Raw genomic sequence first — 72,089 nt, forward strand, 5'->3', positions numbered from 1 at the left:
CCTTTTCAGAGTTGATCTTTGATCTGAATCTTGTGGATCTTCCGCTGATTGGGGGGGCCTACACTTGGTCTAATAGCCGAGGGGGGTCCCGGCTGGACAGATTTCTAGTCTCCTCTTCTTGGGAGACGCATTTTCCGGACCTATGTCAGAAAAGGCTACCACGTGTTTGTTCCGATCATTTCCCAATTTTGCTTGATTGTGGTGGTATTCGTGGGGGTAGACGCTCCTTCAAATTTGAGAATATGTGGTTGGAAGTTGAAGGATTTGCGGATAAGGTAAAGGTTTGGTGGGACAGTTATTCTTTTGAGGGCACCCCTAGTTTCATAGTGGCGGGTAAACTTAAAGCTCTCAAGTTTGACTTGATGAAGTGGAATGAAGAAGAATTTAGACATACGGAAGTGCAGAAAAATATCCTTTGGGATGAGCTGCAGGCTTTGGAGGAAGGGGTAGTTAATGCGGACTCTTTATTACGGAAGAAAGTGGTGGTGACAGAAATTGAGAAAGTATTGTTGCTAGAAGAAATATCTTGGAGGCAAAAATCAAGGGCACTTTGGTTGAAGGAGGGGGATAAATGTACTAAGTTTTTCCACAAGGTGGCTAATTCACATAGGCGCAACAATGCCATTGAAGTACTCCATACCGGTCCTAGTGTGTTACATTCTTTCGAAGAAATCCAAGACCACATAGTGCAGTATTATGAGGATCTCCTTGCTGAAAAAGAAGAATGGCGCCCCAAACTAGATGGTTTACCCTTTGCTCAACTGGATTTGGATGCAGCTAGATGGTTGGAGAGGCCTTTTGATGAAGAGGAGGTTCATCTAGTGGTGAAGAGTATGTGCAGAGACAAAGCACCCGGTCCGGATGGTTTCTCTTTGGCGTTCTTTCAGGAGAGTTGGGACATTGTGAAGGAGGAAGTGATGCAGATTTTCCATACTTTTCATTCTAGTCAAAAGTTTGAGAAGTCACTAAACGCTACTTTCATTGCTCTCATTCCGAAAATAGCCGGTGCATATGAATTGAAAGATTTCCGGCCTATTAGTTTGGTAGGGGGGATTTATAAAATCATATCAAAGGTGTTAGCTAATCGAATGAGTTTGGTCATGGACAAACTCATTTCCAAACCTCAAAATGCATTTGTAAAGGGGCGGCAAATTCTGGACTCAGTGTTGATAGCAAATGAGTGCTTGGATAGTCGGTTGCGAGAGGGCACCCCGGGGGTTCTTTGCAAGCTCGATATGGAGAAAGCTTATGACCATGTATGTTGGGATTTTCTCTTTTATATGCTTAGAAGATGTGGTTTTGGGGATAGATGGTGTGTTTGGATTAAACATTGTGTCTCAACCGCTCGATTTTCGGTCCTAGTCAATGGAAGACCTTGTGGTTTTTTTCAATCTTCCAGGGGTTTGAGACAAGGGGATCCACTATCCCCTTTCCTTTTCGTCATTGTAATGGAGGCATTGAGTCGCATGGTGGAGGCCGCTGTAAGGGGGGGAATTCTTGCTGGTTTTTCAGTGGACAGCAATAGTAATACCAGCTCCATTTCGCATTTACTCTTTGCTGATGATACGCTCATTTTTTGTGATGCTGTAAGTGGCCAGATTCAAGCTTTAAGGGCAGTTTTGTTGTGTTTTGAAGCTGTTTCGGGACTCAAGGTGAACTTGGGGAAGTCGGAGCTGGTTCCGGTGGGGGAGGTGAACAATATAGCCTCTTTAGCGGAGCTACTAGGTTGCAAAATTGCCTCTCTCCCTATGACATATCTTGGACTCCCCTTAGGGGCGTCTTTCAAAGCAAAGAGCATTTGGGATGGGGTGGTAGAGAAGGTTGAGCAACGACTTTCAGGATGGAAACGGCTATATTTATCGAGAGGGGGGAGATTAACCCTTATTAGAAGCACTCTTTCCAACCTTCCCACTTACTATCTTTCTCTATTTCCCTTACCGGTGGGCGTAGCAAACCGGTTAGAAAAGTTGTTTAGAGCTTTTTTGTGGGGTGGTATGGGGGAGGAATCCAAATTTCACCTTGTGAGTTGGCAAAGGGTGTGCTGTCCATTGGCGAATGGGGGGTTAGGGGTACGAAACTTGTGTGTTTTCAATAAGGCACTCCTAGGGAAGTGGCTGTGGAGGTATCATAGGGAAGGGAATTCGCTGTGGAGAGAGGTTATTGATCATAAGTATGGTTGTGAGTGGGGGGAATGGTGCTCTAAGGAGGGTAGGGGGTCTTACGGAGTAAGCCTGTGGAAATTCATAAGGAAGGGGTGGAATACCTTTGAAAAACATCTTAAGTTTGAGGTGGGTGATGAAACATGTACCCGCTTTTGGTTCGATGTATGGAGTGGGGAGAGCCCTCTTTGCATTGCTTTCCCAGGTGCTTTTAATTTGGCTGGAAATCAGCAAGCCCCAGTTTCAGAAGTTCTATGTCGTGCCAATGGGATGGTCACTTGGAATGTCACTTTTACAAGAAATGCTCAGGACTGGGAATTAGAAGAGCTGGCAGAGTTTTACAGTCACTTATATTCAGCAAAGTTAGGGGCCAATGGGGGAGACCGTATGTTGTGGACTCACACGAGAAAAGAGAAGTTTACTGTTAAATCTTTCTATAAGGCTTTGACAGTCCTACAGCCCACTTTCTTTCCATGGAAGAGTATATGGAAGGTGTTAGTGCCTTCTAAAGTTGCTTTTTTCACTTGGACAGCTGCTCATGGGAAGATATTGACGGTTGACAATTTAAGAAAACGAGGTATGGTGATCATGGAGTGGTGCTACATGTGTAAAAAAAGTGGAGAATCGGTAGATCACTTGCTCTTACATTGTGAGGTGGCTGGGAAGCTTTGGGCTGGTATTCTTAGTAGAGCTGGGCTAAGTTGGGTTATGTCCAAGAGTGTGGTGGACCTATTAGCATGTTGGAATAGGTCTCATAGTAGTGCCCAATTAGCAGCCGTGTGGCGGATGATTCCTTTGTGCCTAATGTGGTGTCTATGGTTGGAAAGGAATGACAGATGTTTTAATAACAAGGAGCGTGCAATGGGGGAAATCTAGAACTTCTTTGTATTCTCTATTTTCCAGTGGTTTTCTACTATTGTATTGAGGGGAGGGAATGTTCATGAGTTCTTATCTTCTTTCTAGTCTATTAGAATGTAATTAGGTGCCTCTCTTAGTATATTTCTTGTGTACTTGGGCATTGCCTAATTTCATTCACATCAATAAAAATTATTACTTATCAAAAAAAAAAATATTGTTTAGAAACACTTGGTTATAATACAGTGAATAGGGGCATATATGATGTATTTATTGATTAGTGGTTAAGAACTTTTGATGCACTGTGCATGAACAGTGCATAAAAATGCACTGTCCCGTGCAAATCTTGGGCATCCGTTCCATGTGCAAAACACTTCCCTTGTAGGAAATATTGTGACCAGGATCTTTCTTTCACTTTTCTTGTGTTTTCACCTATTTATGGGGGTGCATGCGGCTGTATTTGTGTATGTTTCATGATATGTAGTGTAGGGTGCTTGATCTTATGACCATTGAGTTGTCTTTTGTAAACTTGTCATTGCAATACTCCCATTTGTGCAGACTCCATTTTCCTAATATCACTAAATTTTTTTCTTTGTAATTTATGATTATTGAGTTGAACCTGTCTTGAATGCTCAGCAATGGTTAACCTTATTTATTTGAAATCACATTCCTCATTGTAGCAAATTCACAAAGACACCACTTTTAGCTGTGTCATTGCATTTCAGACTACCACTTGTGCTAGAACTGTACTGGATAGAGCGGATTTGCTTGTAACTTTTGGTGTTGACATATGTAAAGAATGTTGTTAATGGATTATTGGACATGCGATTTATAAGGGATATTGTTGTTTTCCTTTTTTGTCTTAGATTTGATTGTCTTTGATTTTACAAATGAAGTCTAGTGAATTTGTCTATGGATTGTCGTCTGCTTATAAAAGAGGAAAAAATGGAAGAAGTTGTTCGTGAATTTGGTTCGAATACTGTAAGATTGTCCTCCAACTTGGGTGCTTCATTCCTACAAATACACATGTACATGCATATGCAATGCCTAAACATCCACATATTTACTTTTTGGGGATTTTATTGCATTTGGATTGGTGAGTATAACTTCATTTCCTGCTATATAATTCGCCTTTTAATTGGCGATTGATGTTTGTCCTCTTTGCTTGGTTTCTAGTGGATGGGTAGTTTAGGAGATTTAAAATATAAATGTGCACTTGAAATTGAGTGATCAGGATAAAATTCTTAACTTCCTGCGTTCTATGCCAAGATCTTAGATGCCCCCTAGAGTATTCTACTGAGATGCACACAAATGGTGGGGCAGCTGCCGGAGGGAAACGTCCTTGGAGACCCACGTGAAAGTTTAAACCCACAATTCTCTTGTGGCTGCTGGTTTTGATGCTGCAGGCAGCATGACAGAGGGGCATGGCACTCAGCACAGCTGTTTTCGTCAGAGATTCATGGCCATGGTATTTTGATTCAAGTTCCTTAACTAGGGTCTCTTTCAATTCTCCAACCCACTTAATAGATGAGTTTGGTTTATACTTTATACAGTCTTCCAAGAATGATGGGTACTGATCTTTCCAGGGAAGAACTTGTGGAGCATTCCAAAGAACTTAAAAGCAAATGCAGGAGCAGCTCCCAGTGCAGACTCTGGTCCAGTTATTACCAAGGAAATGCAAGCACAGCCCCCAAAAGTTTGCTATTTCAGCTGCAATAGGATAGGATTTATTATATTCCGAGTTTTGTTTTCATTGACACATAATGCACTTTCTATTGCCCTACCTGGTTGTTGGTGCATACTTTGTTGTTTTCAAATATGTAAAATACCTTTCCTTGATTTGTGTTACTTTATTATATCTTGATTGTTGAATTTACAGGCAAAAAGATCGCATATGTAGGCAGCAGATTAATACAAAATGGGTTTGAAATTGAAGCTAGAATGTTGCTTCATTTACCAAACCGTGCTTGATATTCTCTCCCCTCTTCAAATTTAGCTCTACACAGCTCGTCTTATATTTTTACTCAACCAGTACGCCGCTGAAGTGGAAGCGGAATGTTGAGTTTTTGACATTTTTAGAAACTTTAATGGTCTCACGTTGTCTTGTTTGTTTTTACAGATAAGATGAGTTAAAATTAAAATTAAAAATCGAATAAAATATTATTAAAATATATTTTTTTAATATTATTTTTATTTTGAGATTTGAAAAGGTTAAATTATTTATTTTATTTTATGTAAAAATTTAAAAAAATTATAATTATTAGATAAGATGAGTTAAGATGAATCATAAAAACAAATGAGACAATTTGTATGTAGTAAAACTCTTTTGTGCTACTGCCGTAACATTACTCGTAACAGCAATAATACCTACACAATATATTTTACAACATATTTTATAATATATATTTTAAATTGAGGTTATTTTTGTAAAATGATATTTACTTTTATAAAATATTTTATTAAACTACCCTTCATTTTAAAATATAATTGTATAATGTGCTGTCTGTGTGTTTATCATTTTTCTAAATAAAAAGCCACTGCCCCCCTTTTGTCCATTTTGGATGGTAAATACTTGAGAATTATTGTAACTGAAATAATATAAGCAGGAGCAAATATCATTTAACCGCAAAGCAATGAGAATTTCTTGCACAAATAAATAAAAATTAAAACCAAATAAATAAAGAAAAAAGTGAAATGAAATTAATTTATCGTCATTTTCATCATTATCTTCTCAATATTTTTGAACATGTGATTAAATAAATAGCCTATAATTAAAATATAATAGATAATTTTCAATCATTCAATACCATATTATGGAATAGTAAAAAATTAAGAATGATGATAAAAGAGATTGTGCCAGACATATAAATATATTTTTTTAAATTATCACATAAAATAAAATAAATAATTTAATTTTTCAAATTTAATAATAATATTAAAAATATATATTTTAATAATATTTTATTTAATTTTTAATTTTTATCTCAAATCATCGCATTTCATCTGCTAGCTAATACGTGTAAATAGCCCAATCCGGAGGATAATATTGTCTTTTTATGTTTACCTAAAAATTACTCGTATTCTGAATTCGAACATTGTAGCCTCAAGCCTGCACAGCTGAATTAGAGTTGGTGAAGATAATGCCATGCTTGTACACATCTTTGATGCCCACTTCTTGTCCTCCGAAACTCGGAGTTTCAAATTCTCAGCTAATGTTTTCTATCGCTCAAATACAAACCCATTTCAAAGAGAATGCCAGTGATTCCGTGGATGTCAAACTCCCTCTACCTTCTCATGTGGAATCCATTACCAGCGCTTCAAACCCATTTGTGAAGCACTGCATCAAGCTGCGCCACAGCACTTCTTACCGCCACTCCCATGGTTCAGTTCTCGTTGTGGGCGCTACCCCTGTAAGGTCTCATGCTAATCCCTTTCTCTTTGATCTCAATTTATCTGGGTTCTACGTTGCAATCAATTAAGTAGCCCAAAGTTCAAATGGGTATAAAGCATTTTTCTTCCTTCGCTTTTGGTTGCTGAAAATATGTGGGACTGTGAAAGGAAATTGATTCTTTTAATTTTTGGAGTCTGTTGTCTGGGCTTCCAAGAACTAGGAAAATCCAAGTGAATTATGCCAGGGACTTTTTAGTTGTCAATAACTAGCCATTTCTCAAATGAATTCCTGTTTTCCCGTTTTCTGGATGCTTAGAAGAGTAGCAAAATTGAAATAGAATTCATGATAGAGGGCCTTGGGCTTGGGGTATGCTCCTCCAGGTCTAAGATTCAAATTCCCGTGGGTGCAAACAATCTCTAGAGTCATTGAGAGATTTTCCCATTCAATTACCCGAGATGCACTTGTAGAAAACTCCTTGCCGAGGTTCTGTGGACCTCCGGGATTAGTTGAGTCCGATGTAATGAAAATTCTAATGGTAAATCGACATGTAAAAGTATTAATCTTTATGAGTGATAAGAGTCATGGCATGTTTATCCTTTTTAGGGAAATATACAAGTTTCAAGAGTCCTTGCAAGAGAAAACTGTGGAAATGGATTGTTTACTTCTACTTGATAAAGCCGAGGTTCCTGAAGGGATAGATGGTTTCCCTGGACGTATTGTGCGTGTGAGCGCTGCAGTGATGAAAAAGCTTTCCGGTGTGAAGTCAACTGAATCTATTGATGCGATTGCCCTGATGAGAATTCCTACCAGGTTCTTCAATCTAGAAAATGATCAAGACAAGGCAGATTGTCGAAGATGGTTCCCATACCCACATCGAATTCTAGTCCTCGATGGAATCCAGGTGATTTTTTACACTTTTCCAGAGTAGTTCTCATTATTTCAGACTTCTCGGTCAGCTTTTCTCCTCATGAGGTAGCCTTGCATTTTTGTGCAAAAAATAGATGATCATCCCTTGTCTGTTTGGTTTCTGAAGACTGCTAAAAAAGAGGGTGATTTTGGAGGCTTCTTTAGTCTTCTGCTCAGTGGAGATTTTCTACATATGAAAGCTGTATTATTAGAAATTATAGAATAAAAAAGACAATGAAGGGGATTTCTATCCCAATTTTTTTTTTTTTTTTTTAGGTACAGTCATATGAAGCCAAGAGTTTATAAGGCCTCAAGGCTGCAACTTGGTAACCTGATAAATAATTTGTCATTGAGTCTAAAAGAAACCTAAATATATAAGTACACGTAAGTGTTAGACTAATATCAAGCTATCAGCATATTCTTCTTACTGTACTTGCTTTCAATCAATTTTAAATAGTGCTGATATTAGTTTAACAAGTATGCAAGACAGAAACCCCAAAGCAAATAAAGCATGAAATGCGTTTGGTTGAAGAAAATTTTTGGAACAAAATGTTGGAACTAATTGGATTTGCTTTCATCTCTTCCCTTCAATTCAAATACATAAAATGCTATTTCTAAGATCCTCTTTACTCTCCAGGTTATAATTGCAGGCAATTGGGTTCAGGAAACTTTTGGGCATCTGTATCACTAACTCAATAGTTTTACTCGCTGCAGGATCCAGGAAACCTTGGTACATTACTCAGATCAGCTTTGGCCTTTAGATGGGTATGGAATAAGCTGCAATCTGAAATTATGTCTTCTTTATACCTTTCCCTCCCCCCACCTTATTTTATGTACCATGCATATGCTTCTCCAACAACCCACTGCATATTTCTGAACTCCAGTTGTACTCAAAGCTACAAAGGTAGCATAAAGTGATATTACTTCTCACGATCAAGACCAGTTTGAATCCCAACTATTTGTTGCTGTTTGTTGTTGTTACTTGAGGATCATTTATTGATTAGAAACTTGACAGTTTTTTATGCCTTCACACTGATCTGTTTAATAATTTGAGACTTCTCGATAATAGATATCACAAGCCCTAACGATTTAAGGGTTTTACTTATCGAAACCAGCAATCTTTTCATTCTTCAGTAAATTATCCCACACTTCCTTTTACTGGACAGCAGGATCAATGGTGAGCCCAAAAATCAATAAAATTCCCTGTCTATGACCCAATCATTTAATGCTGCTGTTTCTTGCCTGACATGAGCTATGTGTTTTTCATCTATATTTTTAAAGGAAGACTAATAATATGGGAGCTATTGCCCAACAGGGTGGTGTTTTTCTACTTCCTGGTTGTTGTGATCCATTTAATGGGAAAGCACTTCGAGCTAGCCGAGGAGCCTCCTTTCAGATCCCCATAGTTTGCGGCAGTTGGATCCATCTTGAAGCCCTTGTAAACGAATTTCAAATGAAGGTCCTAGCTGGCCATCCAAATAGTACTGGAGATTTAAAGCCAGTGTCTCAGCTTTCTAAAGGGCTAGCCGATTCTTTAGTAGATTTTCCTTTGTGTTTGGTATTGGGTAGTGAAGGGAGTGGCCTGTCAGAGAAATCTCGGCATGTATGTGATCTTGTAAGCATTCCAATGACTGGAGAGTTTGAGTCTCTGAATGTTTCAGTTGCAGGTGGGATATTGATGTATATGCTTTCAGCCTAAGAACCACTAACTAGAGATCTGTCATTCCAATTCTCTTTTAGAAGGAAAATTAATTGTGCACGGGCAAGGATCAATTTTTAACTGTTGATACACTGTGCCCATGCACAATCCGTGTATTTTGCCTGTAGATGTATCAGTACTCTTTTTAGAAGCTAACCATGGAGCTCAAGCATGTTGAGTAGCCACATAGGAAAGGAAAGGTACAGTCTTTTTCTTTTATTTGTTCGCGTTTGGTTTGTAATGTAGCCAAATGTTAAGGATGTTGTAAGAAAGGGGCACCCATAGTGGGCACCCCTTCACCTCCTCTTGGGGGTTATAAAGTGGCTCTTAAGCCACTTCATGAGGCTTGATGGCTGGTCCTTAATGGCCAGCCAGGGGGTTACACTAGAGAGGCTATTTAAGTAGTCTCTCCCCTTCTTTAGAGTATACACTTGGACAAAACAACTCTCTCTCAAATGGTTCTCTCTAGTCACGGCATCTAGGCTGTGGAATGTGTGAGTGTTGTTTTGATATTACCACGTAGCACACTCCACCATCGATGTGAAGATCGTGGATGAACAACGATACTGGAGAATCCGTGGAACAATCGCATTAGATCCGAGATATTTCCTGTGAGGTAATATCGCTTCCGCTGTATACTTTGATCTAGTATTTTTAACATTGGTATCAGAGCCTAATCGGTTGTTCCCGATTTGTGTTTTTTACGTGTGCATTATAATTTCATTTACTGAAATATTTATGCACGATGAGTTTTTTTTTTTTACCAATGAGTTGGCTGCCGTTACAGTGGTAGCGCCGTTGTGGAATGGCTGCAACCACCCTCTTCAATCAACAAGAACTCGTGCACGTAGAGTTCAGATGATCAAGACGTTGCGCCGTGTAATCCAGGTGCTACTAGCACTGAAGGAGGTAGCGACGCTCATTGAATGGGTGTTGCGTCGTGTTCACTGCTTGGGTGGGCACGCTTCGACGGAGGCGCTGTCCTCTGTTGCGCACAGAGCAACGAGCACCATGGTGGTGCTGCAATAGCTCGCGCACAGAGCACAGAACCTCCATTGTTTTTTGGTGCTGCATGACTAGCACCGGTTGGGTGCTGTGTTTTCCATAATGCTGCAAGGACAGGTAGCGCAGGTGCAACGGTGCACCCTGTACTGAGCTAAGCAGCAGCGCTCCGGGCCCTGCAGCAAGTAACACTGCTGCAGGCTGCAGTGCCTTGGCACTAAAGGGCGGTGGCGGCGAGCACCAGGTGCTGTGCGCACCAGGAGCCTCTCGCACAAGGTGCAGCGAGCACCAGGTGCTGCGCACACCAGTCAGCAGCGGAGGAAGTCAAGAACCCCCATGGAGGGCAGAGCCCCGTGCGCTGGCTCATAGGGTGGCGACGAGCACTGCAGCTTCGGGACATCGCCCATGGCGCTGCCTGCACAGTGCATCGCACGCAGTTGTGTGACGCTGCCATGGTGCAGTGCTGTACACAGTGCAACCCACTGAATGGGGGCGGCGCTGCCATGGCTTGGAGGACCTTCGGTGTCTCGGTTAGATGCCAGCCACACAGCAACTAGTGGCGGTTACAAGTGCAATTTTTTTTTTTCATTAGTTACAAGCATTGTAACCGTCGACTGAAGGAGGAAGATGAACAGTGATGTTCATGAGTTTGTGATGAAGTTTGGGCTGGTTTTAAAAGGAGTTGGGCCTTTTTTTTTTTAAATCAAGTTCTGGGTCCGGCCCATGTTTTTTGTTTTAGCAAAACTCATCTGTTTTAATTAAAGGAAAACAGTTTTGATTTAAATTATTTTCGGTTGAAAATTTCGGTTGAAAAAGAAAAGCCCAATCATTTTTTTTAAATGCAGTCTAGCTCATTTTTTTCAATGAAAAAAAGAGGCCACTGGGAGATTTGGGCCATGAGCCCAACAAGTTCAAGCCAGCTCTACAACTGGGCGCCCAAGGGGGTGCGGCCCATTAGCTGTCTAAAAATAGTGATTTTTTTTACAAAATACTTTGGTGGTATTTTAAACCCAAGACCTCACACACAAGGGCTATAAGCTCAACCATTGGGTTAGAGCTTATTGTTAGTGTGTATGTTGTTTTTATTTAGTAATTCAGCATGTATTCGTGGCATAAAATATTTATTTTTCTGAAATATATTTTTGCATGTGCTTATTAAATACATGCTTGCCATGATATTATTTTTGTCACATTTGTTTGGTATTTTATTTTATGTTATAAATTGCCTAGATTATTATTTTTTGTGAAAAATAATTATTTGGATCAAATGTGATGTGATCATTTTTGTACATGTATTGTGATTACATGTAAATGTATGAGCTTATTTTATCACTTGAATTGTTAGACTATTTTTTAAGAATTAGTCTTTAATTTTTTAAAAATGTGATAAACTAAAGGATTAAGTAGCCCGAGTTTAATTAGTCCATACTTATGATTGGTTTAAATTGATTTCTTCGATCTAAGAAGAAATTACTTTTACATGAGACTAACTCGGTAGATTACTTATCCTAGTGGGAGTATGGTTGAGATTGATTTGGAATTAATCTCCTAAACAATATAAATTTGCGCAAAAATTAAGTTAGAAATTAATAATTAGACGTTGAGGTGCAAGAGATGATTAGGAAGCTTAGCGAATTTTCGATCTTGCGACGTGTATTAATTATTTTTGTTCTAACTTAGATTAACGCGGCAAATTTCTTAAATGTGTGTGCAATTAGATGCGCATAGTTTAGTAACTTTGAGATAACCATGAAGAAAGCCTAGAGATTATTTATACGACTTAATCGTCGCATTAATCTCCTCCATGAGCAGTAGTTGGAAACAAATAAATATTATTTTGAGAGTCAGATAGTCTTAGACCATCATTATTGTAAAACCTCTAAAATGTCTAGAATAAAATTGGAAGTGCGCGTGGGACGCATGCACTATAATTTTTATAGAAGTTGATGGGATCAACTATCGTATAGAGCTAAATCACTATTTTGCCTTTAAGAATCTTGTGGGTAATAGAAGAAATTGCGCGTTATTTTTGTAACGCAAAGATTAATTGCTCCTATTTTTTGAGATTGAGCATTATAATCTTAAAGCAATTTAGATTACTCACAGATAAGAACATACTCTCTAAAACTTGTTAGTACGTCTGGCGAGTAAGGATATTAAAATCTGAGTGTGCAAGCATGTTGAGGACATTCTTGATTGGCACATTCATATTTTTTTAAAAATTTTATCAGTGCACCTTTATGTGGTATTAGTACTGATAATCTTGCTCAAGTTTTATTTCTCTCTAGCGAGAATAGATAGGTTCTTGCAGATATATAAACTTTGGAGCACTCCTTGAGAGTAATACCAAGCACCTTAGAGGTTTGCATGGCAACTGTGGCAAAAGTCTAAATAATTAGGTATGACTTATCTAAACCTAAACTAACAAATTTTGCTTGTGGTTGCACTGATGCAAAATAGGTTTTAGGTTAAGATAATTTCTTGCAAAGTTTTTTCTTTTTCTCTCCTATAGTGGATTGAAGAATATGAAAAATATTGAGTATGCAAGAAATAAAGATATATCGCTAGTTAGCAGCTAAAACATCACATACTGCATTTGTTGCACAAAACGATGTTGTTATTAGCGCTTTTAAATGCGATATTTGTGAAGTCTATACCTAATTTGATTCAAGACTTATTGAAAGTAGTGGTGTTAGTGAGAATTCCTAGAGGTTTGGAAGTTGGATGGTCACTCATTGACTCAGTGGTATTATTTCTCGGGTGGGGAAATAATATACTAAAATATGCCAAAGAGGCATAGGTTGATGGGTTTGAAGCTTGAGAAATTGAAAATTTTCTGGCTAATGAGATCCCTCTCCTTGGTTTAGTAGAGTCAAAGAGAAAAGGTAATATGAGCATTTTCTATGTGAAAGTTCCTATAAATGCACACTAAGGACTTTGATAATAAATATGTTTCATCATATAAATGCGATCCAAAAATTTTTTTTTTACGAAAATATATTTTTCAGTTAAAATTTTTTTTGAAATCGCAATCGTATGAGTTATATGATGAAAATAATTATCTCGCAGTTTATTGACTTGCTGAGAATGGTGTTATAAATGAATTATGGTGCAAAACAGTTGTTACATCACACTTGGGTTGATGTAATATGGGTTGCAGCCTTAATTTTGATTTGTCATCTTTAGATCGAGTTCATTTGCTTTTGAGAAAGGCTGAGTGACTATTTTGTGCAAACATGAATTCTATTAAAAGTCGAGAGGATCTAAACTTGATCATTTTTTTTTTTTGTTGAGTCAAGAAAATTACTCGTATTTTCGGCGAGGGTGTGGAATTGTGGATTTTTGTAACACTTATTTTTTAAAAGAACGTTTTCATCACATTTCATTCCACATTACCTTAATCTTATTTTTTCAAAATTTTTTTTATATAAGATCGCCAAAAATAGTGGGAGTAATTCAACAACTAGTGGAAGTATACATTTGAGTTTGAGTTAAGGTGTACCATTAGTGATAGTGACTCCCAAAAGTTATAGACTATAAGGATCCTCATAAATAGCGTGGTAGTTTTATATCAATATTCTTTCGTCGTTTAGAGACTAGAAGAGAATATTTATAATATGGCTCCGCTAAAGGTATTGAATTCACATAGTAGGAATCCCAACATAGAATCTTAGATTCGCTTCATTTATATGATCCAACCTGGTTAAGTATGGCTTACTTGGTTAAGTGAGTTTGTGATGCGATTGTCGTTAATAGTAACGACTAGACTATTACGATTGTCTTTGGGAGCAAAGGCCCTAATCGCTTTACCCTTAATGAAAAATAAATAATGGTTATCTCACATGATTTTGTTGAGTGCAAGAGATTTAAATGAAACATTGAAGTCGCAAATTAAGTTTGCTGAATAACATTTGTGGTCACTTTGTAGATTCTTAAAAATCGCAGTTAGACTTGCTGACTAGAATCTACGGCTTATATTGTGAGTTTGACCTAAATGAGATTCGCGATGAGTCATCGCTGACTTTATGATTGTGCAAATGACTTTTAAATGTAAAAGTTGAGTCTCTTGGTACGAGCATGTTTTGGAAAGTTACTATACATTAGAATGCGCATGGAGAGAAATGGTCATTAAACACCACTTGAGAGTTTTGGTTTAATAATTTGTTGTTGACCATGTGATTTCTCTGTACCTCACGGTATTGCTCGTCATGCACATGATACTGATGTGTTCTATGATCATGTGGCGTAATTGGAAGCATTCTTTGGTATGCACACACATTCACCATAAATTTAGGAGTTATGGTGAAAAAGGTATATTGACAGGCTTAGATCGGCTCACTCACACGAGCGATCGCCTTTGGCGCTACAAAGAGTTAGCGAGCAAAGATGAGATAATGTGTTACTCAGTACTTGTCCGGAGAGGGATAAGTTGGAAGACACAAAAGATATGTCGCCTTAGTGAGAGCTAAGATGAGGTCTAAGGACTGTGCTTGGTTACCCACATACCATGTAGCCTGTGGTTTAGCCAGATGCGAGATTCTCTTTGGCTCTTTGGATAGTGAGCAAATGGAGGGACTCGGGTTAGGCGCTGAGATAGCGACTAGACTAAAATCTGTACGGTGAATTGAGAATAGATATACGCTCTTTCTTTGGAAAGAGAACTCCATTGTAGCATGTATTTCATACTATATGTGCTTTTGCGACCAACAGTAGAGGTGAGTGAATGGTTCCCTGCTTCCTCACCGTGTGAGTCCTGTAGGTTATAATTGATGACCATAATTTATTTATGCCCTTAGGAGACCTTTGACTATGTCACAAGGTTGATGTTTTAGTGTCTGCTACTTTGGCATGTTATCTATGGCCATGAATGATGCGGTCTAAAGAGGCATTGCTGGGAAAGTGACTGGATTGAAACTAAATGACATGAGCGCGAAGGGAAGACTATTTGGTAACACATCGATAATGGTGTATACTCATTGCCGCAAGTTATGTTACTTCTTGGGAGTTGCAATATAGCTGTGAGTACATCATGTTTTATGGAGATTGAGCATTACTCTGAGTCATTTGGACTCGAGAGGGATTAGGGATGCTTAGTCTGATGTGACCAAATGAGTCGGGGCATAACGAGACACTTTTAGGGATGTTGCTATGATGGTCTTTTCTACGAGAGATTTGGTATAGTGCTCCCATTTTTCTTTTACAGCTGTGCTCGATGGTCGCACGGCCTATTTGTCAGTATGAACAAGATTGGGAACATATTGAGAGATGTAGACATGGGGTCTTGCCCACTATGTGTGAGTGGGAGATGTAAGAAAGGGGCACCCATAGTGGGCACCCCTTCACCTCCTCTTGAGGGTTATGAAATGGCTCTTAAGCCACTTCATGAGGCTTGATGGCTGGTCCTTAATGGCCAGCCAGGGGGTTACACTAGAGAGGCTATTTAAGTAGTCTCTCCCCCTCTTTAGAGTATACACTTGGCAAAACAACTCTCTCTCAAATGGTTCTCTCTAGTCACGGCATCTAGGCTGTGGAATGTGTGAGTGTTGCTCTGGTATTACCACGTAGCACACTCCACCATCGATGTGAAGATCGTGGATGAACAACGACACTGGAGAATCCGTGGAACAATCGTATTAGATCCGAGATATTTCCTGTGAGGTAATATCGCTTCCGCTGTATATTTTGATCTAGTATTTCTAACAGATGTAATTGCAAATACTTTGCAGAAGCATCAAATGGTATTATATCCCTATAGGTTTCAAGATGTTTGTGAATTAATTACTGTGACAATGGAGAGGAATAGGATCCTCTCTATTTCACTTGAAATGAATAGTATCTATTTAATGTAAATTAAGAGATATTTGAATCATTTCTAGTAACGTTGACAAGTGAAATGATGAAAAGGATCCTTTTCCAAAGATTGAAGGGGTGTGAAACGAGAAACTGACCCGGACCAACGGTCCAGGTTTTAGAAGATTAAAAAGTTTCAGTTCAGTCCCGATCCAGGGTTTTTTCACCCTGGATCAGACTGAATGAAAAATAAAAATAAAAAATATATTTTATATATATTATTTATATAATAATTGTATAATTTATTATGTAATTTTCATCTAACCTATCATTTTTAACAATATAAATTTTAAATATGTTATTAACACTTGTTAATATTCTATCAATTAACTAATATATAATATCAATTAGCTAATTATTTAGTAATTATATAAATTAATAATATAATTTTCATCTAATTTATTATCATTAACCATATAAAATGTTTTTTTATTGAGTTAGTTACATTATTTACATTAATAAGTCACTTAATTTTAATTTAATATTTTAAATAATTTTTTTATTAATTGATTTAAAAAATAATTAGGCCGGATTGGACCATACCGATGGTTCAGTCCTTATGGGTGTTCGGTCTAGGAAAATGATGAACCGGTCCATCACTAAACCGAATTGGATCGAACGATTTGCACCCTTAGATGGAGGGTTCTTAGTATTTTTTTACCATGGATCCAAACTTTCAATATGTATATTTACCACCAAGTTTTTTTTTTTTGGGTATGCATTACCTCTTATAAGAGCATTGGTAGTGGTTTATGCATCTTTATATGCAAAATCACATATTTTGAAGATTGATTTTGCATATAAAGACATTGTCCACATTGAATTATGCATATTTAAATCAAATAATAATAAAATATTCATTATTTTATAATTTTTTTTCCTATAAATCTGGATGGTTTATTTTATGCATCTAGATGGTCTATTGTTAATATGGATGGTCCAATAAATTCAAGTCAAATTAAACTACCTGAAGGCAAAAAAATTCAATAGACCATCCAACTCAAATAAATTCAACTCCAAGTCCAATAAATTTCATACAAATTCACAATTTAATATAATGTAATTCCATACAAATTCATCTGCCCAAATAAATTACATACAAATTCAACTTTCCTAAAATAAATTTCATACACATTCAACTTCCAACCAAAAGAAATTTCATACAGATTTTTCCTTAAACCTCATGTATCAAAAGCAACTTAACAGAAAATCCACAAAGTTGATTTTAATACAACTTGAACTACATAAAGTTGGAGTTGGCAGCTCCATATGTCAACCACCAGCTCCACAGCAGCCCAGCTCCACAAAAAAATGATGCAATTTGATACAACCAGCAGTACAAAAATTATCCAAAATATGTCACCACAACCAAAACAATTACAAAATCACCATCGTACAAACATACAACTATGTACGAGATATGATCTTATTCCTTTGTTCCTCAATGACCTCCATTTGAAGATTATAGAAATATTCTTGCTGCAAACCATTCATGGAATCAATATCCAAGTTCATAATTTTCATATCAGTTTTTTTCTTTTTAAGAGCTACCAAGTCAAATCTCTCTCTTTCAGTCTTAATTTCCAACTCAACTTTTCTCTTCTTAAGAAGTAGCAACTCATATCTTTCATTCTCATACTTCAATTGTGATTCTCTTCTCTCCATCATACAAGTCCTCCTATCATCTTTCATTTGGTTTAAGGCCTCATTAATTACTATATTTTGTCTTTCGTTATATTTTCTTTCTTTCTCTCTTGTTTTTTCGACTTTCTTGTCCGGAGGTCTCTCACAATCGATAGGCACATTTTCCATGTCTTCCCTTAAAGGTATTGAGTTTGGAGTAATACCTGAACTTGTCCCATTTTTTTTCTTTTTATGAGGTCCTTGTATGTTTGCCATTTCGGTTGGTGCCTCAATAAATTCCAACAATAAATCTATCTAAAGGCATACATAAACATGTTGTGCATCTAGTCTAAAGGCATACAAAAACATGGTTGCATACCTACTGACTTAAGGGTGACATTAGAGTAACAACCAGCAAAGATAAAAGGGCATATGATAGACACATTTTAAAAACATGCAACCAAGCATTTTTCAAAACATATTGCTCAATTAAATATAGAGTAGTTTTCTTTATTTTAGCAATAAAATGGCAGAGAACATAAGCAAAACATATCAATCAATGTATGTAATTAGCATACATTCTCATTTGCAAATCACAAGAAGCAAATCCCATATTTTTAGAGACAACATATACAATCTATGAGTTTTTTTTACAAGAAATAAGAAGTATGTACAGAGGCATGTACAATCTAAAAAACCCAAGAACCAAACTCAACTGCTCTATGTATCCCTATTCTCGATTCAATATTGGGGAAAATCACACAAAAAATCCTAAAAAAAACTCTAATCAAGGGAAATCACACATTCCATGTGAAGGGAAATCACACAAGGCAATTTGTGAAATCAAAACAAGTGGCTTGCACAAAATCACATTCTCTAGGGTTTCCATCACACAAAAAACCCTAAAAACACTCTAATCAGGGGAAATCACATATTCTATATGAGGGGAAATCACACAAAACAATTTGTGAAATCAAAACAAGTGGCTTGCACGAAATCACCTTCTTTAGGGTTTCCAAACAGCTGCACAAAATCGAGTACCGGGCGAGAGAAGAGGTCGTCGTTGATGAAGGAACAACCTCGTGGTGCACTTGAGCTTTGCTTGGGGCAATGGTGTAGCATAATAGAGAGAAGGCTGAAATATTGTTGAGGGAAATGTTGGTGCCGAAGAGAAGAGAGCAAAGAGAGCAAGAGACAGCGGATTTGTTCGAAGAGAATACGGAAGACTTTCGAGGATATATGTGCGAGAGAGAGGAGTCGTTCGAATAGAGAGAGAAAAAACATTAAATATAATGTTTGAAAACTAAACATCACTGTTTATAGCTATGGATAAAAATTAAGATAGATAAACCAATATGTATGATTTTAAAGACATATTCTTCAAATTTAAAGATGGAGATGAAGATGAAGATGGAGAAGCCACTACCAGTGCTTTAAGCTATTAAAAGGTTTTAATACACATCCTTTTAGGTTTTAAAACTATATCAAGAATCATTGCCTAAGACGAGATGAGATGAGTTGAAATTAAAGTTAAAAATTGAATAAAATATTATTAGAATATATACTTTTAATATTATTTTTATTTTAAAATTTGAAAAAGTTGAATTTTTTATGTTATTTTGTGTGAGAATTTGAAAAAGTTATAATGATAAGATGAAATGAAATAAGATGAATTGAAAGGAATTGTGAAAACAAATGTTACAAAAATGTCTCAAGTATCTTCATCTTTACATGTGTTGGGCATTTTTTAAAGAGAGTGGTACTTTTGGGCATTTGGTCTTCTAAATTTTTTTCCATACAATTTTTTAAAACTTTGGACGATAAATCAAGTAAAGAATAATTTTTTCTTCTTTTCAATAGGCCTCGGGTTGTACATTGATGGGTTCGGCGTCGGTTTTGGCGTAAAATCGAGACACCACCGACTTCTGCCATGGGTCTATTAAACCGGCCGAAACTGAAGGTTTGGGGAGAGAAAATCGATCATATCGGTCTCGATGTGCGTCGACGCAGTCTTCAGTCTACCGTCAACATCTTTTGTATAGGAGGAGGAACTGAGGAAAAATGAAGAAGCGTCGTGCCGTTGCTGCCATAGAAGAATAAGAGAGCTGTAGAGATTAGAGAGGAAGAAGACGACTCGGGGAAGAAGAAGAGGGGTGTCGAGCCTACATACTAGCTTTTTTTTCCCACTCTATGTCAAGTATTATTATTTAGATTTTTAAAAAATAAATTATTATTGAAAATAATAAATTATTATTTTAGAATCTAAATATTATCAATTAAATATTATCAATGATGTAAATGAATTAAGCACTCATTTAAAAATTAATTTTACTATTTATCATTTCATACATCACATCATTTTTATTTTTATTTTTATTTATTTTATTCTTCTTAAACTAAAAAAAAAATTAAAATTTTAAAAATTTTAACTTCATTTAAAAACTCAACTCATTATTATAATTTTTTAAAATCTTAATATAAAATATAATAAATAATTTAATTTTTTTAAATTTTAAAATAATAATATTTTAATATATCAATTCAATTCAATTCAAGATACAAACGCACATTCGTGATGGAACGGTTAGTACAGTAATCTACTATTACTACGCTTGGAAAACGTTACATTGGAATTAGGAACGGGTGATGCTACAGCCCCCGCTGGGGGCTCCCGCTGGGGGTGTAGTGTTATTTTATATGTGTTTTATTTAAGTAATTTTTTATATAGATTTTTTATTATTTTAAAATATTTTTAAAAAATAAAATAGATTTAAAACATCATTTAGAAAATATTTTCTTAATTAGAAAGTAAAAAAATATATATTAAAAAATATTTTCTTAATCATGAAGTAAAATAAAAAATTATAAAAAATATTTTTTAAAAAATAAAATAAATTTAGAACATCATTAAAAATACTTCCTTAATTAGAAAGTAAAAAAAATTCATTTAAATATACTTTCTTAATCACAAAATAAAATAAAAAAATATTTTTTTATGATTTTTTATTTTACTTCGTAAATAAGAAAATATTTTTTAATAATATTTTTAATTTTTTTACTTTTTAAAAATATTTAAAATTATTAAAAAAATTTATATAAAAAATAATTTAAAAAAAACACATAAAAAAAATACACTAATCTCCGGCGGGAGCTCCAAGCGGGAGATATAGCATTTCCCGTTAGGAACGGTTAGGCCTGTAATCTACTTGACTACTTCTACTTCGCTTGGTTACTGGTACTCAATTGAGTCGATCCCACAACACAGCTCCACCGCCGGCGAGCAATGTCGACCGGCAAGCCACCTCAGATGGCGTACTTCTCAGCGTCCTCACCGCTTTGCTCTCTCCAAGGCTCCCTCCTCACACTCGCTGTCCTAACCCTCTTCTCCCTCACCTATTTCTCTCTCAATTCCCTCCGTTCTCCTCTCCCCTCCTCTTCTGCCACCACTCAGGTTCATTGATTTTAATTCCACGCCGCTCTTTCCCGAGAAATAAAGAAAATTTATTTACTGACTTTCTTTCTTTTTTTGGTACGAAGGTTTCTGTTGCTAAACTGGTTCGTGATGATAATAAAGCGGCGAAGGATGGGGTGGAGGAGGACGGGCTTTATGATATTTACCATTCCCCGGAGGTTTTCCGGTTGAATTACGCGGAAATGGAGCGGAAATTCAAGGTGTATATATACCCGGACGGAGATCCCGACACGTTCTACCAGACGCCCAGGAAGCTTACGGGGAAGTACGCCAGCGAGGGCTATTTCTTCCAGAACATTCGCGAGAGTCACTTCCGCACTGAAAATCCGGATCAGGCTCACCTCTTCTTCATTCCCATTTCCTGCCACAAAATGCGAGGCAAGGTAAGGGTTTCGATTGCCAACCTTTTGCATTGTTTTGAAGAATCTTATGCAATCGTGGATCGTTAGTTACGGATTTGCATTAATGCTCTTTTTTTAGCGAAATAATAAAAGTGGAATTTCTCCTCTATTTTGAGGATTTTCACCGTTGGGGGAACCCAGGACATGTAACTTTGACTTGCTTGTGACTGAGTTATATAGTTTTTCTTCCCAATCTTTATTTCCTTAATTGACTCACGAAATGGATAGGAAAAAGACAACAAAAGCTTTAACCCCTTCTTGTTCATTAAAACAAGAGCAAAAAAAGGTTTTCACGGAAAGAGCTTGCTGGTTGAACTTTTTAGGTTTCAATTTCCAGGCCCCATTTTTGTGTTTTCAAATGAATGCTAAAGACTACGAATTTACCTGTGTTATCATTTATGTCAAGATAAAAGATGAATGAGTGTTCTTATAATATTGAACAGTTTCTCTTGCAATTGCTGTTTGTTTTCATCCCGTGTCATTTGTAATGTGGTGAGTTAATTTGAAGAACAGACAAGTACAACAACCGCAAATGTGAATTTTTAGATGAGATATTCTACCTTGCCGACCATGGCAGGGAACTTCAAAAACTCAGAACTAGTGCTCTATTTTTCAGATGCTGATCAGGTTCAAGAAATATACTACTAACACAATGCACAAACCCTTTCTTTTCTTGATAAGTAATACAACACACATATACACATCAAACGTACTTTGGTCAGTTCTAATTGACACTTCCCTCCTATCTGATCTATTATATGCTGGGATCTGATGCTTGCTTTATTGTGTGCAGGGCACTTCATACGAGAATATGACCATAATTGTCCAGAATTATGTGCAAATGTTAATTTCCAAGTATCCTTACTGGAATCGGACCCTGGGTGCAGATCATTTTTTCGTCACTTGTCATGATGTTGGTGTTAGGGCAACAGAAGGACTTCCACTTCTTGTAAAGAATTCAATGCGGGTCGTGTGCTCCCCAAGCTATGATGTTGGATTCATTCCACACAAAGATGTTGCACTTCCTCAAGTATTGCAGCCATTTGCGCTTCCAGCTGGAGGAAATGATCTTGAAAACAGGTAGAATTGTAGGATGTGAAACTTTAATGACCTGATTAACAAACCTTCACCTGTTGACCGAGTTAAGAGTAGATGACAGCCACTTTTATGGGGTTTTCCTTCTTTGATTATTTGTTCCTTTTTTTCTGAGTTGTTCCTTGAAAAACCATTTGCTTTGCTTTCTTATTTCCTGAAAATTCCATATTGGAAAAATAACGTACAGATTGGAAATTTAATTAATAAATAGGTTGAGGCATGCCTTGCATGGGTAGCTGAAAATGATTTATCTTATTTTTGCACTAATAGAACTCACAAGGCATTGCTTATAAATATATAACAAACGTGTCTTGTAGGACAACGCTTGGTTTTTGGGCTGGACACCGGAACTCTAAAATTAGAGTTATATTGGCACGCATTTGGGAGAATGATACAGAGCTTGATATTTCCAACAACAGAATAAATAGGGCTATGGGACCACTGCTATATCAAAAGAGATTTTATAGAACCAAGTTTTGCATATGCCCTGGTGGTTCCCAGGTCAATAGTGCTCGTATAACTGACTCGATCCATTATGGATGTGTGCCTGGTAAGATTTGAGTGCTTCCTGGCTGTTTGTATGAGAATGGTACTGGATGGTTTTTATCCATCTTCTGTCATTACATGCATGGTAACTATGATTGTCGAATCATATGCCTGGATTATTGGGAATTAAAGACCCATGAGACATGAATTATTTCAAAACACTGTCTTCCTTTACTATACTCCAGCCTAACAAACTGAAAACAGAAGACCTGAACACAATATCTTTGTGGCATTTTTCCAATTTAATGTAGGTCTTAATTTTTTCACCTGTTTGAAACAAAAAAAAAGGGGGAAGTGCAGCTTGCTTCTTATTCCCGTGTTTGATGTCTTTCGTCTCTGCTTTGTAGACTAGTTATGTTAAACTACTTCTGAAACTGAACTGGCAGTCTCCATCAAACACCTGGAGAATATGATTGAGCAAGATGAGGAAACATGAAAATTACCCAGCTACTTAGCAGTTCAGGTTTCTGCTTTTGGACCCTGATGGGAGCTGCCCCTGATAATACTCTAATTAGGGAGAACGTTCCATGGAAGGCATTTGAAATTGTTCATCTTTTGAGTAATTTTGAGATGAGAACGTCTCTGTTATGGTAATGAAAGGTGAACTACGTAAGGTTAGGTTTCTGGCAGATGCAAATAGCATTCTAATGAGGCGAATCCCATATGTTCACCCCATTGGGTACTTTCGGTGTGCTGGGTTCCCACCCATTTGTCTCTTATTTTATTACTTATCCAACATACAAGAGAGATTCCAACACATTCGTTACTAATCTCCCTTCTAGCACAAAGACTTGGATTACATTTCCAGAATCAAAGGAATTTGTCCTTATTGTTAAAGAACTCACGCTGTTTTGACTAACATATTAGCATGGTGTTTGGGTTGCATAATTTCCTAAAAGTGGTTTGAACAATGGTGTTGGGTGCCTTAGATTTTTTTTATTTATTTTTATTTTTTCTAGTTACCGATTGGGAACCTTCCCCATATTCTGTTGAGATTTTCCATCTAACTATTTCCCCCACCCAACTTATGTATTGGATCTTTTGCAGTGATATTGTCAAATTATTACGACCTGCCATTCAATGATATTCTTGATTGGCATAAATTTGCGGTTGTGCTCAAGGAGAATGACGTGTACCAGCTTAAGCAAATCCTCAAGGATATACCAGATGCTGACTTCGTCACACTCCATAAGAACTTGGTTAAGGTAGATGCCTATCTGTTTCAACTTGAATATTTTAAATAGTATTGTTGATTTATACTTGCTTTTTAAGTTTTTTATATTAGCAATCTGCTATGTCCTTTATATTTTCTGTTTACCTCAAGTGCGTGAATAACTCGTGGGAAAAAAAGGAGAAAGAACCGATGAGATTATTTTTGGATTGTTTCTTATCAGGTTCAGAGGCACTACCAATGGAACTCTCCGCCAATCAAATTTGATGCATTCCATATGGTCATGTATGAGCTTTGGTTGCGCCACCATGTCATCAAATATTGATTTTTATGTAATTCCATTGTACACTAATTGGCTAGAAACCCAAAAAGGTTGTAAATTGTTATACACCGTTCTCTCATCTACCTAGTTAACTTATGGTGAAGGGAAGTAAAGTTGGGGGCATTACTTGTTTTTTCCCTGGTTCAGGTTTTCCCCCTACCATTTTGTACCTGCAACTTTGGTAATTAATTTCTTCAATGATACAACATCAGAAGTGTTGTGTTTTGGGTCTGCGAGAAGTCACTATATTGATTTCAGAGTAATGCTACAAATCACACACATCTGGCTCTCATCACATTATGTAAAATGTGGTACCTTTATCACCCTTGAATCATTTCTTATTTTTTTTAAAGAAATTTTAAGATTGATGGGCAATACCATCTCATCATAGTAGGATGAAAGATGAAAGTGCAGTTTGTAAAATTTTTCTTGTTTTCAATACTGGGTTCTTCGGGATACGACTTGGACTGATTGAACCGAAGGGACAACGCTCAAGCTGGATTTCAATCAGTAATGCTTGTGGTTGGGTTTACAAATCCGATCTTGCTGTGTCGATCGAACCAGGTGACTTCTTTCGTGTTATGGGAAATTACAGCTTGTTGGAATCTTTACAAACGATTATAAGTTTCTGGGAGTGCATTATTGCTGTCCTTTAAAGAACTTTCTCCTTTACTCTTTTATCTGTCTTCCAACTAGTCAACTTTTTGTCCCAGCACCTTCTTTAGGATTGCCTATCTTCTATGCTAAAGACCAGTTTCCTTCTGCTTTTTACAGAAGGCACCGTTTCTTCTCGTTTTCATGCGAGACGTTTTGGATTTCAATTTCAGCAAAAAGAGGTCAAATAGAGGAGCATACATGTAGTGACATTATTATCATTATTATTATTGTTGAGTTCTGTTATATATAATCATTTTTGCATTCTCTTTGTACACTTTACTGATGTGATTAGTCAAAGCGGTTATTTTATATTAAAAAAAAGTATTGTAGTTAATCACATCAGTGGAGTGCGTAAAGAGTATGCAAAAGTAACTGTAGAGATTTTATTATTAATAAGACATTTTTCCTTGATGCAGGGATTAGGCAGCCTGCAGGAATGTGTTTTTGACTCCTTAGAATACGGATGACGGCGTGGTACTTCTATTCTATCATAATAGATATATAAATATCAACTTTAATTGATATAACATATTATGATAGGACAGAAGTACGACGTATCCATAGTTCGGGAATACTTAATAATTACTTGTTAACATATAGTTGGATTATAGCCTGTTTTGTACCTTATGAAAGAAGGCTTACACTTGGTAAAAGAAGAGCTACTTGTTCCCATTACCCTTCTACATATCATTTCTTTTGAGAAAATTGAGAACCGGCAAATGGCAATGTGAACATAATTGAAAGAGACGTATTGTAAATTATATAAAATAATCTTACAAATTGACGTAGTGTCGTCTGATATGTCTAAATAGAATGCATCCATGACCATCTATTGTTTTTCTCTTCTCAATTATTATGTCTTCTGGGAATTGAACTATGAATAATGCTATCCGTACACATGATAACAAGGTCTTCTCTACGTACTGACGTGTCACAATAGTAAACAAAAAAAAAAAAAAACCAAATTTTAAAAATCAAATATACAAACTCAATTTAAACCTTTCCAAGAATCAAATCTCAGAACAAATGGCTCTCCTTTTCGTAGTCCCTGATCTCCAGTCTCCCCCAAGTCTAAAAGCTAAGACCAAAACATCTCCAATTCCCTCCTCCACGAGAGGATATCATAGACATAAGAGAAATACTTTATTATAAACAAATTATACAAAATTAAATCTATAAACTGATATGATTTGATATAGTACGTCAAATTATAAAATTATTTTATTTATAAAATAAATTTAATAAATCATATAAAATTATATCAATTTATAAATTTATATTTATATAATCTTTTTATGCCTGTAATACTTTTAAAGACCAAAAGGCACAACTTCGTAACTGCACCATAGAGTCAGTTTTGATTTGAGATCGAGAAACCAATGTAGGAGAACCACATACATGGTTTTGTTCTTGGTGAGCTATAGAAACGTGCCAGGACAAGAGCAAGGTGCCTGATGCTCCACTGCAACCAAAGCTTCGCAAACATTGGAACCATGCATGTAGATGTCATTCATTCATTGAATTTAAGGGCAGGTTTGGATGTTGAGATGAGATGAGATTTTTGTGAATAGTATTAAGATGAAAAAAGTTGAAATTTTTGAAATATGGATTTACAAATGCAAGTGGGTCCCATTTAGATATGTTTGGATGTAAAGTGAGATGAGATTTTTGGAATTTGTTATTGGGATTGTGGGTCCCACCGAATCATCCTCCCGAGGCCTCTGTTTTCGGGATTGCCTCTTCTTCGTTGCCCTGCCCTTCACTCGATTGGCATTTTCACCCCAATTTGGACAGAACGCCCCTCCTCCCTCAGCAGAAGCACCCCAATCCTGCAGCACCGAGACAACGCACCGACGAAATTTCCAACAGGAGTTTCTCGAGAACCACTGCTCCACGACACATCGAACCGTCGGTAAGTTTTGAGGGCCTTCCCAGGGGTAATGGTTTCAACATTTTCGTAGGTGGAGTTTAGGGTTTCATTTTCGATGGATTCAAGCACTGCTGGTTTGGCCCCTCTGATTAAAATGCCTAGATTTTTAAGATTTGTGCAGGGTAGGTTTCGTATCTGTGTCTTCATGCGTGGGCTGGGTTCGTCAATTATTTTTTCCCGAAATTTGTCTATGCTTCTTTGTTGTTGATGTTTTGATCACTTCAGTCCTCTACGTGCAGTAATCCGGACCTGTTTTAGGGTGTAAATTTCTGGGAATTTTCATCCCCATTTCAGCAGCTCTATGGGTCGATGTAAACATAATAACATCATATCCATGCGGGTTCCTCTGTGTCGACCCCCGTAGCACCACCGTTATTTTGTTTGCCATGTCCTGGTTGTAATTTAGGGAGCGCTGAAATGTTCCTCACCTGTTAATTCATACATATATGAATTACTTTAGTGCCAGTTCATGTGTCAATGCATTTACTTATAAGTACCCGCATACATTGGGGGAAATAATGTGAACCAGTTAATAGTAGGGCTTTGAGAGTTGAAGTACTTGTTCTTACAATAAAATGTAACAAAGGTGTAGGCTAGAGAACTGATAAAGTCTTTTTTATGGTTATTCACTCTACATTGTAGTTTAACGTAGGAGGTGTTTTTATACCTGCCCTTTTCTACTTTGTTTGCAAGAAATATGGAAAGTTGTAATGGAGTGAGCAGTTCTAATAATCACCCTATGAGGCCAGAAGGTGGAGTGAGCCAGGGACGAATACCACTTTGTTATTGTGGCATTCCCTCCAAACTGCGGACGTCCGCCCAGCCCAACAGTTTTGGTCGGAGGTTTTTTAATTGTCGACATTATAAGGCTCAAAAGCAATGTGGATTTTTCGAATGGCATGATCTTGCATGGAATCAACCGGATTGTTGTAAGCGCACCTTAGAGTTAGCAAAACGAAGGAACGAAAGGATCGCAGATGAACGTGCAAGAATAGAACATCAAAGATTCCAATCTATGAAGACCAAGTACAAATGTGCGTTGATAGGGTCTTGGGTTTTATTTATTGCTTTATTGCTTTGTTTTAAATTTTCCAAGGTTAATGATAATGTTGACCGTTTAATGTTGCACTAACGTCAAAACTTGTCCACTGACTATTGTAATTAATTTTTAGGATTACTTGTTTTGTTCTCTAGAATGTAGTGGTTATAATCTATTTTTAGGATTACTTGTTTTGCACTAATGAAGAACATGCTCGATATTTAACTTGTGATGTGCTCCCTTATACATTAGGGTTATAATAACCGAAGCAAACAACCAAATTTGTGTACAAATCAATTATAGACAATAACATAGTCAAATGCATTGTTTGCTTTTGGAATAAAATATTCGGATAATAAACGTGCATATATATATATCAAAATCACGATCATCCATGATCGTATACATAGAACGCTAGATGAAAACTTAAGCACAACATTTTGGTCCCCACATTGATATTGACAGTACAATTAACAACAATTACAAGCAACGCAAAGCATTCATCCCCCATTTCGGTGAGCCCACATAGGAATCCCAATCCCATCCCTCTATGCAGCCATCGCTCCAGCTGACTCATGAGACATGTCTACCACTTCTTCCGTCTCGTCTACATCCTCTCCCTCAGGCATATTTCCTCCATTGAACTGAAGCCCCAATGCATGCTGAATGTATTCATCATTCGGCGCCACCGTCTTAATCAGGTTGTGCAGAGTACAACATGCGGTCACAATCATCCCTTGCCTACTTGGGCGATATCGAGGCATCGCTTTCAATATCTGAAACCGGTTCTTCAGAAGCGCGAATGTGCGCTCAATAACAATGCGCAGCGAGGAATGACGAAAGTTAAAATAATCTTTATAACCCCGGAACTGGCGGGCACCATAACGATCAGATCGATGATACCTCTCTCGTGGATATGGCGGCATAAACTTCTCAATACAAGGAAATGGGGAATCGACAAGATAATAATATCCTGCAACACATGTCGATATACTGAGTTACATCTATACGGTCTTGCAAATGTCAAGGGAATGTATAGTTGAATAAAGATATCTTACACTTGCGAGCAATAGCAAGTGTAACATATCAAGGTACCTGGATCTGGCCACGGGAATCCATTCCGAGCTCGACTAAGGGCATCCAGAAAAACTCGTGCATCATGGGCTGTGCCTTCCCATCCAGTATACACATACGTGAACTTCATATTAAAGTCACATAAGCATAACACATTTTGTGCAATTCGATTATAACGATTTCTATATGCGTTGGCCCTACGAGCTGGTGCAGAAGCTGATATCATTGTGCCGTCCAACGCACCAAGACATTTCTACAATCAATTATATCAAAAGACACAACCAATTACTGGTTTCAGTTAAATCACTATCAAAGATCAATATGCATTTAAAATAAAAAAAAATTTCTATAACCAGATTAATTCATTACCTCAAACCATGGATAATTATGATGGTTTCCCGCAATGTAAGGATGGACCCCACGAGTGTGTGTCGGCCTAATCACGGTCCGGCCTAGCTCATGTAGCGAGCGCATCACCGTCACAACGTGTCGGTTAATAGTTTCGCTAGAATGTTGGAAACGGTCCCCTACGATGCGTTGGCCCTGTGCATGGCCAACGAGTAGGCAAAAAATGCCTAATGATTCCTCCACTGAGACCCTCTCTGTATGGTCCATAATTAATGACCCCCGTAGCAGGTCGCATACATACCGGAATGCAGGCACTTCCATTCGAAACATCTCTTTGCAACTCGCCGGGTTTCCATTCAACACCGCTTGAATATATTGGTCCCCCCATAGACCTATATTGTGGTGGGGCATTGGAACCCGACACCCCCAGCTCTGAGATGTTGAGTACATCACATTAATAAGGTTTACCTCCTGCATTGTCGCTTCATCTCCACTAGAGGGATATGTCCGCATAAACTCATCCGCCTCACTGTTATGAGAGATACTTGACGAAGTATCGTCTATCTCGCTGTTGGTCTCAATCGATCGGGTTTCCGCAGAGTTGGTTTCATGGTCCATTACCGCTTGTGATGGAAAGAAAAGTTCTTATATGTTATATTTGGAGAATAAATTAATCCAAAGGTGTAGGCATTCCATAATGGACGATCCGTCTACCTGCTGGAATCCACTGCATAAAACATATTATGAAAGACTGCATGAGTTGCATAAACCTTGCAAGGGTTGGATCACGGTGGGACAATGACAAAGTACTATTATAAATTTCCCAAACTTTACTTTCTTAACAGTTCAACATTTATAATTTGCCAAACACAATCCTGGAACATGTATGTGACTATCGAAAAACCTGTCATATCCAACATATTGGCCCTGATCATAGATTTCCATATCCAACACCAGAACTTTGTAGAGGAATGTTCTTAACAGTTTAATGTCGATGAAATCAACATGCAGTCTTAACAGTTCAACCTCAGAAATGTAAAACACAGGATCAATTGGATATTTTATTCTACCATGTAGTCTTATAAATTTGCTTTAACTTTGTTTCCTCTGCTTTCTAAGGCAGCAAGAAAAAAAATCAATACTTCAAAACGTCAAAAACTCATACCAGATTACTCAAAAACTCATACCAGATTACTTCAAAAAATCAAAACTTAAAAACTATGTCACGACAATAATTTTATTAGAGTATTGGAAACTAGAGGCAAAAGAGACTTCTTCCATCCCTATAACCAGATTACTCAAAATTTTCAATCACAGCCCACAACCCCCTTTAAAAAAAAAAAAACAAACATCCATCCTGCAACCCATATAGCCAAAGGACCGTCACCATAAGGACGAACAAATATAGAAGACTTTCTTAAAACATTCCTGGGAGGGTTCATCCTCTTGATAAGCTTAGTATATTCATCCGAGATTTTTCTTCCAATATTCTCAAATCTCACTAAGCAACACAAAGAAAATATTATAAGAGTAGTACACAAGCTTGTATTCACAAACACAATCCAACAGATGCCTCCCTCCAACAACCAAGGAAAACCAGAGAGAGAGAGAATCCATAGAACCAACAGATGCCCCATGTAAACACCAATATACAGAGCTTATCTAAACTGGCCTGTAGCACGCAAGTATCAAAATCTGGTCCATGTACTTAACACAATCAAATAAATTATCACTGATGCATAAATATACAAAAAAGAATCCATAGAACCATTCCAATCTGAGACAGTTTCAGCAAGCCTCACATCCAACATCATTGAAATTAAAAAAAAAAATGCTCATAAACTTTCTTAAATCCAGCAAAGAGATTGAAATGATATGTAGGCACATCTATTTGAGCATTATAATGACATACACAATAACCATTAATATACTCAACGTACCATACACAATTACAACAATATCCAACAAGTTCATAAAGCCTAAAATCACCTCCTCAACAGTTTGTGAAATGTGAGAATGAAGGCTGAAATAAATCAAAGACATGCATGATTAAATTGATAAGAGGGTTAATAAGATAGTTGCTAAACCAACATGGTTAATAGCTCGAAAACCATTGTAGGATCAGGAGTGGCAAATGACAATCGGTGTCACCATCAAATTAGACTCCAAGCCCACTGACTTCTGCGTTCATCCGAGATTGAAACAAACGATTTCTGGACCCGAGTGCTCAATAAACGGTCAAAGGCCTTGTTAAATTGATCAGGAGGTAGGGTAGGTTGCACTTCTTCCAACAACCTCATACAATACATCTGAGATCAAACGCTCCGTCCGACTCCATGCTAGTGCCAAAACCTTTACTCCGCTTCCTTGACCTGCTCGACTCCATGACCTCCTCAGCAGCCTTCCCTCTCGCTTCGTTACTACGTTTAATTTCATCAAGGGTTTCGCTCATTTGCTGTTGAAGGGCATCGTTTTCAAATGGCAACCCTCCCCTTTGTCGTCTGCGAGATCCGCTGGCATAGGAGGCGGAGAATCGTCTGTGTGAATGCAAGGGTTCTTGATCAATCACTGGTTGCCCAGGATTTTGCATATCATTCTCAAGCAACCGCTCATCGTCACTATCTGGGGCAGGATCGGTGGATGCTCGCCCCATTGTCCCAGTGGCAACTGAACAACCAAAAATTGCGCAAAGCAGTTCATACTTTGGACATCCATGGGTCTTATAATGTTTCCACGATGAACGAACCTAACATAATCAATTGTCATTAATTATAATCACAATATGTATTCCAAAAGGAAAATGAACACAATAGAGCAAATATAGATCGTACCCTTATAGCATTTTTCCAGTGTTCCTCACTAGCAACTGGTGCCTTCCTCTCTGGGTCCCACCCCAAACCAGTTTGTTTCATAAGATCAGTAAACTCGCGTTGTCTTCTCTTGAGCCTCCCAATTTTCCCTTTCACTTGGTCACAATTGAATTTTTTTGGGCCAATAGCAGACAGTCGTTCAGCAAGCCTCAGATTATCAGGGGTTGTAATCCTCCCTCCTCTCAATCTATCCATGTGGGTGTCTTGGTACAAGAGGTCAACGAGGACATCCTCAAACCCATCACTCCATAAATCCCGATCACATGGGGTTTCGATGGTATCATTGTCCATATGCTTCTAATATATTTTCAAAGGAGGACGTTTTATATTGAAACCAAATAGGGGGTGCTGAAATGGCTTAGACCACTTTTTTAGGGCAGTTTTCCTTTATGGACAGTTTTAAGTTTAGGGTAGAATGATCTAACACCCGAAACACAGTTAACATGGAAATAATAAAAACATTTCATACTCATGCATGGGAAGATGTTGTGCGAACTATTGGTATATTAATGTACTGTAGATTAAGTGGACAGGGTAGCTCGTGGATATGGCAATATAACAAAGGTCTGGCCCATGCATGAAACAATATAAAAACACTGAACATGAGCACATAAATCTGACAGTTTCATAAATTTTTAAACAAAAGTTGATCCCTCAAACTAATTTCATATATAAGGACGCCAAGAATGTAGTTTATACATTGCAACCTATGTCTCAGCTTATACTTTACAGATATGTTATTGTGTATAAAGCAGAAGATCCAATACCTGTCGAGAGGATGAACTCGTAGAACGCCTCAAGTAATAACGCTACAAGAAGAAAACGAGACGGGAACTAGACATTAAACAAACAATGAACTAAAAAACCAGGTACAAAAGATCTACAGGCCGTGCCTAATTTATTCAAATGGTTATAAAAAAAATCAAACCAATTTGGACAGAGGATAGACTACTAACGACATGCAGTACTACTTTAATTACGTACTGGAGTCATGTGTTTGCTTGCCCAGCTGTTAACTCCAGTTTTGGTACAAATAAAAGAATGAAAAAGAAAAGCATGGATGAAAGATCGTTCATGCTGAATTAGATTTTCAGTCAGAATTTTTATGAATCCATGCCATGATATTAACCACTTCATATATATATATTATTTGTGATATCTGCATGCGAAGGAATGGTCAAAAGATTAGGTGTTTTCGTAATCATTTAGACAAAAACATTTACCTAATATATGTACAATATGGACAGTACGCATGACCTAAATTAGCATAACTGCATAAACAATATTGTATACGTGCCTAGCAGCTAACAAGTGAAAGATAGTTCTAGTTGGGTGTTGGATCAATGAATGTTTTAAGTTCAAATTCTCAGAATTGAGCAAAATCAATTAAGCAAACGTGCATCCAGAAAAATAAAACCCTATTAAAGATAACATGCATTCACCCGAAAAGAGACAGGCAAGATCAGACGTTAAGCAATGAATGTCTTTCAGGAAATATACCAAATTAGACCCCTATAAATTCAAAGCTCTCCACCTCTAACCACATAACAAAGGCACCTCTATTAAAATTTAAAAAAATAAATCTGCATCATTTGACCTAAGACTTTGTACTGAACCAGAACATCAACATGTTCTGTTTTGCAGTGATGTATTCAAAGGGCTGTAGTTCCATTTGTTTACAACTACCAACCTATTTTTCCCCTGCAATGAATTACTTTAAACACATGCGCAGAAGCACAATGACAGAAGAAATTTCACCAAAACTGCAAAAGATTCCCGTTTAACCCAGATCACAATGACTTCATCACAATCCCAGAATCCCAATCAGAGTACTGTTATCAATGGATAACATGCCTAACTCACAGTGTGTCTTTCTAAAGAAATCACAATCACACATTTACAATAGTTACACGGAAAACAAAACCGAACTAGGAATGACCATACCCCACTACGAGCTAGCAGCTAGTATATATATGATAATACGCTAGAATTAATTCCAGTATTTCATAATGTAGACGTAGAATGCAACAACATAAACTTCCCAATATGGGTCGTTGCAGAGAAACTCACCTGGTACGACCGAGTCTTAAGACCCGTGGCGGTCCAGTTATGGAGGCAACGACGGGGAGATTTCTGGAATCTAGTGCGAGGGTTGATTCGCTTCATATGAGTGTCTTCCTCTCTATTTCCAGCTGCTCTTTTATACACCATTGTCCTTTATTCGATAAGACCCAACCGTATCATCCTCACGAGAAATCCTATTGCAACTGTTGCAATATTTGAAACGTCTGTTTTTGAGCAGCAGCGGTCAGCTCAGTGACCATTCACTCTACAGAACAGCCTTTGTTTAGGGCTTTGAGATTCGACTTGGTCAATGTCAACAATAGCCTGCTTGATTGACATGAAAATGTTCAGAGATTCGCACGGCCGTATGGGGTAGAGGGAAAGTAGGGGCTGTGAAGTTGCTTACCTCTGCAGAATCTGTGAGCTTCGTCGTAACCTCCTCCGCTAGAATGTGAGAAATCTCAGATCTTCGTGGGTCAGCACACTGGACACCAATCGATTGGCATGATCCGATACAAGTATTTCTGGGGATTTTTCTTTAACGATGGCGTCGTTCCAAACACATTTTCGGAATGGATTTGAGATTTTGCGATTGGGGGATTTCTGGGCCATTTTTCGAGGGCCTTCGCACGAGAGGGAGAAGTCTGTTTTACGGGCTAGTTTGTTTGGGGGACGGCGCAAGCCTTTCGTGGAGAAAGGAGAAGGGCACAGATGAACGCTGGGGGGGAGTAATGTGGGAGGGGGACAGACGCTGCTTTTCAGACCTAATGTCATGTCTATAAACAGTATTGAGATGTTTTAAACAGTGGGAGAGATTTCTGAGTATTCTTGAAAGTGATTGTTTGGGAAATGTGTCTCATCTCAGTTTGAGATTTGGGATGAGATATCTGAGCGCCCAAACCTGCCCTAAGACTTCGCCATCATGATCTTGCTGTACTAAGAGCATCCATAATGGCCTAACTATTTACCAATGCAAGTTTAAATTAAAAACAAATCAAAACAAAAACATCCACATTGGCCTAGCTATACATGCAAAGCTTGACATTTATCCTACAGTGATTCTTCACCCCTCGCCAAGTCTGGCGAGCTACTGTATACGAATCAAATGAATATTTTATTAATTTCGTTGTCTTCCGCTCATCTTTCCCTTGGTTTTTCTCTCTCTTCTTCTCGAAACCCTCGTTTCCTCTTTCTTTCTCCCGAACTCCTTCTCTTCCTTTCTCCAGAAACTTCTCTCTGAAACTCCATTTTCTTCTTCTTTTCTTCTCTTCTTCACCCTTTTCTTTCTCTCCCGAAACTCCATTCTCTTCTTTGGATTTTCTTTCTCTCCCTTTTCTTTCTCTCCCAAAAATCCCTTCTTCTATTCTCCGCCTTCTCCTCACTGGAAGTGTCAGCTAGTGGTAAGTTTTCTCAGTCACTCTCTGTCTTACTCACGGGATCTCACATCCCCGATTGTTTACACTCACACACTCTTAGATTTCTCTTCCTCATTTCTTTGCTTTGACATGAGGTAATTTTTGGGATTTAGAATACCATAGTTGGAAGCGATTTTCATCACTGAACCGTGTGGCACGCTCATGAAACCAATCGATCCCCACGTCCAGGTTTAGGTATGGAAATTCTAGTTTGCTCTACTTTTTATACAATATTTATTTGGGGGATGTATATATAACCGTGATTGCCAGAGCTTTATGAGGGTTTTATTAATTGGATTCAAAGTTGCTGCAATGTTGTGGGTATTGAAATAGCGCCCATTGTTATTCTGTGATTGGAATTCCTGTGATTGGTATTCTGCTATTGCAAATCTGTGATTGTGATTCTGGTATACATCATGAGATAATGTGTTGGAAGTTAAGAAATTTCCATGTCACACACAGATTGATTTATTTGAGTACTTCAAAAATTATGTTCCCAAAATTGGAAAGTAGTATCACAATGAATCAATTTTGTTTGTGTCATTCAAATATGCTTTGATCTATTGGCATTATTTGTAATTACTTCGAGAAATAAACAAATAAGGGGAAGACTTTGTTAACAGATGAAAAGATGAATGCTTAAGATGAGAGATAACAAACTTGTAGCAAACTTTAACATACAAGGAACAATAATAAGCCTCATGAGCTGTAACAGAGACTATACCACACTAAGTTTTCCATATATGTGTGCCTGCGTGCATGTGTTTGCTTTAACATTGTATGATGGATTTGAGTATACATAAGAAAAGTACTTCCAGCATACTAACCAAGAAGTAACTAAAACACAACTGCATTTGCAATGCCAGTTTCCTGTTACAGATTTAAAGTAGTTTTTTTTTTTTTCTGATTTCAACTAAAAGAATGCAAATCCTAATCCATGGCAACCACTTGCTTATTCTGTCATGAATTTGTAAATCATGGTACAGGTTTGGTTTTTCTAGGAAATTGCTACTGCATGTTAATTGTTTTAGTAGTAGTTGCTAGTAATGCTCCTTTATGAGTTTAATTGATCTTGTTGCCACAAAGTCTTTTATATATTTGTTTATTTTACTATCTGAAGTGGCTGTTTTCTGTTGAGCCATGTTGAGTATTTGATTTCTGAGTTTGAATAATTGTCATTGGTATTTGTTCACATTCTTCTCTCCCTCTTCTATGTGCATTCTCTGAAAATAGAAGAGGGAGAGAAGAATAATTTTAGTTACTTGTTGAAAATGCAGTGAGCTAATTTTCAAACTACCTAGAAGAATAAGTTTAGTGGATTGTTTTTGTAATTTTAGTGGACTGTTTTGTAATTATTGGACTGTGTTGATGGATTAGTGGACTGTTTTTGTAATTTTAGTGGATTGTTTTGATGGATTAGTGGACTATTTTTATAATTTTAGTGGACTGTTTTGTAATTATTGGACTGTTTTGATGGATTAGTGGACTGTTTTTGTAATTTTAGTGAACTGTTTTGTAATTATTGGACTGTGTTGATGGATTAGTGGACTATTTTTGTAATTTTAGTGGACTGTTTTGATGGATTAGTTTTTGTAATTTTAGTGGACTGTTTTGTAATTATTGGACTATTTTGATGGATTAGTTTTTGTAATTTTAGTAGACTGTTTTGTAATTATTGGACTGTGTTGATGGATTAGTAGACTGTTTTTATAATTTTAGTGGACTGTTTTGTAATTATTGGACTGTTTTGATGGATTAATAGATTGTTTTTGTAATTTTATGAGTAGAAGAAATGTTGGTATGTTTGTATATGTGATTGTTGGGTGAATGGTTGACAAAATATATTTATTGAATAATTAGGTTGAGGGAAAAAATAATTGAAAAATAATAATTTTATTTTTTAATAAAGTTATTAATTAAATTTGTAAAATATTAAAAATATATATATTATTAAAATCTTTAATATTTTATTATTATTTAGACTTTAAAATAACTAGTCTAATATGAATTAATCTAACTATAAATTCACGTTATAGCTAAAATATAACATTCTAACTAAATTTGACAATATCTAGGCACCAATGCTCTAACCCCTGGCTCTAGCTGGCTATCCCATATTTTTATGCTCGTTAATTGTCACGTCTCATTTAACGTATATACATATGAAAAAAGAAAATGTTACTTTCATACTTAAATTTAACACTTCATTTTAATATCTCTTTTATTTAATTTTATTTAATATTATTTAATAGTTATAAAAATAATTAATAATAGTCATCATTTGGAGCACTGGTCATCAAATAATAAACAGAACAATTTAATTAATTACGAGTTTTATTACACAACCTCCACCACACTTTACACTCTACATTTTTTTAAATTTTTAAATTTTTTTTGAGTTTATTCTTTTTAAATTATTTCAAATTTTCTATTCATTATTTATATAATAAATATTTGATAAAAAAAAAAAATAAAAAAAAAAATGTGTAGTATGAAGTGTGAAGAGATTGTGAAGATTTATTTGTTACTTTTTGATAGAAAGATGTTAAAAATCTTATACCACATATCTTTACCTAATCGATGTATATGTGATTTATCATATTTTTTTTTATTTAAATACATACATATTCAAACATTAAGATAAAAATAAGAAAAATAATAAATCATATATTAATAAGATTGATGCATGTAATATACAAGATTGTCATGTAAAATTTTTTATTAACTTTCAATTGCATCCAAAATACTTTTTAGTCGCAAAATGCATTATTTCATCGCAGATATATATATATCATAAATACTTTGCAAACGTTCTGTTTATAAATAGTAATATTCTTTGCAACGAGATCTTGTCATTTAAAATTATTATTTATTTATTTTTTATTGAAAAATAGTTATTTTGGACGAAAAATTCCTTCAATTTTAATTCACGTAAAATGGCAGTCTCGAATATAGAAGAAAGCATGTCAAGTATTATCCAAACTTTGAATTTTATATAGGAAAAAAACAAGGTCATGGTTAGTAGGCTCATCAGACGTTACAGATTAATTAAATATGTAAGATTCTCTAATATTTTCAAGTTATTGTCCATCATTTTGCTTTCATTATATTATATAATATATATGACATTTTTATTATTATTAAATAATTTTTTATTATCTAATAATAATAAATATGTTAAATCATATATAATAAAATAAAAGTAAGATAGAAGTGTGATGTATATTATTATTGAGGAATACTATGTATCAGTTATTATTCATTCTCACATTTCATATTTATAACTTTTTTATAAGAGATGAGATGTATAGTGATGAATTATAACTAATGAATAGATTTTTTCATTATTGTTATGCAAATATGACCCCATGACTTCTATTATGGTACTGTAGTCATGCTCAGACGTACTTGGTTGTCCAGCATTTGGTCCCAATATATAGATAGATGAGTAATTATACATACAATCGTGAAGTGCGTAAATGCCGCATAACCGCTTTGAAAAAGAGTAGAGTCTACTATTAAAAAATTAATTTTTTTCATGTAGGTCCCATGTTTTATTCACTCTTTTCAAAATGATTACGCGGCAGTTACACAATTCACGATTGTAAATATATTTTCTCTATAAACAAACATGAAAAGTCAAAAGTTAGCATGCTTCATGATTTTTTTCAAAAGTTACTGTCAGAACCCATCCGAGCCAAAAAAATCTACAAGAGCATTGCTTTGTCTATACATATGAGAGATAGAATAGTTCAAAGTACCAAAAATCTCAAGAATTTCTTCCAAAAAAATTCAAAATACCAGAGCCCACAATGAGATTTCATTACCCAATGGAAAATAATAATAGAATCAAAGTCAATATCAACATTAACTAGATTCATACTTTTCACAATCTTTAAACCAAAAAGGAGCCACATCCCTTTGGCATAGTTACTAGATCCGAGGCCAATATGTTCCGCAAAATATCTAATCAAATTCCTATTATGATCTCTGATGACCCCTCCAGCACCCGAACGACCCAGATTGCCTAACAAACTGCCATCCACATTAAGCTTCACACGATCTTGAATAGGTTTAAGCCACTTGATATTGCGCATAGGTTTAGTTTTCGGAATTTTAATAGGAATCTTTAGGCTTTGTAGAATAACCTCATCATCATGAGAAAGTGGGGACGTACCTACTTTCAATTTTTCACCCACTTGACCGATCCAATATAAAATCTCCTGCCAAACTATACTAATAGAGCTGTAGAGACCTTCCATACGACATTTACATCTTCTAAGCCAGAGTCGCCAAATGATAATCATAGGAATAAAACCCAAAAGTTGGCCAAATTGAGAACGCTTAGAAGCCTTACCAAACCACATGGAAATAGTTTTATGCCAATCTTGCCTAGGACCATAACTCAGACCAACAAGCACAATAGCTTTCTTCCATATCTCTCGAGCAAAATTCACGTCCGCCAACACATGGTTTTGATCTTCATAGCCACCATTTACACAGTAATCACACTTGGAGACATTGGAAATGCCCACCTTTCTCAACCGATTATCAACACTTAAAAGAAGAATTAAAAGCCTTCCAAACAATAACATAAATATTCTGAGGTAAAATAGAGTTCCAAACCCGACACGACCACTGTACCTTGGGAGATCGAACTCTCAGAATGTCCCAAGCATTGTGAGTAGAAAAATTACCGTCAGAATTACCTATCCACACTAGAGTGTCTTCCCCTACTTTAGCCTTCCAAAGCGTACAGAGAATAACAACCAAATGTCTCTCCTCAATTAATCTTTGAATCAAAGAGACATCCCACCCAGACTCCACTCTACAGTCTTTCACTCTAAGCTTTGGGCAATCCGAGATGGAAACAATATCACAAAGCGGGCCCTCCTCAAACCAATTGTCCCTCCAAAAGGAAATATTGACATCTTTAAGTTTCCATTTGGAGTTATTAAGGACCTCCGGCATGCAAGACATAATATTCTTCCAAAATCTACTACCTTTCACCTGGTTAACAAGAGAAATATGATTATCTTTTATGTATTTGCCTCGAAAGAAATTCGCCCACAAGGAGTTCTCCTTAATGACTTTCCAAGCAAACTTCACATGAAGAGATTTTTGAACCTTTTGAGGTTCTTTATACCTAACCCTCCCTCTTGACAAGGCTTGCTAATTTTCTGCCAAGAACACCAATACTTCTTTGGTTTGCCCTCCCTAGCACCCCAAAAGAAATTTGACATACATTTTTTAATCATGGTCAGCACATACAAAGGAGCATGAATAATAGAGAGAGTATGAATGTGAATACTTGCAAGAATATGCTTGATAAGTAAAAGCCAATCCCCATTAGACAAAAACTTATTTTGCCAACCTCCTACACGGCGTCGAATCCTGCTCACCAGATCGTCAAGATGAATAGCCTTCAGTCTTCCAGATATAATAGGAATACCAAGGTATTTGAACGATAAAGTACCCTCAACAAAACCAGTAATACTCAGAGTAGATCTTCTCCTATGCAGAGATATCCTCTTGGAAAAAATAATAGAAGATTTAGCTTTACTCACTATTTGGCCCGACCAACCTTCATAGAGCTCTAAAATCTCAGAGATCAATTTCATAAAAGCTTTATTCCCATTAGCAAAAATCAAAATGTCGAAATAATCTCTTTTTTTTTTTTAAAAAAAATTGAATTATTTATTATATTTTGTATGAAAATTTAAACAAATTATAATAATTAAATTAAATGAACTTAGATATAAAAAAAAAAACTCTATGGGTAGTTATTTTTATATATTTTTTATATATTCTACAGATATGATTAGTTGTATTTTTTTAATATAAAATAATTATTATGACCAATAATATTAATAGTATGTACAAAAATTATGATTATATAAATGATTGAGATTGAGATAGGTTGGGAGACTTTTACTGTTTCATAAAAAAAAAAAAAAGTAGGGAGACTTTTCGATCAAACCGGCTTAATTGTTGATGGATGCCTAGAGAAGTAACATTAAGGTTGGGTTTGGTCGTCAAATTCTTTGGTTTAATTTTAAAGTGAATTTAATATTTAAATATTTAATTTTTAAATTATTAAATTAATTTTAATTCAAAATTTTCTTATACGTAAATTTTATACTTTTTTAAATTTAAAATATATTTATACGTGAGATTAATAATTTTTTTTAATTTTTTACAAAAATTATTAAATTTATCTTAATATTTAAATTAAATTTCAACTCAATTTAAATAGATCATATATAATTTCATTGACTATTCAACTTATTCCCATTCACAACAAAAATTCAACTGAGTTTTTTATTAACTTCCCAACGCAGCCTTATTCTGAAGGCCGGATCACGACAAGAGCAAGGTGCCTGATGCTCCACTGCAACCAAAGCTTCGACAAACATTGGAACCATACATACAGATGTCATTCATTCATTGAATTTAAGACTTCGCCAGCATGATCAATGCTGTACTATACTCCTAGCTCTACCTAGCTATCCCCATCTTCCTTATGCTTGCCAATTGTCACGTCTCATTTAACGCATATATATATATATATATATATATATATATATTTATAAGTTACTTTCAACACTTCATTGATATCTCTTTTATTTTAATTTTTTTAATTAATAATTAAGAAAGTAATTATTAATATATTAATATTATATATATATTTTTAAATGATAAAAAAATATACAAAAAATAAAAATAAATAAAAAGACCAATTTAACTTAATGATCATTTAGAGTAATACTACTTAGATAACAGAATAACACCGCTCATCAAATAATAAACAGAATAATTTAATTAATTTAATAAAAATAAAATAAAATAAGTAAAATATGTATTACAGGATGATGAGTAGAAAGATATTAAAAGTCTTATACTACACATTTTTATCCAAACGATACATATATATATATGTGATTTATTATATTTTTTTTCTATTTAAATACATACATATTCAAACTTTAAGATAAAAATAAAAAAATAAAAAGTCACATATTAATTAGACGGATGTATGTAATATACAAGACTTTCATGTAAAATTTTTATTAACTTTCAATTGCATCCAAAATACTTTTTAGTCGCAAGATGAATTAATCACGGAAATGATGGATTGAATAATGGAAAACGCATTATCTCAAGTTTAAATGCTTGTAATTATTTCCAAAAAAAAAAAAAAAACCTTTTAATTAGTATTACTATAACAAATTATGTACTTATTTGAGATGAGTAATTTCGCTCCATACAGGCATATAGTCTTTTTTTTTTTTCGAAAATAATTATTTGTGATTATTTTATTTCATCGCATATATATCATAAATACTTTGCAAACGTTCTGGTTATAAATAGTAATATTCTTTGCAACGAGATCTTGTCATTTAAAATGATTATTTATTTATTTATTGAAAAATAGTTATTTTGAATTTTATATAGGAAAAAAACAAGGTCATGGTTGGTAGGCTCATCGACGTTACAGATTAATTAAATATGTAAGATTCTCTAATATTTTCAAGTTATTGTCCATCATTTTGCTTTCATTATATTATATACGTGCCCGAGGTACGTATGTGCAGTTCAAAGCATTAATATATTTTATTAAAATAAAAATAAAGTATATATATTTTATTATTTTATTACTAATATATATCTTAAAAGTTATTGAAAGATAGACTATTTGTAAATTATTATAATGCTTTCCTATTATAATAAATACGAAAAGATAAATCTACATAAATCTGTTTTTTTATTATAACGTATTTTCAAATTAGAAATTGAATCCATGATTATTATTATAATAAATCTGTTTTATTAGCATATTTAAATATATTAATAGTGGAATAGAAACCAACAGAAATCATAAAAGTAGCCATAAATAGAATGTAAATGAAAAGATAATTGTATTCCTGTATTCTGTAATTATTACAAACAGATAGAAAGTTAATGAAAATCAGAATATTTCGTTAAAACAAAAAATTTCTGTTAAAACAAAAAAATTTCATTTTATAAACTCTTTATATATATAGAGATAATAGATATGACATTTTTTTTATTATTAAATAATTTTTTATTAGATAAATTTTTATTATCTAATAATAATAAATGTGTTAAATCATACATAATAAACAAAGATGAAAAGTCAAAAGTTAGCATGCTTCATGATTTTTTTCCTTACATTTACTTTTTTTAAATAAAAAAAACTTTGTAACGAATTATAACTAAAAGTGTTAAAGAATTATTATTTAAGAAGTGTTAAAACTCCAAAAGATTTTATAAAAATAATTATATGAATATATATAATGACGTTAGCTTTATTTTATAGTAAAAATAATTTTATAATATGATATATTATATTAAATTACGTTAATTTATAAATTTATTTTTATATTATTTTTTGTGGATGAAACATGCTTGTTAATTGTTTCTGATGGATATGAAGATGAAAAAAAAAAAATCAAAAGTTGGCAAGGTTGTTGATATGTTTTTTTTTTAAACAACAGGATGCTTGTTGATTTTATATATATATATATATATATATATATATATATATATATATATATGTAATATTTATATTGAATTAAGAAAGAGATCAGACAGAAAAAGTGGTGCAAAAGAAGACAAAGGTTAGTAATGTCGGAGGCATCTGGTCATGAACCGGCCTGGTGATGCTCTCTCTCATCAGGACAAACTCAACGCTCTCTACCCCATTCTATTTACAAAAGGTTAATGATATAAATTATATAATATATTATATAATAATATTATGAAAGAAGAATATTTTTGTATAATTATATTATTTTTATAAAATATTTTATAAAAATATTCTTCATTTAACATATTATTATATAATATTTTGTACAAAATGTTATGTATAAATTGTTTTCTTTTACAAAAAGATTCGGCCAGTCTTGAGTCGGACGATTTTATTTTATGTTTTAGTTATTTAGAATTTGTATTATATATTAAGAATTTGTATATATATATTTAAAATTAGTTGAAAATTTATTTCGAACATTTGATTCGAATAAAAAAATAAAAATAATTTATATAATTTTAAAATATATAAGTTTCGTACCCTTCATTTTAAAAAAATAGGATAAATTTGAGATTTATATTATTAAAAAAAAAAAATGGGGCCACAAAATGTGGCCCTTTCGTCAATACTAGCTTCCTATATCGTCCCTCAAACAAATTTAGACAGCGCCGAAACACCCACGTCTATAGATGATGGCCTTTGTAACATATATATATATATATATTTATATATATATTTATATATATATATATATATATATATATATATATAGAGTAATGCTAGAAAGAAATTATTATAACAATGTACACTTTGCACTCATTGCGTGGTTACTTCTAATTGATTGTTCCCAATATTCATTTGAGAAGATATGTGATCTAAATGATGCCACATCATGTGTATAAAATGGATACTCTCAATAATGATTTCTATCTATATTTATTTTTTTATATATATATATTATATATGTAATTACTTTTTCTGTTTTTATGGGAATCGGATCGAAGTGATTGAACATTGATATCACAGGTAAACTTCATGTAAATCCTAACTGCAAAAAAGCTGATAGCCATTATTTGAATATTGACAATTAAATTGTTCGATTTGCCCCTAACTGATCTTAAAATTAGTACATAGAAAGGTGATATTAACATTAATGTTAATGTTTTTTAAGTTAATATGCATTAAAAATAATTTACGTGATTCTAAGGTTGGTTTGGATTCGGAAAGTATATTATCTAATTTCATTTCATCTCATCATTACAATTTTTTCAAATTTTTACATAAAATATAATAAACAATTTAATTTTTTTAAATTTAAATTTAATTTTTTAAAATTTTTAAATAATAATAATATTAAAAAATAATATTATAATAATATTTTTTTAATTTTTATTTTTCATCTAAAATCATCTCATTTTATCTCTGAATCCAAACACACACATTTAAGATAAAAAAAATCATGCCACAGAATTCTTGGTACGTGATTGGTTCATGTTTAATTTGGTTGAAGACTATTTTGGAAAGAAAAATAATAAGCATACATCATTTCTCACAATATATTATATAATTATATTTTAAAATGAATGGTAGTTTAGTAAAATATTTTATAAAAATAACATCACTTTACAAAAATACCCTTACTTTAAAACATGTGTTGCAAAATATATTATGAAAGAGCTTTGCTACACAACCTCCACCACACTCCACACTCCACACTCCACACTTTTTTAAATTTTTTAAATTTTTAATATTTTTTTTAAATTTCTTTTTGAGTTTATTCTTTTTAAATTATTTTAAATTTTTTATTCATTATTTATATAATAAATATTTAATAAAAGAAAAAAATAATAAAAATTAAAAATAATGTGGAGTGTGGAGGTTGTATGAATAGTAGGAGATTGAGTAGATTTTTTTATTATGAAATGTGTTGTGTAAGTATCATTACTCTAAAAGAAAATTCTTAAAACCTCTCTCTCTGGGTGTGTATTATGAGAAATAGTAGTTGCAGTAGTGAGTGTGTAAACGCCGCATAATCACTTAAAAAAAAAAAAAAAAAAATATGAGATCTACATAAAAAGAAATTAATTTTTTAATAGTGGATCCCACTCTTTTTCAAAGTAACTGCACGGCACTTACGTACTCCATGACTATACGTAACATTACTTGTGTATTATTCACCATGTTTGTACGGTATTGATATTCAAAGATTCTTGATCCACTAGAGATGTGGAAGATGAGCATCTAATCCCCAACTCTTCCATCAATATTCCATTATCCTTAACTTGACTTCATTATATCATGTGTCATGTTTATTTTATTAATTCTACGAGCTAATAAATCTGCTTCTCTTTCTTAATATTATAATGAATAATCCCACGGCTGTGGTACACTGTTGCATTCTACATCACTTTCGTTTTAGGTAAACCTTACGCTAACATTAAGCTTATTTTGATCATCAATGTTCCTACTAGCTAGAGCTGCTTTTTTTTTTTTCTTTTTTTTTTCAATGATATTTCATCATAACAACAAGAACTTTGTCTCACACGTTGACGTGGTTTCTATTAAACCACCTCAATATATAAATTTATTTACGTAAGCTTTCTTATAGATCAAAGCTTTCTGTATAGTTTTCTATTCATAAGTCCATACACCACATATCAAAATTTTTTTAAAGTTTTTTTTGGTTTTATTATTATTAAAATAATTAAATTATTCTACTCATAATCTATATACCATACATTTGGTAAGAGAATAAAATTAAAAAAATTATAAAAAAATTGATGTGTAGTATATAAGACTTAGGAATATAATTTTTCATATATATAACATAATAAAGAAAGCAAAAGAAAGACGGTGGGTGGTCAGTATAATTAATCTTGGAAACACAATATATATATATATATATATAAATATTTTAATGGAATAAAGTTCAGGAAAAGAGAAAAGCCAAATATATGTCACAACCAATGAGCAGCCTGATAACTCCAAAAAGTTGCCGACCATATAATCTAAAAGAAGCAGCTAGCAGTACTACTGTTGTAGTCTGTGCTTTTGATCTACACATAATCAAACGTGTCATTGGAATCATATATAACATAATTCCTTTGCTACTTTTAAATTCCCGAAACGAAAACCAAAGAGATTGAAAAAGAAATGATGGAGCTGATGATGATGACGACTAAAATAATGAGTTTATATATATATATATATATATATTAGGAAACGATTCCGTGTGTTTTAGTTTTGGAGCGTACTTAACATAATGATTTTAATAAAAATAAAAAATAAAAAAATCAGTAACTTGTTTATTTGAAAAAAAAAAATACAAAATTAAATAAAGATTAAAAAAAAATCTAAAATTTAGCAAAATATTTAACTGCAGGACTATTAAAGATATTTTGGTAAAATATGATCATTCATTAAATTCTATAAGGGAGCTGCACGTCAAATAATCAAAAGTCTTAAGGACCTTTAGATAAAACATCATCTTTCATTAAGTTCTACAAATGAGCTACACGTCAAATGATCAAAAATTTTAAGAGCCTTTTGGTAAAATAAGACTTAACGGACTTAACAGAAAAATAAGAAAAATTAACAGAAAAATAACAAAAGTTACTATTTACAATTAGATAATCACTTATTATAATAGAATAGATATATATATGTGTGTATAATCATGAACATGGTATATACTTTACATGTTCAAATCCTCATAAGTTCCTCAAACAATAAAATTAATTGTAAAAGAAATAATAAATATATGTTAATTAATTTGAAGCATATGGGGCTCACCAACCTTGTCCTCGTGTAATAATAATTCCAATCAATGCTATATCAAGTGTACGTGCATGAAATTATAAGCGTACTAGCTCCCGAGTTCCCAACGGACGTAGTCTTCACTGGTAATTATGGTATTATTATTATTATTATTTATTTTTTTATTTTTTTAAAAAAAGAGCTCTCAACCTACAATGATCAGTTATGATAACAGTTATAAAGCCATCGAACTTATTATTTTTGTCAAATGATTAAAATTTCAAGCCTTAACCACTCTTGATATCATGTGTCTCTTCATTTTAATTTATTAATATATCATAAAAATATCAAAATATTGATCTCTAGGGTTAATTGCAAAAATAAATCCTCGAACTTTTCAAGTGTTTTTCTCAAACACACCACTAAACTAGGACTTGTGACCTTTCATTCCTCAAAAACTAGCTTTAATTTGCATGATTACGATATTCCAAACTTGAATCAAACTAAGATATTAAAGAAGAGTACTAATGTCTAAGGTTGTAACCGATTCGGTTTAGTTCGGTCCGATTTTGAATATATTTTGAATCAAACTGGTATACACCAATTTTAAAATTTGAAGAACCAATACTGCACCGATTACTTCTTAATCGATACTTCCGATTTTACAGGTTTTGGTCTGATTTTTTCGGTATATTATATAATATATATATATATATAGTATATAATAATAGAGTGATAATATATTATAGTATAGACTATAGTGATATATTATATTATATTATATTATAATATATAGTGATATTATATTAGAATAACTACTAATACTATAGACTATAGTGATAATATATAGTTATTTATATAGGATTTTAAATTTTAATGTTATTTTAATTAGTAATTTAGCAAATTTTAGGTTATTTGAGTATTACATATTAAAGTGATTTTTAATGTCAAATAAGTTAAAAAATACATTTGATGCTTTTCCTTAAATGTACTTTTCCGAATAATCCAGAATGTAATTCAAATTTTAAAAGGATTGTCAATAGGTGTAAATACTCATACAACTTTTAGATAATTACAATTTTCGAACTTTTAAAAATATGATCATAATCTTTAAAAAATTAAATGATCATCATTTCTACCTTATAAAATACTTTTTTAATTTATTTCTAAATAAATGTAACATACTTGAAAGTACTTTAAATATATAATTACCAAAACAATAAATAGTTTTTTAATAACAGAATTTATTACTCAAGTTATATTCTAAAGTTATAAACTATATTTTCAAGAGCAATCTCAACCTACAGTGTACTATTCTTAACAAAGAATTCAATAGACTATTAAGCATTTAATACAAACGATCTCAGAGGATTTATATTCATTAAAGATTTGAGATATTGGTCTAAGTACTTACGCCCCCGTAGGTGTTCCTCGCTCTGTCCTATGCCTTTATAAAAACTGGTTCTTGTCTCCTCCACAATGCTCAGCCTTTCTCACTCCACTTCCTCTCACTAGATTGTATCAGCCATGGCGGTTTCTGGGTCCTTTGTCAGAACCAACCAATCTCTTTATTATCTCCACCTGAACGCTCCAAGATTAAATCATAGTTGCAAAAACCAGGTGAAAATAAATCCTATGTGCTTTTCTTTCCCTTCCTGTTAGCTATTCTAATTACCAAATGGGCATAATTTCTTTATGCTCTATAAATATAACAGTGGTTCTCATTTTTCTGTTCTCCTTTTCTTTTTCCTTTCAAGATAACACTTTTTGGCTGTTTTTGGTTGTGGGTATTATGATCTCGAAACCATGATTATCGGGGTGCAATTGGGTTGGTGATGTGTTACAACAGTTCTGCTTGAGAGCTTCTGCAAGTGGCTTAGATGGTGAGGAAAGGAAGATGATATGGAAAGAAAAAGATGGATGGAAGATCAATTTCTCTGGAGAAAAACCTGCCACGCCATTGCTGGACACCATCAATTACCCAGTTCACATGAAGAATCTATCCACACAGGTAAACCATATTGTAGTATGCATTATCATAGTGATCATGTTTTTTTCGTTTTCTGTTGATGGGGTTTTTTCTTTTTGGTTTCACAGTAAAGTTCATGAATACAAATAGGTTCTGGTTTCCTTTTACACATCCACAGCCGGCTCAGAGTTTATCTTTTGTTTCTTTCCATAGCAGCTTGTTTTTGGTTCTAATTGTTAAAATTATCTTTCCAGGATCTTGAACAGCTATCTGCAGAGCTTAGAGCAGATATTGTATACTCAGTATCAAAGACAGGTGGGCATCTTAGTTCAAGCTTAGGAGTGGTGGAGTTAGCAGTGGCTCTGCATCATGTGTTCAACACCCCTGAAGACAAAATCATATGGGATGTGGGCCATCAGGTGACCAAACTTTATTTTCTGAACGTAAACAGCTTAAAAAGTCGATTCGATTTATACAGAATATTAAATTTTCACTTTTCGATGTTCCGAGGTACAGTTTCTGAAATGTAAGTTTTGCAGGCATACCCACATAAAATTCTTACAGGAAGAAGGTCGAGGATGCACACCATTAGGAAAACTTCTGGACTTGCAGGGTTTCCTAAAAGGGATGAGAGCATCTATGATGCTTTTGGTGCAGGGCACAGTTCGACTAGCATATCTGCTGGCCTTGGTGTGTTTTTTCTCTCCTGTTATTTTTCCTTCTTTTTCTACAATAAATAAATGTATATATGAGATATATACAAGAAAATCACTAAGTTTAAGTATTCATTTTTTATAATAAAAAAATAAAAAACGGCAGGTATGGCTGTTGCAAGGGATCTTTTAGGGAACAAGAACAGTGTAATCTCCGTAATTGGAGATGGAGCCATGACTGCAGGCCAAGCATATGAGGCCATGAACAATGCTGGATATCTTGATGCTAACCTGATAGTTGTGCTAAATGACAATAAGCAAGTCTCTTTACCCACGGCTACTCTTGATGGCCCTGCAACTCCGGTCGGAGCCCTCAGCAGTGCTCTGTCGAAGCTCCAAGCAAGCACTAACTTCCGTAAGCTTCGCGAAGCAGCTAAAGTAAACATCTAAGCTTAAATATGTTTTTGATTCCTTAAATCTATATAATATTTTAAAAGATAATGACTAAGATAATATCTGGTAAAAGAGCATCACAAAGCAAATTGGAGGGCAAACACACCAAGTTGCTGCCAAAGTTGATGAGTATGCAAGGGGTATGATTAGTGCTTCTGGGTCTACTCTCTTTGAGGAGCTCGGACTGTACTACATTGGTCCTGTGGATGGGCATAATGTTGAAGATTTAGTCACCATTTTCGAAAAAGTAAAAGCAATGCCTGCTCCAGGGCCAGTCTTGATCCACATCGTGACAGAGAAAGGGAAGGGCTATCCCCCAGCTGAGGCAGCACCTGATAAAATGCATGGTGAGATGAATTTTGATAATTCATGGTCTTGTTGTATGAGTTCTTTAGAAGGTTCTTATTGTTGTTTCAGGGGTTGTCAAGTTTGATCCCAGAACAGGCCAGCAATTTAAGACCAAATCCTCAACACATACATATACTCGGTACTTCGCTGAATCTCTTATCAAAGAAGCTGAAGTAGACAAAAAGATTGTAGCCATACACGCAGCAATGGGCGGTGGGACTGGTCTCAATTATTTCCAGAAGAAGTTTCCAGAGCGCTGCTTTGATGTGGGGATCTCTGAGCAGCATGCTGTCACATTTGCGGCTGGCTTAGCCACGGAGGGACTCAAGCCATTCTGTGCTATCTATTCATCGTTCCTGCAACGCGGGTATGACCAGGTGAGGCAAGAACATTAAAAGTAGAAAAAACAGACAAAGATTGCTTTTCTTTCCGGATTTTATTGCGTTTTCGGATTTTCCTACTAACACTTTAAAATGGTTATGAAGGTAATACATGATGTAGATCTCCAAAAATTACCCGTCCGTTTTGCAATGGATCGAGCTGGTTTGGTTGGTGCTGATGGACCCACCCATTGCGGAGCATTTGATATTACATACATGGCCTGCTTGCCTAACATGGTGGTCATGGCTCCATCTGACGAAGAAGAACTGATGCACATGGTTGCCACAGCAGCAGCCATTGATGACAGACCCAGCTGCTTCAGGTTTCCAAGGGGCAATGGTATTGGAGCGGCTCTTCCTCCTAATAACAAAGGGATCCCTCTTGAGGTTAGCACAACTAACTAGCTGTAAAATGTACAACTAGAAGTATACATCGGAAACAAATAGATTAAATGCTTGCCCTCTTTCCGAAAATTGTGTAGATTGGAAAGGGAAAAATACTGTTGGAAGGCTGCAGAGTTGCTCTTTTGGGATATGGTTCAATAGTTCAGCAATGTCTGCAAGCAGCATGCCAGCTGAAAAGCAGAGACATCTTTGTGACAGTAGCCGATGCAAGATTTTGTAAACCTTTGGATACAGATCTCATAAAAGGATTAGCCCATGAACATGAAATCCTAATCACAGTGGAAGAGGGTTCAATTGGAGGTTTCGGATCTCACGTATCACACTACCTAAGCTTAACTGGTATTCTGGATGGACCCCTCAAGGTAATATAGATGCTTCAAGCTCCATGCATTTTGAGGAAAGTTTTCCATCTGTTCTTGTCTTTTTTATTCTTTTGTTGTCCTGATTCCTTCTGGAGCTCTCTCTGCAGTTGAGAGCAATGGTGCTTCCTGATAGATACATTGACCATGGATCGCCACTAGATCAGATTGAAGAATCCGGGCTCTCTGCTAGGCACATCTCAGCAACAATCTTATCTCTCTTGGGCAGGCCAAAAGAAGCTCTTCAGTTAAAGTGAGCACATGCATGGAATCAAGTTCCTGCCTTGAGATACTTGAAAAAGGCACACGCATCTCCATCTTTGGACCATTTTTCTAGCTACAGGAGCAAGTGAGAATCCAACTCAGAGATGCCTGTTTTGGATCCTCCCATCCCACAAAGCGATCAATAATCGTCTGAGTAAATCTTCACATTCCCATAATCCAAAGCATCACTTGTTCACTACTCGTAGGGTAATAAATGAATCAACAAAGCCATTATTATTATTATTATTATTATTATTATGATTATTATTTTATCAAGTACTGACTAATTCTGTCAGACTGAAGAACACATAAAACATGATATTTTCTGCTGTTTATCTGTTTGTTTCAATTTGCAATCACAGTGATGGAACGAATGGAGGTCCATATGGATTATATACTCTCAAAAGGACTTGGTCAATAGTACGATTAAGTTCGATTGAAATCATTAAAAAGAGAAAAGCTACACTTCAAAGCAATGTGGGTTCCCCCACTGTGTCTACACTCCCTACTTTACCCAGTATAGTATATCACAATACTCAATTATCAAACAAAAAAGATAACAGTAACTAAGGGCGCATCAAATAAAAAATGTAGGTTGCTACCTTGCTGAATTTAATTAATAGTTGTGGATAGGACTATAACCTAGCCGAGTTGGAGCGGATAGTGCCCGGTCAAACTCGACCCGATTAAAAAACTAGGCTTGAGCTCGACTCGAACTCAATTTGAGTTAGATATTCTCATGTTCAAATTCGACTATAAATTAAATCGAGCGCTAAATTAAAAATTCATCTCGACTTGACTCGTTTATCATTTTATAAAAAAATTGGAATTTAAGAAAATTAAAAATAAAATAGCATAATACTCTTACTCATAAGATATTATTAGATACAATTTTTTTTTCTTTTAATCACAATTATTTATAAATATAATCCAACTCTGATCATAATACTTATATAAGATAACATTTATACAATTCTAATCATAAAATATGAACTAAACACACACACACATGTACACACACACACACACATATATGTATATCATACAATATATATTATATGTATGAAGAATGCTACATACAGTCTTCATTTGGGGACTATATTGCAAGCTTAGTTAATTTTATTTTTCAATTTTTTTAAAATTACAATAATATCTTCATCAAAATAGTATTTTTTTCTATTTAATGAAAGGCTTGCACATGCAGTCCCTAAATATAATATATGTGTGTGCTAATATACCATATATATAAGGTACATATAATATGATGTATTTTTATGTATTAATATATGTGTGTGCTAATATATGAGCAAATTAATGAGTCGAACTGAGCTGTTATGTGAGCTTATTCACTAATATTAATCAAGTCGGACAAGTTTTATATGAGTTTGTATCATTTAATAATGAAGTTTAACTTTTTATTCAATAACAACTTATTTAATAATCGAATCAAGTAGAATTCGAGTTTAATCGAGTCGAATTTGAATTGCCTATCAGGTATACTTATTTATTTACTGCCCTACTGGCGAACTACGATATTATATATCAATGGCTAACTAGGGGAAAATCCTTTAACCCAAATGTTAAGTATTCTACCATATATGTCATATGATTCATAAATCTAAAATATTACTTCTAATTTAAATGGTCAATATTGTCAAACCTCATTATTTATTACTTCCACCGACCCAACATTTGTCTTCATATTTATCCAGTTGAGCATTGTTTAGAAGTGAAACATTGATAACGCAAAGTCCCAACCATTTAATTCAAAAGCATATGTTGTTATTTAATTTTACTTCATATAAATATCCACGTTCAATTAACTCAACTGGTTTACCAAGTAATCGTCCAACCCTTCAAATCAATGAATAATTTAAATAAAGTCACATGGAGTTACTTAAAATGAGCCACACGTAGGGGCGTAACAGGTCCAGTTTTAGACATATTTTATATACCGATTTTGAGATTTGAATAATTGATACCGCACTGGTTACACCACTCTTAAACTGGTACTTCCAATTTTATCGGTTCCAATCCGATTCTGTCATGAGTGTGCAAGCGTTGTACAATTACTTTTAAAAAAATGAATAAATACAGGACTCATATGGAAAAAAAAAAAATTAATTGTGAACCCCATGATTTTTCAAAACGACTGCACGGAGCTTGCATACTCCACGACTCCATGTAGCATTACACAATATAGTATATTATAGTACATAATACTATAGTGATAATATATAGTTATTTATATAGGATTTTAAAATTTAAAATTATATTTTTTAGTAATTTATCATATAATATAAAATTATTTATATATAATTATATATAAAAATTATATATCATATAAAAAATATTTTATACAATATAAAAAATTAAAAAAGATATATATGAACCGGTCCGGTGTTAGAAAAAAGAAAATCGAAATCAAACTGATTTTAACCGGTTTGAGAAAAATGAAATCGGTAACAGACCAAACCCACCAGTTCAATCCGATCTGGTCCGGTTTGCCGATTCACCGATTTTTTTTTTCACCTTTGGCCACATGCTGACAAAATTCAAGATCAAGAAAATATTGTTCATCCTAAGTTTTGTCATCACAATCACACTTACACACATTTTAGATAATTATTTATTCATGTAGAAAATCAGTGTGACTGGGGATGACCCAATTTATAATAAAGAGCAACATTGCTCTTCTTCTTTAAGAAAAATGTTATCTCAATCACACCTGATATTTATTTAAATGAGACATGAAGTAATTTCAAATTTGCCACAAGTATATCTATAGATAACAAAATTTAAGATGGAAAAGTAACATTACTTGATGTTCTCAAGGATGTTCTCATCGAGAGAAATGTTGTTCTTCATCCTAGTTTTTGTTATCCTTAGTCACACAGATTAATTTCACATTTTAAATGACTGTTTAATTGTTTAAAATATGCCACATCAACAAGTATGACCAAGAAAAAAAATAGAATGAAGTGTAGCATTGCTCTTTCTCTTGAAACATTATACAGCCATAGATTAAAAGAACATTGGTAAGGTAATTGAGAAAGGCAACCCAATACGAAAGAGAGCAGGGAAGGAAAAAATTAGTGTTGTAATATGACAAAGTAAATAAGCCAACGGTAAGCCTGTGATTACAAGTCCCCCCCAAAGCCCCCAAATATAAAGAGAACTATGATTACAAGTTGAAAGATTACAAACATGTTAAGAAGCGCTCGTATGGGTCTGTACCGAACTTTGTTAGTAAAACTTCAGACAAAAAAATTAGTGATTCTAATACACAAGTAACATGTAACTTTACCTTCGCTTTTAAGCATAGTCTACACAGTAAGTATATGAAATGCACAAGGACCATCTCATCCTAAGGACAACTAAAGTGAGTAACAAAAGGGTAGCCATGGGTCAATCAATTATATGGTGTTTTCTTTGCAGATTGTATGAAGGCGTGAAGCAAGCTCTGGGCTGCAAAGGTTTTATCAGGTGTCCCTGATATAACGACCCTCCCTTCTCTTTCGCCAGGACGAGGATCATGCACCTCGACTTTTGCTCCTGAAATCTGATTCAGATTACCAAATGACAAATGATACCATGAATTTCTTTGATCAACTCCAGGACAAAACTGAAAGGATAGCAACTGAATAATTACTGGAGGTAAAAGATTTAACTGACTGCAAAGTTAGCACAATGTATAGGCGTGTTCAACTGTTCATGCATGTATGCATGAGTGCTCGGTTTTTCTATTTCCTCTTCGGATCCTAGTGACTTATTTACAGTACCACTCTGAAGATAAGGCAGTCTTTGGAAGTCACGTCAGCAAGTATCTCCAGCTTAGGTCCGTAACTTCCAAATATTCTTCCACTGCTTTTGAGATTACGGGTCAGATAAAAGATCTTTCTTTAAACATTCTTTTTATCGGTAAATAAGATTTTATTGATCATAAGGATAGGCCAGAGCCCAAGATCTTTCTTTAAACATTTAAAGTACTTGTTGAAAATTGAAACCACATAATTTACCTAATAATCATTGCATTGATGAGAAGTTAACCTAAGACTGCAACGAAGAATATAAATCAACCGAACATTAACAACTAAACATTAGTCTAAAGTTTAGATGTAAAATCACCATCTAAATTTGGAACAAGCACAAGACAGTAAACCTTCTCTAATCATTCTGGATAAGCTACCTATTATAAATATTTTAAACTTCCAACTTTCTTTTGTATGCTAATTCATGATATTACTTGCTTGCCTTTTCAGAAAAAAGAAAATAATAATAATAGCCACCAATCGACCAAACCAAGCTATTCACAAGACAATACAACACAAAACATGAACATAAGTACAACACAGTTCACAAATGACTTTTTTGATAAGGGCACAGTTCAAAAGTGATAATGCCTTTTTCTATAGGTAATTACCTGTTTTATGCGATCCAAGTTACTCCCATCTTCACCGTAAACAGAGCCAAAAACATGTTCAGAGATCTTAATCTCAACAGTTGTCGCTGTCACAGTAGCAAGTTTCTTTCCACTGCTCAAAAATAAATACGTCTTTTTTAGAAGCTTTGAGGGGAAATTTGCAGTCTTAAGGAATGGTCAAAATGAATTTTTATCAAAGGTGACTAGTTTTTATTGATGACACTTTACATGATTGATGTATTTTTCATAAAATGAAATAGATTTGCATCTACGGAAGTCAGGTTAAGAATCCAACAGTTTCGTCATCCCATTTCACTTTAATAAGGGATACAAATGCAAGTAGATTCTCAGTATAAGAGTAATACAAAACATTGCAGCCCCCAAATTCTCTTCTTTTTTTCCCCCTTGAACAAGTCTTAACATGCCTATTTTCTTTTACTTTTTCCTTTACTAGTTTTTTTATAGGTTGCTTTTTCCTTTACTATTATAGAAAGAGATATAGAAAAATCCTCTATATTATGTAATCCTCGCTCGTCTTTTGTTGGAACATTGTACATTGTCCCCATCTGCTTTTTGCTTGTATTATTTTCAGACCATCATCCTTTGCATAAGGTAGTTGATAAACAGTTACGCTGCTATACCTAGATTATTGGAGTATGATGAGCTCCTGCTCACGCCCTAACTATAGTAGTACCCACCTAGCCAGCTAGGAATATGTAAATATGAAACTTTGAATATATCGTACAAAAATGTGCATGCATACCAATCTCACCATTCCCTCATATCACTTATATGAAAACAAAATACAGAAAAGATGACAGACAGGACAGCTTTCTCAATGTTACACGATACTGACCTCCCAAGCTCTGAATCCCCCCTAAAGGTTGTGATGCCTCCTTCACTGTCTGAGATTGCTGTTGTTTGTCCACTTCCTGCAGTCTGCAATTATAGCCACCCCTAAACACTGAGTCTCTTAGAGTGATTAAACATCTTTTAAGAATCTGGAGAAAGAAAAGACAACTGCAAAAAAGGGAATTTTAACCTGCGGCAGCTGAAACCTTGGTGAAGAAGGAGCACTTACGTTATGGGGAACAGGCTCATTTCTCAGAGGGCCCTCACTCAATCTTAAATGGGGGGACTTCACAGTCACTTCCCTGAAAACCCCACTGAGTAATAGATGATCCCTGATACTGCCAGTGACTTGAAACAGAGCATTCTGTACACTTCTAAACTCTCCTGTAATCTGCACCCATTACAAGTTCTCTTTTCAGCATAAATTTGGCTAGCAGGCAGCACAATAAGTTTCTTATCAGTTGTAGTTAGAAACAATGACCCATTGCTCTCCCTAAATGCCCGAAAGGCCGTCCGCCAGTTAGGCAATTGCATAACATCACATTATAACATTTCATTCTTTACAGAAATTAGACATCCAAATTTTGTTCGTATATGGCGACTTGCCAAAAAATAGACTCAAGAAAACTTGCAAGCCAAAAAGATATCATGAATACAAGTTTGTATACACGCATGGGAAGTGTCAGTAATAAACATATAATGTTTTCTCTTTTTTATTCCCTATAGCTGGAATTAAGCATATAGATCACATGAGCAAAAATCTTGCAGAGTTATGCTGAAATTTTGAAAAGAAAAAGGAATTATCAAGTATCAACTGATCATTTAATATCTCAAATTAACTGGGAAGTACCAATATGGAAAAAGAAATTACACAAATATACCCTTCATAAACACAAAAAATAAACAAAATTTTCGCAATATAATCCTCAAGACTGAAGGATAAAATCTTACAAAGATACTCTAGTTCAGTCATGCTGACTAATAATATTAATCCCAAGATCCTTCCTAAATCATAATTGAATTTGGATAAATATGAAAGGTAATCGCACCTGTACTACTAAATCACTCATTAAAACACAATTTAGAATGTGCTCCCCTTCCAATATCTGTATATCAGCATCCGTGGCTCTTCTCATTTCGGAAAGTAGCTTACCACCATTCCCACTCAAATGACCAACAAAATCTGATGCAACTAGAAGCTTAGCTGTTACTGCTCGACGGTCACCCAAGCCTGACAGGAATCCCTTTTCAATAAAACCCTCAATGATTCTAGCGAAGACACGACCCACAGCAATTTGTGCAGGAGAGTATGATGATTCAAGGTTCTACAAGAGCTTAAGTCAACATCAGATCAATGATAAAGATCACACATGGTTGTGTCACCATAAAGATAAAGAGATCGAATGAAATAAATAGAAAAAAAAAATAGTAGAATATTTCGGAAAAAAAAAAAAAAACTACTCAGATAGCATCATGTAGCATGACAAACCTCACATGCAGAGATGGTGACCACACGCTCACCAGACTCTGTTAAAGGAGCTGCAAATGATATAGAAGCACCAGCTTCATTCTGCAGTGCTCTGACTATGGCCCCTCTTTTGCCAATCACACACCCAGCTGCATGATTCGAACACAGCATCCTGAACACAACTTCTTGTTCTGTACCCATTTTGTCCTGGCCAGAAACTACTACATCAGCATGTATCGGCAATGATGTATTGTCATTTAAGGCCATATTTCCTGAATTTCCAAGCAAAGGTGGTAACGGTGAACTAAGATGTGGTAACAGCTCTGCATGTGGATCAGGAGATCCATAGGAAGAGCCCCTAAGAGATCTGGTTAAAGGGGTTGGGGCTTTGTCTATTGGAAAACAATCTTGGAGAGAGGTAGAAACCTCATTCAGTGCTTTCTTCATAGCTGAAATGCTGCCTGTAATCTGCCCCCACGGAATAAACAAATCATTAGATGAGAAAAAGCAACCACAATTTTCCTCTGTTTAGATACAAAATTACATACACCAGATTCACCGTGACGTGTTGCTAACCAGATTCTACTCTATGTTCACATAAAATTTTCCCGATAAAATATAAAATGAAGTTCACTAAAAAAGAAAAATCTCTAGTCAAAGATAATAATAGGACATTGATCATAATTTAGCATTAAAGATTCAACATGCGGTAATCACAGAGATTAACATACCATTTAAGAAGTTATTTATGTCATGGGTATTTTTCCGAAAGAAATAACTTTCAGGTCCATTGCTTTTGAAAGAAGGCATTTACTTTTGGATTCATCTACATATTTTAGAAGGATCTGTAGAAACAACTGCAAAATGAGGAGATGAGAAGGTGGATTTTCACCTGTGGCAGCTGCAACCTCGGTGGTGAAGAAATAGCACCTATGTTGCTGGGAACAGTATCAGTTCTAAAAGGGTCTTCACTCACTCTTACATAGGGGTACTTTGCTCTCAATTGATTATCCCTCAGACTATAAGTAACTTGAAACAGAGCATTCTCAACACTCTTGTAATCTCCTGTAATCTGCACAAATTATTTCAACATAATTTTGGCAAGCAGGTGGCAACAAATGTTTCCTACACCACTTAAAGTAAGAAAGGACTAATAACTCTCCATTCTTAAGATATGACATTCCATTCTTTATAGCAATTAGCAATTAGCATTCCAAGATCTGCTGTTATATGAGAACTTGCCGAAATACAATCACAGGAAAAATTAAAGAATTAAGGAATCGAAATATATCACATTTTCATGAACCAATACACACATGGGATTCCCTGTGATAAACATATAAATCTCTCTATGTTTTCTTTTTCTTATTTAGCTGGAACCAAGCATATAGATGCCTAGTAGAAAAATCTAGCATTCTAAAAAATTTTCAAAATAAAAAGAGATTATTAAATGAATCGATGGATTGTAATGTCTCAAATGAAACGGATAACAGAAGAAAAATACTGGCACCATAAAATATACGGTCTACTATAATGTACACTTCATAAACACCAATTTTTTTTTTTTTTTTTTAAATAACAACTTAAACAGCTATTAAAATTAAAATATCACAACATACGCTACTTCGACTGTGTAAGCTAATAAGTATTCTGTAAAATCCTACATAAACCACAGTTGAATTCAGATATGAATAGGAAAGGTAATCCAACCTGTACTACTGTATCATTCACTGAACCACAAGTCAGAATGTGCTCCCCTTCCACTATCCGTATATCAGCACCAGTGACTTCTCTCAATTCTGTAAGTACCTTACCATCATTGCCACCCAAACAACCAACCAAATCTGATACAACTAGAAGCTTAGCCATTACAGGTCTACCCTCACTAGAGCCTGATAGAGATCCCCTTTCAATGACACCCTCAATCATTCTAGTGAAGACAAGAATTACAGCATTTTGTGCAGGAGACTGTGATGATTCAAGGTTCTACAAGAGATTAAGTCAACCCCAGATCAATGAAAGAACATTTATACACAAATTACTCCACTAGCATGAGAATTAATGGTATAGGTTCCACGAATTATCGTAACAAGACGAACCTCCCAAGCAGAAATGGTGACCACACGCTCGCCGGACTTATTTGTAGGAGCTGCAAACATTATAGATGCACCAGCTTCATTTTGCAGGGCTTTGACAATGGCCCCTCTTTTGCCAATCACCCACCCAGCCGCATGATAAGAACAGAGCATTCTGAACACAACCTCTTGTTGGGGAGAGCCCTTTTTGTCTATGCCAGAGACTACTCTTTCGGCATATCTCGGCAAGGACAACGGTGACGTATCGCCGTGCGAAGCACTAGTTCCTGAGTTTTCAGGCAAAGGCGGCGGTAACGATGAACTAACATGTATAAGATGTGCCTGTGATTCGGGAGAGGCTCCGTAGGGAGAATCCTCAAGAGGTCTCGTCATATGGGTTGTGGCTTTATCAAACGGTGGACAATCTTGGAGACTGCTAGAAACATCAACCAGGGCTTTCTTTACAGCCAAAAGGTCACCCGTAATCTGCCCCCACAGGATAAACAAATCCTCAGATGGAAAAAGGAAAAGCAAATTTTTCAAATGTTCAGTAGATTGGCCATTTTTTATTTTTTGACAAGTAAGATTGGCCGTGAATATGATGCTAATCTGATTCTAATTTCAATAAAATAAAATGAGGTTCAACAGACAAAATAATCGAACACAAAGACAACACATCAGATCAGCATAGGGAAAATCAGCTCCTTTTTTGTTCTCCAGAAAAAGAGAAAAAGAAAAATAGAAAAGAAGCAACTGCTAAAAATTATTCATTTCGTAAAGCATGTTCTCTCGCACTTATGCTTGCGATTCTGCAGTTGTCTTTCCCGAGAAGCAAACAGGGGGCTGAATCCTTTGGCCAGAAGAATTATCCTCTCATCATCTCTCACCTGAATCAATTCGTCGTCCTCAGCCATCCAATGCGGGGCCGGCAAGATCCTAATCTGAGCACCGGTCTCAGTCCTCACTCTTCTAATGTTTTGCCCTCCTCTCCCCATCACCGCACCAACCTGAGACGTGTGCGCTAGCATTTTCCAACAAACAACGTCCCAGCCCCCATCCCCTACCTTTTCCGATACGCTCTCGAAAACCCTAAGGACGGCCTCCTGAGCACTCGAAACGTCCCGCCCATCTCTCGACCCAAATCCAACGACGAGGACGACCCGGAGGTTGGAACCGGGATCGACCGCCTCGCAGTGGATTCTGGTGGACGTCTCTCGGCGGATACGGGAGACGACGGCGCCGTTGTTGCAAAGGAGTCGGCCAACGTCAGAGACGTGGATGAGGAAGCGGAAGGCAACCTGGCCCGGTAAGAGTTTGATCTGTAGGCGCTTGGGACGATCCCGGTTGTTGAACGAGGCCTTGCGTTCTAGCGTGGAGGAAACGCCGGCGTTCGGTTGGTCTGAAATTGATGAACAGGGACTCGGATCGTCCATAGCTGTGTGCGTCCGTTGGGAGGGGGGGGGGGAAAGAGGGGGATACTGGAGATGCTATGCTTGTACGGCAAGGCACAGCACTGAACTGAAACTCGTCGAGTTTGGGTCAGACTTCAGAGAGTGACAAGCGAGATGCCGGGAATGCGCGCAAAGGTTGTTGTGTCGAGCAATTACGAGGCTAACCGGAAGACATGCTATTTTTCTTTTTATATGTAATTTGTTAACATACTTAACATTAATATATATATATATATATATATATATATATAATTTTATTAAAAACTACTTTCTTAGCTATTAAGTAAAATAAAAAATTAAAAAAAAAATCAACTACAAAAAAAAAAATAATAAATAGATAATAGGAGAGTAATAACCATATCATTTTCTTTATTAAAAACTAATAATTTATCCGACTAATAATTCTAATTTATATTATAATAATATGCAATATAATTAGTTATATGCATGAAACAATATTAATAGACGGTATATTTTACTATATATATATAAATTAATAATTATATAAATATAAAAGATAGAAATTATATCTGATAAATTTGATTTTATTAAAAACATAATAATTATAAGAAGATTCATTCTCGAAATGATTGTAGGCAAAAGACATGATAGAAATTTTACACAAATTGATTATTTCATAAGCGAGGATTGGGAGAAAGGAAGGGTTTCAGATGAGATTTTTTTGAATCCTTCATTTGTTTACTTGGTAAAACTTTCTTTTATAGACACTAAAACAATAACTTTATACTTAGTAATCTAATAATGGACATTAATAACGATAGACTATAGAAAAGAAAAGAAAATATGTTGAGAGTCTTGTGTTGGTAAGCTATGAAAAATCCATTAGTCATCCCGTTTATGCTAAAAAGTTTTAAGGGTGGTCTTGGTGGTGTTCTTTCAAAATCTTAATCTAGTTGTTCTTTTTGAATATAAGAAATCCTTGCTTAAAAAATTTTGTCTCAATAAATTCTTTTTTCAGATCTGGGATATGTTATTAGTATCAGAGTCATATTGGCTATTGATATTGTTATATTGTTATATTGTTGTTATGAAATGTTATTTTCCTTGTAGCATTGGTTATGGTGATTTTTATGATTTAAAATGTATAGATTATAATACAAGGCTGAAACAAAAATAATGATGGATAGAGTAACTGATCTTAACAAAACAAAACAAAAAAACAATTAATGAAATAAGATAAGAAAACAATGATTAACAAATATTTAGTTTTTCAAAGTAGACATACAATAATAGATAAATGGAATGATCATTACAATTTTTTAAGAAATGAGATTAAAAGAATACAAAATCATTTGAGTATCTTTGTTTTATATAAAAAAAAATGGAGTAAAACTCACTTATACAAGTTTGGCACTAGTGTATTTTTCATAAATTTATAATGGATCCTATATACTACAGTTAAAAGATGTGATCCTTCATCATATGATATTCACTTGTTTTAATATTTAATGTTAAAGCATGTATAATATGAGTATCAAATAATGAAAGAGAATAATTATGATAACCATTGAAATAAACAGAACCTTGGAATAGGCTAGATTTTACATACAAAATAATGAGTCATTAAATTTATAATATATTCTATTTCTTAGACAGAGTAGTACTGGAGCATTTAATCAACTTTTAGTGAGTGGTTTTATAGCAATTTGTACTAATCCAATATGTATGAAAGAATATTTCTGTTCCTTATAATGTTTAATAGCATCTTTGGTTAATAATTGTAGTGATTCATAATTATTGTTTAAACTAATAGTTTTTTCTACAATTTTAATAGTATAATTAGTAAGAAATGATAATTTTGAAGAAAAAATAGATTGTTTATAGATTTTATTTTTTGGGACATTAGGATTTGTCCAATTTTGTAAATTTCTCTCTATGTTTAATATAATATAATCTTCTTGTTAATGTTACCAGGTTCTATAGGTATACTAGCAGAGGATCTGAATGAATCAGATCTAAATAAAGAATTCATTAAGACAAAATCTTTTAAGTAAAGATTTCTTATATTCAAAGATCTTGAGTAGTTTAAGATCTTGAGAGAACATCATTATGACCACCCTTAAAACTTTCTAGTATAAACGGGCTAACCAACAGATTTTCCATAGCTTACTAACACAAGACTCTTAATATACTCCATTTTCTTTTCTATAATCGTTGTTAAAAACTTGTAGTAGTGAATTTTACTCTCTCTTTTTTTTTTTTTAATAAATCAATGATACTTAAATGATTTTGTATTCTTTTAATCTCGTCTCTTAAGAAATTGTAATGATCATTCCATTTATCTATTGCTACCTGTCTACTTTGAAAGACTAAATATTTGTCAATCATTGCTTCCTTATTTTGTTTCATTAATTTTTGTTTTTGTTAAGATTGTTTACTCTATCCATCATTATTTTTAATTCAAGCTTTATATTATAATCTATACATTTTAAATCATAAAGATCACGATAAGAAATGCTATGAGAAAAATAATATTCCATAACAACAATATCAAATATAACAATATCAATAGCCAATAGCTCTGATACCAATAACGTATCCTAAGAAATAATTCTAATTTATAATATAATAATAGACGGTATAACTAATCATATGCATGATTATTACGATTACCAATAAGAACATAATAATGGTAGTTTGATATGATATCTATTTTATGAAAAAATAATTAATATATCATATTAAATTAAGTAAATTAAATCATGTAAGCCAGGAATTAGTTTAATAATATCTAGTTTAATAGTAATACTAAGCAGAATAACCAGCCATATACATGAAATAATAAACATGAAAAATGGAAATCATAACTGATAAACTTGATTTTATTAAAAACATAATACTTATAAAGAGATTAATTCTCAGAATGACTGGAGGCAAAAGACATTAAGGAAATTTTACACAAGAAGATTATTTCGAAAGTGAGGATTGAAAGAAGAGAAGTGTTTCATATGAGATTTTTCTTAATGCCTTCATTTGTTTACAAATTTCCTTTCATAGACACTAAAGCAGTAACTTTATATACAATAATATGATAATAGATGAGTGTCAACAATAATGCTTCTGAGTGGAGTCAAATAGTAATATGATAATGGACTCATAAAATTGTTTGTCTTCATGTTTCAGTGGATAATGATGTGTCTCGTTGAAATCACATCATAATCTGAGGGTCGTATTATGAAAGATCCAGATCAAACGAATCTTGAGAGTCCATTAGATGGATAGGATGAAGGGATGAGCTGGCCTGAGAATGATAGGCTTATTGAGCTAATGATGATGTGGCCTGTTGTGATGGAGATAATCTGACTTGATGTAGTGGTGAGTCTTTTTCATCATCGCTGTTTGAGACATGTGACATTACCTCAGCTAATTTCTTTAAATCATTTTTGTTGGTAATGGATGCTAATTGGGCATGAAATCTACTCACTAGACTAGAACTTCAGGGACTTTGGTAATCTTTGAAAACAATTTTACAATGTGATCATAATTATATTTCTCCCACCATTTGACAAAGATTTGGCGGGCTAAGAACATAATGATATTGAAAGAGGGGTGAGGTTTGATAATATATTATTACTTCATAATCCAATTTAATTTTATTTTGAGAAAGAAAATAAAAAGTAGCGGACAATGTTTTAATGCGGGTGGATAATCATTTTGTGATGAGAAAATATTAAAACTTTTATTGGAGAGGAATAGGAAGAAGAAGAGGTTCAGGCCCATAATAATCCCACCATAGTAAAAACCATCACGAGAGTGTTCCGATCTCCTGTAATTTGTCAAGTGGTGCAAATTTATGTTTTGTTTTAAAAATATTTTTGTTCATGCCTACCGGTAATTGTAATAATCATAATATGACGGATCATAAAGATGAGAAACTTTCCTTGTCATATAAGAAATTTCCCCCCATTGTTTCAAGGTGAGGACTTGATTAATGGTAACTTTATGAAAGACAATAATTGGAGATGCAGGTGGAGAATGTTGAATTTGAAGAGAGTAAGGAATTTCAGAAAAAATAATTGAATCTGTGTTTATTAATATGAATTCATAAAAATTCTGAGTTTTTTTAATATTTTGTAGAATGTAATGTCAATCTGGCATGAGAAAGACATCAAATAATTTTTGGGATCAGACATATGCTGAATCTCAGACTCAATTGGGAAGACTGGATTCCAGTGAGTCTTAATAATAATAGAGGATAAAGAAGGTTGAGATAAAAGTGGAGGATTAATAATCTGAGAAGAAGTAGAAGGAGAATGAGAAACAACTTTTGAATATGTTAGTAATTTTTGATAGGCTAATTGTGAGAATATGTATATTTTTGGAGTTGCAGAAGGGTAAGGTAAATAATAGAGAGGAGATGATGGCTTAGCATATGATGATTTAGAGTTTAAAAGGACAAAAACACATATACTGGGTCGAAAAATGGTCTAGAACCTGTTTTTGAATCATTTTGGGCTCAAAAATTTTTAAAATACAGGTGAGAAAATACAAATTAGAAAAAAAGTAAGGTATTACAATAATACAAATCAACAATTTGTATACTTCTAAGTCACAACTAATAATCCTAAGTAGGTTATTACAATAACACAAATTAATCTTAAACTATTACAAATTAATCTAAAAAGTTTTACAAATTGTCACATAATTTAATTGAATAATAATAATATTACAAATTTTTTAATTGACTTTGACATTGAAATTTGGGGTGGTCAGTGGTCACGGTGGCGGGAAAGTCAGTGAGCTGTGCTGTGATACTGTGAGATCATAAAACATAAAACATTAATAGGAAAATAAATTAGATTTACAAACAAGAAAAAAAAATCATAAATACAAACATAAAATAGATATATAAAAATTATAAATATTAAAAGTACTAACCAAAATGAGATTGTGGTCAAGATGAGAATGAGATCATTGGAATTAAGATTGAGCATATGACAGTGAGAATATAAAAACTAAACAAATACAAGAAAAACAATTAGAATTATCAAAATTTATATAAATACAAAAAATAATTAAGGCACAAATTATACAAACCAATGGCAAATGGCAATGATGGGTCCAATACACATGAAGTCATATTGCAACTGATGTAGATGTAGCCTTATGTATAGCTAGAACAATTAAATTTGAAATTAATATCAGTTAAATGAATATAAATAAATTAAAATAACAAAATCAAATCCACGATTACCAGATTCAGGTTTATTATTATCCTCCTCCTCGTAGGCGTCCTCGAAATTAAGAACATCCAGAATATAAAATTGGGGTCCCTCTGCTTCAATTCTGCGTGCAAATCAATGTCTTCACAGTGGTAGGAGACAATGAACTCTGAAATTGATCTAATATGCACCCTCCAGTGCTAAAGGATGACTCCGAGGTTACGGTACTACTAGGGATGGCCAAGATATTGCTGGCTACGTCTCTAAGGACGTGATACTTCGCGGCATTGGTCTTCCATCAAGATAAGATATCAAACTCCCACATAAATAGGTGAAGATCCGATGCCAAGTATCTGTCAAACTCTGATTGGTCCTCTGCAGGATGACAGACTAGGGGGTCCTACTCCTACCTCTCACACCACTCCAACCTATGCATGTTCCCAACCTCGACTGTGGGAGAAGGCGATGGGGTAGGTGTAGGTGCCGGAATATTATCACTCACGAACGCGACACTCATCAAACAATCTACTAAGGATTTTTCTAACCCTTCTCTAAATATGATCTGCCCATGCCATCAATCTTGCACTAGGGGTCAAGATCAATAGCCAGAAATAGGAAAATATTCATCCTTCTTAGATCTCCCCATACTTGTCATACTTAACTCGCATCATCAGTGCCATCTCCTGCAACCTAGTTTGGTCACTGCCACACATGTCATCCAATTCTTCTTTCACCTTACATATTTGCTGATAGAAATAATTGGATATAGGATACAAAGAACTGAAAAGCCTCATTGTGACCTCATAGAAAAGCCTGAAAAAGTCTACAAAAATTCCAACAGCCTCCCAATCATCATTAGTAGGCTTGCCTAATCCTCCATTAACCTCAAAATGCCTGACATATTAGATGTCTTCATCACCCATTAACGCAAATGCCGACTTATATTCTTGGACCGTTTTCAACATCAAGAATGGTTAGTTTTATCTTGTAGGAACATCTTGACAAAGGCTCTTATTGCATGTTATACTTGATGCCCTCACAACAACCTTGAATTTGTCAAATGTAGTAGGTGAAGATCTCACAAATCTTACATCACTTCTAACTTGTGCAACCAAATTATCAGGATCTTTCAAACCATCACTGACAATTAGATCTAGAATATGTGCAGCACATCTCACATGCAAACACTCACCACTCATGATTGACTTATTTGCCTCTCTAAGATAGGTTTGATGCTGGAATGCGACATCGTTAGAAGAGGCATTTTCAATTGTCACTGTCACAACTCGTTCCAATTCCTTCTCTTTTATTGCAGTCTTCAAGGCCTTCCTAATCGTCTCACCATTGTGATCGAAAATTTGATAAAATTTTAGACTTTTTTTGTTTAATTTTCAATCACAATCAATAAAATGTATTGTCAAAGACATAATTATAATTTTGGATGGATGTCCAAACACTTAGACCCACCAATTCGCCCCTTAACAATTCTTTTTCTACACTGTAAAGTTTTGTATATCCTTCACCACTGTGTGACAAGATGGAAGGTTAAAACTAGGTTTCAAGTACTAAAACGGTAGCTCATCCATGATGACAATATAAGCAAGGTGTCTCCTAGACTCCTCCTAATCATACTTAGTGTTCCTTCCCCACACCCCACCCCCCCAAAAAAAAAAAAAAAAAAAAACTCCAAGCCACTATTATTTTAAGAGGCTAGATTGACTCTTCTCTTGTAAGGTTTTTAATATTGGACTCTTTTTATATTGTTCTTTTAAATGGATCTTCAATTGGGATGTACTAAGTCACCTATACACTTTATCACAATGGTTACACTTAGTTTGAAGATTATTAGGGTCACCACCCTATTTGGTGAGCTAAGTTCTAACAATCGAAACTGGTTTCTTGCTTGGTGGGGGCATGGGGTAGGGGTAGGAGAGCTAGCACTAGAATTTAACTTATTATCCATTCCCAAAAACTCACAAGACTCTGAAATGATGCAAAAACCACACAATAATTAAAACCAAGCAAATATCAAAACCCCAAAACATAATGAGATTTTGAAATCGAAACCCCAAAACAGAATGAGGATTTATATCGAAACCCCTAAATTAATTTAGAGTTTTGGATTAAAACCACAAATTAATTGGTGTGGTTTGGATAGTGAGATGAGATGAAATGGTTTTAGATGAAAGTTAAAAGTTGAATTAAATATTGTTAGAATATTATTATTGTTTTGGAATTTAAAAAAGTTGAATTATTTATTATATTTTGTGTGAAAATTTGAAAAAATTATAATGATGAAATGAGATGAGATGAAACATTTTCACTATCCAAACGAGACTGTTTCAATCCTAAACCCTTAATTAATTTAAGGGCGTCAATGTTGAAACCCCTAACATAATTAAAGGTTTCAGAGTGAAACTCTAAATTAGTTTAAGGTTTCAATCCGGGACATTAAATTAAGTTAGGGGTTTCAAAATTGAAACCCCAACACAGATTTCAGATTGAAATCCCAACACAGATTTCAAATTGAAACCCCAACACAGATTGGGGTTTCAATATTGAAACCTTAACTTAGTTTACGGTTTCAATCATTTAGGATTTCAATCTGAAACCTGAAATTAATTTTTAAAATAAAAAGGGTCTTAAATTGAAACCCTAAACTAATTGAGGGTATCAATATGAAACTCTAAATTTATATCCGAAACTCTAAATTTACATTCATGTTACATAATTTTTTTACACAAAAAAAAAAAAAAAATCTCCACAACACATAATTCACAATCTTATCCTCCAACTCCTTAATTCAATAATATCCTTCATAACTTAACAAAACTCACAAAAAAAAAAAAAAAATAGTTGACTCGGGATCGACTTGATACATACCTTCATTGTGACAGAGTTAGAGTGATGGCGCGCGACGGAGATGGCAACCTCACGACGACTATGACAGCGTGCGATGGGTGGAGAGTGCGAGAGAGAGGGTAGATCTAACAATGTGAGAGAGAGGTGAGATGGAAATGAGAGATAGGGTATCGAGGGCTTGAGAGTGAGAGTCTGATCTGGAAGGGAGTCAGGGGTTGTTTTAGTTAATAAACAAAGCGATGTCGTTTTGTATATATACGCGAGGACGGGTCAGGGGAAATGTAGGCCAGGGCTGGTTAGCCTTTATAATGAAGTAGTGAATTTTTTATACGTAGTGATTAAGTAAGTATTTTTTAATAATATTGTAATTTAAAAAAAATGTTTAAGGATATAATATATATATATATATATATATATATATATATATAAAGACAATTCGCCTTATCAGAACATTTTGTCGGTCTAGCACGACAATATATATATATATATATATATATATTCCCTTTGAAAGTTTGTTTGTGCCAACCAGGTGGCCAGATATTATGGCCCGGTTTGGTTTGCCAAACTATCTCATCTGGTCTGTACGGATGAGATAATTTTGTCTATCTAAATGGTTAATTTTACATCTCTATTTCATTTCTAAGTTTTCAAATCCATCTTTTTACTTTCTGACATAAATAGTAAAAAGAATCCCATACCGTAAAAAAAATCCTTTGTGATTAAAATAGAATAATCAATAAGTCAT

The 72,089-nt window shown here is 34.5% G+C and overlaps 6 protein-coding genes across 7 annotated transcripts; 3 read left to right on the forward strand and 3 right to left on the reverse strand.

Moving 5' to 3' along the window:
* The first annotated feature begins 6,121 nt into the window (after window positions 1–6,121).
* LOC108983991 (uncharacterized tRNA/rRNA methyltransferase YsgA) lies at window positions 6,122–9,191 on the forward strand. The gene is made up of 4 exons (XM_035695416.1): window positions 6,122–6,429; window positions 7,009–7,306; window positions 8,026–8,076; window positions 8,627–9,191. The coding sequence occupies exons 1-4, from the start codon at window positions 6,155–6,157 to the stop codon at window positions 9,008–9,010; spliced, it is 1,008 nt and encodes a 335-aa protein (XP_035551309.1). The 5' UTR covers window positions 6,122–6,154; the 3' UTR covers window positions 9,011–9,191.
* Window positions 9,192–20,669: 11,478 nt separating this feature from the next.
* On the forward strand, window positions 20,670–25,097 carry LOC108980193 (probable glycosyltransferase At5g03795). Its single transcript, XM_018951050.2, has 6 exons — window positions 20,670–20,936; window positions 21,023–21,340; window positions 22,152–22,438; window positions 22,771–23,003; window positions 24,047–24,204; window positions 24,394–25,097. Exons 1-6 carry the CDS (start codon window positions 20,769–20,771, stop codon window positions 24,493–24,495), a joined length of 1,266 nt encoding a protein of 421 aa, XP_018806595.1. The 5' UTR covers window positions 20,670–20,768; the 3' UTR covers window positions 24,496–25,097.
* A 3,569-nt stretch (window positions 25,098–28,666) lies between these two features.
* Window positions 28,667–30,158, reverse strand: LOC118349873. Its single transcript, XM_035695801.1, has 3 exons — window positions 29,562–30,158; window positions 29,214–29,445; window positions 28,667–29,091 (listed from the first exon to the last, which is right to left on the reverse strand). The coding sequence occupies exons 1-3, from the start codon at window positions 30,156–30,158 to the stop codon at window positions 28,667–28,669; spliced, it is 1,254 nt and encodes a 417-aa protein (XP_035551694.1).
* A 1,678-nt stretch (window positions 30,159–31,836) lies between these two features.
* Window positions 31,837–32,701, reverse strand: LOC118349874. Its single transcript, XM_035695802.1, has 2 exons — window positions 32,372–32,701; window positions 31,837–32,286 (listed from the first exon to the last, which is right to left on the reverse strand). The coding sequence occupies exons 1-2, from the start codon at window positions 32,699–32,701 to the stop codon at window positions 31,837–31,839; spliced, it is 780 nt and encodes a 259-aa protein (XP_035551695.1).
* Window positions 32,702–49,686: 16,985 nt separating this feature from the next.
* LOC108983005 (probable 1-deoxy-D-xylulose-5-phosphate synthase 2, chloroplastic) lies at window positions 49,687–53,365 on the forward strand. Its single transcript, XM_018954512.2, has 10 exons — window positions 49,687–49,819; window positions 50,049–50,210; window positions 50,423–50,587; window positions 50,708–50,858; window positions 50,988–51,259; window positions 51,348–51,621; window positions 51,692–51,999; window positions 52,108–52,389; window positions 52,485–52,769; window positions 52,877–53,365. The coding sequence occupies exons 1-10, from the start codon at window positions 49,727–49,729 to the stop codon at window positions 53,021–53,023; spliced, it is 2,139 nt and encodes a 712-aa protein (XP_018810057.1). The 5' UTR covers window positions 49,687–49,726; the 3' UTR covers window positions 53,024–53,365.
* A 2,746-nt stretch (window positions 53,366–56,111) lies between these two features.
* Window positions 56,112–63,317, reverse strand: LOC108983004 (KH domain-containing protein HEN4-like). Of its 2 annotated transcripts, none has more exons than XM_035695735.1 (10): window positions 62,736–63,317; window positions 61,873–62,334; window positions 61,484–61,759; window positions 60,666–60,845; window positions 59,795–60,241; window positions 59,355–59,630; window positions 58,535–58,696; window positions 58,310–58,392; window positions 57,454–57,565; window positions 56,112–56,592 (listed from the first exon to the last, which is right to left on the reverse strand). In XM_035695735.1, the coding sequence occupies exons 1-10, from the start codon at window positions 63,279–63,281 to the stop codon at window positions 56,443–56,445; spliced, it is 2,694 nt and encodes an 897-aa protein (XP_035551628.1). In that variant the 5' UTR covers window positions 63,282–63,317; the 3' UTR covers window positions 56,112–56,442. The 2 variants fall into 2 exon arrangements, with proteins under 2 accessions (XP_035551628.1, XP_035551627.1); XM_035695734.1 differs by having other exon boundaries at window positions 58,496–58,696.
* Between the last annotated feature and the right edge of the window lie 8,772 nt (window positions 63,318–72,089).

The sequence above is a fragment of the Juglans regia genome, chromosome 11, assembly GCF_001411555.2.
Source record: "Juglans regia cultivar Chandler chromosome 11, Walnut 2.0, whole genome shotgun sequence".
NCBI lineage: Eukaryota > Viridiplantae > Streptophyta > Magnoliopsida > Fagales > Juglandaceae > Juglans > Juglans regia.

Excerpts from the sequence above, each read along its gene's own strand:
- LOC108983991 (XM_035695416.1), top strand. The coding sequence starts at position 6,155 with ATGCCATGCTTGTACACATCTTTGATGCCCACTTCTTGTCCTCCGAAA. Across the intron at positions 6,430-7,008 it reads GTGGGCGCTACCCCTGTAAG|GGAAATATACAAGTTTCAAG; the intron begins GTCTCATGCTAA and ends TATCCTTTTTAG. Across the intron at positions 8,077-8,626 it reads CAGCTTTGGCCTTTAGATGG|GGTGGTGTTTTTCTACTTCC; the intron begins GTATGGAATAAG and ends ATTGCCCAACAG.
- LOC108980193 (XM_018951050.2), top strand. The coding sequence starts at position 20,769 with ATGTCGACCGGCAAGCCACCTCAGATGGCGTACTTCTCAGCGTCCTCA. Across the intron at positions 21,341-22,151 it reads GCCACAAAATGCGAGGCAAG|GGCACTTCATACGAGAATAT; the intron begins GTAAGGGTTTCG and ends TATTGTGTGCAG. Across the intron at positions 24,205-24,393 it reads TCCATAAGAACTTGGTTAAG|GTTCAGAGGCACTACCAATG; the intron begins GTAGATGCCTAT and ends GTTTCTTATCAG.
- LOC118349873 (XM_035695801.1), bottom strand. The coding sequence starts at position 30,158 with ATGGACCATGAAACCAACTCTGCGGAAACCCGATCGATTGAGACCAAC. Across the intron at positions 29,446-29,561 it reads ATAATTATCCATGGTTTGAG|AAATGTCTTGGTGCGTTGGA; the intron begins GTAATGAATTAA and ends AATTGATTGTAG. Across the intron at positions 29,092-29,213 it reads ATTCCCGTGGCCAGATCCAG|GATATTATTATCTTGTCGAT; the intron begins GTACCTTGATAT and ends CATGTGTTGCAG.
- LOC118349874 (XM_035695802.1), bottom strand. The coding sequence starts at position 32,701 with ATGGACAATGATACCATCGAAACCCCATGTGATCGGGATTTATGGAGT. Across the intron at positions 32,287-32,371 it reads ACTGGAAAAATGCTATAAGG|GTTCGTTCATCGTGGAAACA; the intron begins GTACGATCTATA and ends TGATTATGTTAG.
- LOC108983005 (XM_018954512.2), top strand. The coding sequence starts at position 49,727 with ATGGCGGTTTCTGGGTCCTTTGTCAGAACCAACCAATCTCTTTATTAT. Across the intron at positions 50,211-50,422 it reads TGAAGAATCTATCCACACAG|GATCTTGAACAGCTATCTGC; the intron begins GTAAACCATATT and ends TTATCTTTCCAG. Across the intron at positions 52,390-52,484 it reads ACAAAGGGATCCCTCTTGAG|ATTGGAAAGGGAAAAATACT; the intron begins GTTAGCACAACT and ends AAAATTGTGTAG.
- LOC108983004 (XM_035695734.1), bottom strand. The coding sequence starts at position 63,281 with ATGGACGATCCGAGTCCCTGTTCATCAATTTCAGACCAACCGAACGCC. Across the intron at positions 60,242-60,665 it reads CGAGGTTGCAGCTGCCACAG|ATTACAGGCAGCATTTCAGC; the intron begins GTGAAAATCCAC and ends CCGTGGGGGCAG. Across the intron at positions 59,631-59,794 it reads TCACCATCTCTGCATGTGAG|AACCTTGAATCATCATACTC; the intron begins GTTTGTCATGCT and ends AAGCTCTTGTAG.